General features: G+C 34.1%; 8 protein-coding genes and 1 pseudogene across 13 annotated transcripts; 4 read left to right on the forward strand and 5 right to left on the reverse strand.

Annotated features, from left to right (window-relative positions):
* LOC125203092 overlaps window positions 1–645 on the forward strand; it is a 1,749-nt pseudogene extending 1,104 nt beyond the window's left edge.
* Window positions 646–700: 55 nt separating this feature from the next.
* LOC125202559 (CBBY-like protein) lies at window positions 701–3,309 on the forward strand. The gene is made up of 8 exons (XM_048101016.1): window positions 701–1,096; window positions 1,896–1,966; window positions 2,054–2,212; window positions 2,322–2,388; window positions 2,543–2,638; window positions 2,727–2,773; window positions 2,890–2,970; window positions 3,059–3,309. The coding sequence occupies exons 1-8, from the start codon at window positions 701–703 to the stop codon at window positions 3,180–3,182; spliced, it is 1,041 nt and encodes a 346-aa protein (XP_047956973.1). The 3' UTR covers window positions 3,183–3,309.
* A 1,648-nt stretch (window positions 3,310–4,957) lies between these two features.
* On the reverse strand, window positions 4,958–6,056 carry LOC125206232. The gene has a single exon (XM_048105518.1). The coding sequence runs from the start codon at window positions 5,854–5,856 to the stop codon at window positions 5,122–5,124; it is 735 nt and encodes a 244-aa protein (XP_047961475.1). The 5' UTR covers window positions 5,857–6,056; the 3' UTR covers window positions 4,958–5,121.
* Window positions 6,057–12,088: 6,032 nt separating this feature from the next.
* Window positions 12,089–17,381, reverse strand: LOC125201530 (probable UDP-N-acetylglucosamine--peptide N-acetylglucosaminyltransferase SPINDLY). 3 transcript variants are annotated; one of them, XR_007172928.1, is made up of 13 exons: window positions 17,022–17,381; window positions 15,937–16,156; window positions 15,490–15,582; window positions 15,307–15,408; window positions 14,963–15,130; window positions 14,785–14,873; window positions 14,466–14,587; window positions 14,192–14,373; window positions 13,664–13,948; window positions 13,302–13,449; window positions 12,854–13,226; window positions 12,578–12,732; window positions 12,089–12,400 (listed from the first exon to the last, which is right to left on the reverse strand). XR_007172928.1 is itself a non-coding variant. In XM_048099683.1 (12 exons), the coding sequence occupies exons 1-11, from the start codon at window positions 17,303–17,305 to the stop codon at window positions 12,865–12,867; spliced, it is 2,055 nt and encodes a 684-aa protein (XP_047955640.1). In that variant the 5' UTR covers window positions 17,306–17,381; the 3' UTR covers window positions 12,089–12,732; window positions 12,854–12,864. The 3 variants fall into 3 exon arrangements, 2 of the variants coding, with proteins under 2 accessions (XP_047955640.1, XP_047955641.1); XM_048099683.1 differs by having other exon boundaries at window positions 12,089–12,732; XM_048099684.1 differs by having other exon boundaries at window positions 12,089–12,732; window positions 15,937–16,151; window positions 17,022–17,379.
* Window positions 17,382–18,233: 852 nt separating this feature from the next.
* On the reverse strand, window positions 18,234–21,925 carry LOC125202455 (MA3 DOMAIN-CONTAINING TRANSLATION REGULATORY FACTOR 1). The gene is made up of 4 exons (XM_048100850.1): window positions 21,682–21,925; window positions 21,274–21,561; window positions 20,303–20,397; window positions 18,234–20,188 (listed from the first exon to the last, which is right to left on the reverse strand). The coding sequence occupies exons 2-4, from the start codon at window positions 21,536–21,538 to the stop codon at window positions 18,410–18,412; spliced, it is 2,139 nt and encodes a 712-aa protein (XP_047956807.1). The 5' UTR covers window positions 21,539–21,561; window positions 21,682–21,925; the 3' UTR covers window positions 18,234–18,409.
* Window positions 21,926–24,172: 2,247 nt separating this feature from the next.
* On the reverse strand, window positions 24,173–28,630 carry LOC125202454 (protein STICHEL-like 2). 4 transcript variants are annotated; one of them, XM_048100846.1, is made up of 8 exons: window positions 28,494–28,630; window positions 26,373–27,912; window positions 26,077–26,299; window positions 25,747–25,926; window positions 25,318–25,527; window positions 24,794–25,244; window positions 24,491–24,548; window positions 24,173–24,412 (listed from the first exon to the last, which is right to left on the reverse strand). In XM_048100846.1, exons 2-8 carry the CDS (start codon window positions 27,849–27,851, stop codon window positions 24,335–24,337), a joined length of 2,679 nt encoding a protein of 892 aa, XP_047956803.1. In that variant the 5' UTR covers window positions 27,852–27,912; window positions 28,494–28,630; the 3' UTR covers window positions 24,173–24,334. The 4 variants fall into 4 exon arrangements, with proteins under 4 accessions (XP_047956803.1, XP_047956805.1, XP_047956806.1 ...); XM_048100848.1 differs by lacking the exon at window positions 28,494–28,630 and adding an exon at window positions 28,314–28,383; XM_048100849.1 differs by lacking the exon at window positions 28,494–28,630 and adding an exon at window positions 28,090–28,155.
* An 11,915-nt stretch (window positions 28,631–40,545) lies between these two features.
* Window positions 40,546–42,672, forward strand: LOC125201830 (probable pectate lyase 18). Its single transcript, XM_048100096.1, has 4 exons — window positions 40,546–40,680; window positions 40,786–41,526; window positions 41,622–41,760; window positions 42,064–42,672. The coding sequence occupies exons 1-4, from the start codon at window positions 40,574–40,576 to the stop codon at window positions 42,283–42,285; spliced, it is 1,209 nt and encodes a 402-aa protein (XP_047956053.1). The 5' UTR covers window positions 40,546–40,573; the 3' UTR covers window positions 42,286–42,672.
* A 16,161-nt stretch (window positions 42,673–58,833) lies between these two features.
* Window positions 58,834–61,437, forward strand: LOC125221838 (BTB/POZ and TAZ domain-containing protein 1). The gene is made up of 5 exons (XM_048124167.1): window positions 58,834–59,043; window positions 59,240–59,373; window positions 59,702–60,005; window positions 60,098–60,414; window positions 60,867–61,437. The coding sequence occupies exons 1-5, from the start codon at window positions 58,900–58,902 to the stop codon at window positions 61,045–61,047; spliced, it is 1,080 nt and encodes a 359-aa protein (XP_047980124.1). The 5' UTR covers window positions 58,834–58,899; the 3' UTR covers window positions 61,048–61,437.
* Window positions 61,438–66,276: 4,839 nt separating this feature from the next.
* LOC125202301 (transcription factor MYB54-like) lies at window positions 66,277–68,941 on the reverse strand. The gene is made up of 3 exons (XM_048100680.1): window positions 68,537–68,941; window positions 67,121–67,546; window positions 66,277–66,727 (listed from the first exon to the last, which is right to left on the reverse strand). Exons 1-3 carry the CDS (start codon window positions 68,649–68,651, stop codon window positions 66,510–66,512), a joined length of 759 nt encoding a protein of 252 aa, XP_047956637.1. The 5' UTR covers window positions 68,652–68,941; the 3' UTR covers window positions 66,277–66,509.
* Window positions 68,942–71,024: the final 2,083 nt, after the last annotated feature.

Genomic DNA, 71,024 nt, shown 5'->3' on the forward strand with positions numbered 1-71,024 from the left:
AAAATTGCAAAAAAAAGGTTCTAGTTCTGATTTCTGAAGTTGGTTTATTTGATAAATTTGTGTTACAGGGCAAGTGATTCGTGTCGCCTCTGCTAAGGACCTGAAGATCAAGCTGGACGCTGCTGCAAAGACGTCTCGCCTTGCAATAGTGTACTTCACTGCAACATGGTGCGGCCCATGCGTCCACATTGGTCCGATATTCACAAGCCTAGCCTCAAAATACCCCAAGGTGGTGTTCCTGAAAGTCGACATTGATGAGGCGCGCGATGCAGCAGCAGAGTGGCGAATTCAAAGCATCCCGAGTTTCTATCTGTGGAAAGATGGAAGAGTGGTTGATGAAGAGCTCCAGATGAGGATGAGCTTACTTGAAAAGATGATTCTTGAGCACACTGCATAGACTGCCATTACAACAACATTCTTGATTTGTTTGTTTACCAAGGTAGAGAGAGATTAAAATGAGTTCTGGTTTTTGTGTTTACTGCCAAGAAGAGTTTTAATGTTTTAGCGATCTTGTTTAGTTCTGTTTTGGTGATTAGCTTGAAAAGTAGAGATTTTTCTTAGACCCACAAAATTGTAATCCATGCAGCAGATACATGATAGTACATCATTATGTAAAATCTCCATTATACCCTCCAACTTTTATCACCAGTGATCAGCTCAAGGCCTCAAACATGGATGGAATTGGATAACACTTTGAAACATGAAAACAAAAGAAATGGCCGTTAAATCTCAACCAACAAAGGAAACAAAGACAAGGAAAAGGAAAAAAAGGAAGGGAGAAATTGCAATTGAAATGGCAGCTAACGCCATCTGTTCTCCTCCACTCGCAACTTCAGTCTCATCTTCGTCGAAAAATCTCATCTTTGCAAAAAAGACTGCATTTTTACCATCATCAACATCATGTTCTGTAATGGGAGCTTCGAAATTTGGCATATCGATCAAGAAAAGAAGCTGCGAGAGATTGAGAGTGGTGAAATGCATGGCATCTGCTGCACCGTCTGTTCTTCCAAAAGCCCTCTTGTTCGATTGTGATGGTGTCTTGGTTGACACTGAGAAAGATGGCCACCGCGTTTCTTTCAACGACACTTTTGCTGAAGTATTATACTACTTGCCTTATTTGTGTGTATGTGTGTGAGACAGAGCCAGAGAGAGAGAGAGAGAGGGTTTTGTTTTGTGTTTGTGAAGAGTGTGTTTTGTCAAGGTGAGGTGAATTGGGTTTCTTTTGGCTCAAATTCAGTTGATTCAGTAGTAGTTAAGTTTTCTTCTACTTATGACTAAATGGGGCTTCCTAATTTTAGGGAAACAGTGATAGACATATGGTATTTGTTTGTCAAGAATGATTTTATCTGAAGGTGAAGTGAGTTGGGTTTTTTTTGGATCATTTGGTTGAAAAGAAGTTAAGTTTTGCTGTAGTGATGACTAATTAGGGCTTCCCAGTTTTAGGAAAACAATGTTAAAATTGTAGTGCTGTTTCATAGGATCGATATCAGTGTCGTGGAAGATCAACTGATTTCTTGCTAGTTACCCTGTATTTGTCTCCATTTCATTTGGATACTTCATTCTTGATGTTTAAAATTCAATTATTGTGTGTGTGTGTGAGTGGGAGAGAGAGAGAGAGAGATGTTTCATTATTTGTGAAGATAGGAGGTGAATTGGGTTTCTGTAAGTTCAATGGATTGAAAATTAGGTCAATTTGCTTGTAGTTATGACTAAATGGGGCTTCCCAATATCAGGGAGACAGTGATAAAAATGTTTTGTTGTTTCATTAATTGATATCAGTGATGAATGATCATTGTTTTCTTGCTATTGATCTACTGCTCCTATTTATGTCTGTTTTCATTTGGGAACTTTCCATAAAATTAGGGTGTGGAATTAAGAGACTCTTGATTGTGCAGAAAGAGTTGGGAGTAACATGGGACGTGGATCTGTACGGCGAGTTGCTGAAAATCGGGGGAGGAAAAGAGAGGTACATTCACTAATAATGTTGTTTTTCAAGATTGTGATCATCAACCATTGGTATGAATGGCTTGTTTTTGTGGTTCTCGGAATCCAGGATGACGGCCTACTTCAATAAGGTCGGGTGGCCAGACAAGGCACCAACGACTGAACAGGACAGGAAGGATTTCATCGCATCTCTTCACAAGCGAAAGACTGAGCTATTTATGGCACTGATCGAGAAAAAACTGCTCCCTCTTCGACCTGGTGTTGCAAAGTAAGGTTCCTCTATTATTAGCGAGTCTTGATAATGCAAAGTTCAGGTTTGGAGCATTTTAGTTGCTATCCTTCTCAAGATTCGTATACTGAACTCAAAAAACCGACAGGTTAGTAGACCAGGCTCTCGGGAATGGAGTGAAGGTTGCTGTTTGCAGCACATCGAATGAGAAGGCGGTATGCACTATCAGGTTCTTCGGTTCTGTTTCATTTATTGAGATGATAAGGAAATGTGATATTTGATATTTTGTTATGAAATTTGGCATAATTTTGTTATGAAATTTTGATGTGTGACTAATGATCAAACATATATATCTGTGGTGAGTTTTAGGTGTCTGCTGTAGTTTCATTCTTGTTAGGAGCTGAGAGAGCAGAACAGATTCAGATATTCGCTGGAGACGTGGTTCCTCGTAAGAAGCCAGATCCAGTAAGCCTCTCGTCTCATCACTTTATCATAAGGCAACTTAACTGCCACGAGCTCGTGTTGTAGCTTTTAACCCATGGCATTTTTTCAGGCAATCTATATCTTAGCTGCAGAGACATTAGGTGTCGAACCTTCAAGGTAAAACGTACAACTTCCTTCGCTCTAAAAACACGCTGTCGTATCATCATCTAAGATGAGCCATGAAATTCTTGGATTTGATCGAATTTACGAAAGTGGTGGTGTGGTTGTTGTAGTTGTGTTGTCATTGAAGACAGTGGGATTGGCCTTGCAGCTGCCAAAGCTGCAGGAATGACGTGTATCGTGACAAAGAGCGGGTAAGCTCGACTCTTTTTCACGATATTTTGAAATAATATAACCTTGTTTTGACACGTTTTTGTATAATAACACCCGTGTGCTTTTTAGGTACACGGGTGACGAGGATTTTGAGAAGGCGGATGCCGTTTTCGACTTCATCGGAGATCCGCCGGAGGAGCGGTTTGACTTGGCATTCTGTGGAAGCCTCCTTGAGAAACAATATGTTAGTTAAAGAAAACTCAAGTCTTCATTCATTGTCTGAGTTTGTATTTCTTGATGTTTTTTTCGCTCTTCTTTAACATAAACATGGCCGAGTTGTAATAATTGTTTTGGTGGAAAGCAATGGGGTTTAATTTATATGTTTGGGGCTTGTAACTAAGTCTTTAGATGAAGGCAAATTACAAGTAATTCTCATAACTCAGACGATAAATTCGGGTCAGACCTATACTATTCACGTGTCACGTCATATTTCAAGGCCAGAGCACGAAAACTCTAATCCACATTACTACATACCACAAACAAGACCGGACTTTTACCTATTCATAGACTATGCATTTTGTTATCCATCTCTGATTAAATATATTCATTTAAATTATGTTTTACAATATTAAAATAAATTATTAAAATTTTAAACAAAATACATAGAATTGAAAAATAGCATAATGGAGATTTACATGTTCAAGACTATAACATTACATGATTGTGATTGTTTTCAGCTATTTAGATTTGGTTGCAATTTATAATTACTTTTATGATAACAGACATTTATGAAATAAAATGCCAATAAAAAAAAGGAATGTAAACGAAAAAGTAAAAAGAGAAAATAAAATATGTCCAAGTCTTCTTCGGCATGTGGGCCTATCCGGCCCAATAAAGACATATCATGGGCCTTGGGACATAATGGGCTATGTGGATTTCCGGCGCCCGACAGCCCGGCCCGACAGTGATTCCTCTACCTAATGTGGTAGGTGCCCATTTGTAGACTAAAATTTAGGATTTATTTTGATAATTTGACTATACTTAAACTGGCATATAAAATTAATTAAATGGTTGGTTTAATAGATTTTGAAGAATTAAATGTGGAAGGCAAAAGGAAGCATACCGACATCGAATTTCCAACTAGCATTAAATTGGATAGGTTGACATTAATAAATGAAAATGAACCATGTTACTGCCAGCTCTTTTATTCAATACATACACACTTATACGTCTGTGTGTGTGAAATTATTTAAAGTAGATTATGGAATGTTTATAAAAGTGAGTTATTTCCTTCAATTGAAATGATCTAAAGCCCTTCAATTTATGAAAAAGATAATGTAATATGCTACTACGATATTGTTTTATGATTAATGACCTATTATTAAAGCATTTTTGCAACGTAACCGTTGTACGTGTATTTTTATTTTTTAGATGTAGACAACAAATAATACAATCATTTTCCAAGAAAGTGCGACGACAAAACATATATAAAAATCAGAAAATTTAAATATGTGGGCCGAATTCATTTTGCCTTTCTTATAGAAATCTTGTCCTTTTTCTCTCTCTCCAAAAGCAAAAAATACAACTAAATATTCAATCTCTCCCGTGACAGTGGGTCCAATAAAGGAATTAATTTTGATATTCTCTTCTTCATGAAACTCTAATTTAATATTCACAAACACATCGATTTCTCATGACTTTTGGAATAAATCCAAATTCCTAGTGATATTAGTTGTCACGCCAATCCAAATTCATCCCATCTTGATATATCATCTCAACTAACTTATTTTGATTGATTACATAAATTATTTTCATTTTTTCACGCAACAGTAATAAATAAATGTAGTTGCATAAATTAAACAGCCAATAATAGTACAGTTGGACTGGTATCTAACTTCATCCACTTCATAAATACAAAATAATTACTCCAAATTAAATTATTTAGACGGAGTATTAATTTTTGGTTTAAGCTATTCCTAAAGCTTCATTCTTCAAAAACTGAATCTTTTTACTGTGAACAAGAGCAAGAACAAGAAGAATCTTCTTCTTTTACCATTAGAATTCCACCTTTTGATTGATTGATTGGTACAATAATCTTTAAACACTGTGTAAACATTTGAAAGAATCGAAGAGCATAATCTTCGTAATCACAAAAAAGAATAATCAAAAATCAAAAACAGATTCAATCGAAATCAATTCCTAATCTTCCTAAACACAACCTCTGTATCCAATCCAAATCCATCAATGCTTCTCACCTCAATCAGCTCCGATTTCTTAAACATCTCCTCCAGCGGCTTCACGCTGAACAGATCATTCGCCGAATACTTATCCGCCCGCCGTGAGAGCAGCACGTGCAGCACACACACGCCGCCGCGCGTCAGCGTGCGCTCGACCTCGCCGACGAATTGCCAGGGGTAGAGCGCGTGATCGAAAACATTGGAGAATTCGAAATCGAAGCTGCCGTCGCGGAACGGCTGGTGGTGGAAATCGCCTTTAATGACGAGGGGAGGGTAGGGCACGAGATCGATCCCGATCGAATTCTGAACGCCGATCCGCTGCAGCGCGGCGACCTCCTGGCCGACGCGAGCGCCGATGCAGAGAGATCTGGAGGAGTTCGAGATTAGGTCGCGGCGCTGGAGATCGGAGAAGAATTGGGCGAATTTGGAGACCTTGCGGTCCCAATCGCGGGTGGTCCAGATGTGGCGGAGCTTGGGGTTGAGGGTTTTGTTGAGCTGGCGCTGGAGGTAGGAGTCGTAGGAGGAGTAGCCGGGGCGGATCTTGAGGTCGGAGGGGAGGTCGGGGGAGGGAGGGGGGCGGCGGGTGGTGGCTTGGATGGAGAGGAAGGCGAAGATGGAGAGGGAGAGGATGATGAAGAGGATGAAGGGTTTGAGGATGATGAAGGTGAGTTTTTGGAGATCGGTTTTCATGGCTGCATCAGTGATTTGGGGATTTTGGTTAGGGTTTGTGATTGTGCATGGAGCTCTCTCAATTGAGAATTCAGGATTTTCGATTTGAAATACGCGTTTTAATGGAAACGTATGTGTGTTTTTGTGTGTGTTTTGCGTGTCTCTATGTGATCTCTCAGTATGTGTGAGAGAGCGAGAAGAGAGAGAGAGAGTGTGTATGTGTGTGTGAGAGAGAGAGAGATGATTGTAAAGAAATGGAAAACAAGCAGATAAACAGTAAAGTATTTTTAAATTAATTATTTAAAAAATACTTCCTCCGTCCATGAACGAATAGGAGTCTCATTTTTATTCGGCACGAGTTTTAAGAAATGTTAAAAAAAGTGAATGGAAGAAAGTTAGTGGAATAGGGTCTCACTTGTATATATTAGTTTTAAATGATATGTGGGTGGAATGAGTTAGTAGAATGTAAGGTCTCTTTACCATTTATAGTAATTATGAACCGGGACTTTTATTTATGGACGGACCAAAATGGAAAAATGGGACTCCTATTCGTGGATGGCTGGAGTAATTATCTAAAGATGGGAAAAGAGAGAAAGTGGAGGAAATGGGTCCAATTAAAGCAATTGCCTGAAGAAAATGATATTGTGGTGTATTACTCCCACCGTCCTTAATAATTTGGTTAAAAAAGAATAGGTTAAAAATTTTCGAGCATTAAAAATAAATACAATTAATTTAGTAATTTCCCAATCAAAAGTAGCTAAATTATAAGAATGAAAATATTAATGTAAGTCGATGGGTTGATGATTTTGAATTATTTCTAGCAAACTAAACAAATCATCAATAGAAAGGCTAAAAATAATAAGGTTGAATCATACGCAAACACAATAATTATTCTTAGATTAAGAAAGTCTCCACATGCATTCCAACATGATTTTATTGCATCCAGCTGTATACACAACTCTCCATCTCTTTCTATACATATTTAATATTTTCTTCAATTAAATCCTTCTACTACTCCTACTATTTTCCTTTTATTGGTGGGTGTGGTTTCGGGTGAATATTTTATATTTTTCATGCACTTTATTACTATATAATTTAAACGTTTCAATATTGTAATCAATAAAATTTATTGTTTTTTAAACGTTTCATACACTTTATTACAGTATATTGATAGATTGATACATGTAGAAGTAGAAGTATTTTCTTTAAATCATTATAATCTTATCAATACAAGGTCTACCATCGAAGTTTATATACATGATTTTCAATAATTTTTTCATTAGGTTTATATATTTTTTAATTTCGTTTAATTCATAATAAATATATTTTCTTATTTTTTGAAAATCAATTGGCCCGTGCATAGCACGGGTGGTAAAACTAGTATAATTTAAACGTTTCAATATTGTAATTAATAAAATTTATTGTTTTTTAAAGGGTCGATAATGGTTTTGTATTAAACATGTGATGACTCAACCCATTTAATCTTTTGAATGGATCGGGAGCTTGTTACTTACTTAACCGGACATCATCATCGAACCAGGAGTATTATTTTTAGGGATAAAATTTACATTTATTATGAAAAAAGTCATAGTATTTAATATATAAAATTTATTACTCTAATATAGTTTAGTTGCAGCCAAGAGCTATTTTTTTTTGGATAAAGTTATTTAATTTTGCTATTTTACAAGAGTTATTATAATTTTGAAAAATATCCATTTTAATTAATACTATCAATAAAAGCATTATTGTAACAAATAAAAGTTTATAGTTCTAGTAAAATAAAATTATTGCTCCAATAAATAAAAGTTATTATTCTTATGAGTAAAATTTATTATACTAGTGAATAAAAGTTTAGGTTTTTTCGAATAAATGTTACTCCTAAATAAAAGTTATTATTTTGTAAATAATGGTTATTATTCTTATGGATAAATAATTTTGATCTAATGAATAAAAAGTTAGTATAGTATTAATTTTGTGAATAAAAGATGTCAACCAAAGTTACATTTTTGCTAAAAACTTTCTTTTATTGTGAATAAAGTTGGTGTTTTAATAATAATAAAAAAAAAGTTATTCGTTCAAACTAATAAAAATAATACAATTCTTGTAAAATAAATTTTATGTGAATAAAAATTACTACTATTTTTTTGAATAAAGATTATTAGTTTCATGTATAAAATTTTATTGTAATAAAAAAATTCATTGATCTTGAGCATAAAAAATATTTTTCTTGCTAAAATGTTATTTTTATAATTTAAAATTACTGTTATTCAGAATAAACTATTTTGAATAAAATAATTATTTTTAAAAATAAAAATTACGAATGTATATAAATAAAAGTTTAGTTTCTTATAGTAGATAATAATTTTAATCATAACACATAAAAGTTATTATTTTTATAAATAAATTAAATTTTTATGAATAGTTCAATATAAATTTGAATTACCCTGATTTATCAATTAATAAGAAATTAAAAATGTTTATGGCATATAAAACTTGACAGAAGAATCAAATTTTTTCGTAAATGGTACAGATAGTGTAAAACTAGGAAAACTAAGAACTGTATTTTTTATTAAATTATTAATTTATTTAAACTAAAATTTATGAAGATTAGTTTGATCACCATTATTTGTTTTCTAAATGATGGTAGTACATCATTAAATTATTCGTAAACTAAATATACAATAAATATATAAATACAATGATATTATAGTATTTTATTTAAATATATATATCCATAAATAAATGCAGTATAAAAAAGAAACAAAATTGAAAATGTTGATCATAACTAATGTGGATCTCATGAAAGCAAATTACTCCCATACATAACTCCAAAGTTTAATTATATCCTTAAATAGATCTAATTAATATGCACAATTAATGTAAAGGGTAACATAGTAAACATACAATACATAAATTTAAATAAAAATATAAAATAATCTAAAATAACTATTTTAACCTCATTATAGCATTATGGCTTGGAGACATTATGTCTCTAAAACATTTTCCTATTTTTAAATAGTGTCCATAGTATGCAATTGGGGGAGGCATATTTGTTGCATTGAATTTAGTTTATTTATGGCTAATTGCAGTTATGAAGAAATTGAATGTCCCCTTTATCGGGTCATCTAACCAAAATGTTGGATCCATAAACTTTAGGAATTAGAACATGGACTTCCTCAAATAAAACAATAGCTTCATATTTCAGCAATCAAAATTAATCCCCTCTACTAAATTCAAGACAAAATCATAGATTCAAAGTAATATAATAGCCAATATTTGTTATTTATTTCTTTAAATTTTATCCATTCAACAATCAAATGAAAATACAAGTTATAGGACTATCAAATGTATGCAAGAAAACATGTAACTCAATTGAGTCAAAAGTTGAGAATAGTTTTACAAAAGCATGACAAAGTTAACGTCCCGATGAAACGAGGGATTCTTTGTTTCGGTGAAGAAGTTTCCACAAATGCTAAACGAAAAGTTCATTGAACGCAAAAATTAGAAATAATAATTCTACAATAAGAATTAAAAGATTAGACATATGCTTATAATTCTACAAGCCAGAATCAAAGAAGCTGTATAACATATAAATTTAGCGATGAATGATAGTTCGATATAAACCACTTATTTTAGTAGTAGGAATTGAGCACAACATAGTAACTTATTCAAATTGAGCATAAACATTTTTCTCCAAATTTTGCAAATGCAACAACATACCAAATGACCAATGACAAACTAGAAATATGATATACCCTAGGTGGCCTGTCTTTGTGAAGACGATCATGCACGCAAGTGATGAAAGGAAGACCTACTTTGCGGAACGACAGGAGTCGGCGCGCAAGAACGTGGAGCGCGCATTTGGTGTGCTCCACCTCGATGGGCGGCAATTAAGGGTCCAACGCGTTTGTGGGATGTCAGATGCGTTTCCCAAATAATGTACGCCTGCATTATCCTGCACAACATGATCGTCGAAGACGAAGGCGTACAACCGACTAGTTGGGCCAATGACGATGAAGTCGGTCCAAGCCACGGAACGGCCACCCCTAGCGTACGACGTGGGGTACCTCTCGATGAAGCCGGCCGCCTCAAGGAATTTGACATGCGCCAAGTGGATGCTCATATTCAACTCCAAAAGGATATAATTGAAGAGTTGTGGGCACGGAGGACTGCACGGTGATAGTTTTTTTTCTTTATTATGTAATTTTTTTTTATCTATGTACCTTTTTTAATGCAATTAATGAATTTTCTCGTATATGTCTCGTAAATTTAATTCCGTAATTTAATCGTAATTTTAATTTCGTAAATGTAGTATTGTTTGAATTATTTTTATTGCGGCTGGCCTATGGCTGACCTAAATCTAATGTGGCAGGTGGATTTTTAGTGCTGCTGACGTGGCAGGAAGAGAGAGTGGCTGGCCTATTTGCATTGGAGATGCTCTAAGCAAAACACATTTCACTTTTCTAAAGTACTATTTGATAAGCTGGACTAGTTGAGTAGTATATGAAATGGATTTAAGAGATTTGATATTTTCTCTAGGCCCACGTAATCGGTTCTCCGGTTCTCGGGTACCTGAAATCGGAACCGGAACCGGAACCGGCTGGGTAATTGAGAAACCGGGAACCGAAAAATCGGTTCCGGTTCCGGTATCGGTTTTAATGTTCTAAAAAATTCCGGTTCTGATTCTACCCAGAACCGACAGATTCTTACTCGGAACCGAATAATAAATCAATTTTAGATTTTCAATTTTAGATTCTAATAATATTACGAATGTCAAATATAAATATAGTACATAACTTTTCCTAATAAATAATAATTGAATATCAAATATAAATATGGTACGTAACTTTTTCCTTATAATATTCATAAGTAATAATCGAATATCAAATATAAATATCGTACATAACTTTTGCTAATAAATAATAATATTATATTTATAGGATCTTAGTATCTTATGGTAAGTTTAAATTACTCCTATCTTACGGTAAGTTTAAGTTGAATTATTATTTTTTAAGTATTGGAATATTGGATGATAAATATTGTTATCTTGTTGATTTGTATTTTTGTGTGATTATTTGAATTTTTAGGTATTAATTGTATATTTCTAGATGTTGAATTATTTAAAAAAAATTAAAATGAAAACTATAAATCGAATCCGATTTGTAACCGGAATTGGCCGGTTCTTACCCGGTCGGTTCCGAACCGAAACCGGCTGGATCCGGTTCCGGTTTTAGGATTCATGACAATTTATAACCGGGTAGCCGGTCAAACCGGATCAGATAGAACCGGAACCGGCCGATTAAGCACCCCTAATTTTCTCCAACAACACTTTATTTTAACTTGTCAATATATTAAAATGGTTACAACACATATTTATAGGTCTTGTTTCCCTATTATAGAATTTTTTTATTCTTATATTTTATATCTAGATTTTACCCTATAAAAATCTGGATATTTTTATCATAAATATCTAGATTTTCTTTATTATTATCAAACTTTTCTTTTATTCCAACAAAATCAACATATATGATTATTTATTGGGTTAATAGCTTACAAATACACCAACTTTAGGTCAAATACAATACTAAATTGATGAACACATAAAATTTTAATAATGTTTATGAATATTAATATAAAAGTATATAATACGATGATATGGAAAATTAAACGACTTTTCAGTCTAAGAAATTAAAAAATTAAAATATAAATATAAATTCAGTCAAAAAGAACAATTAATAATTTTTTGAAACTTTATACTAATTTATTTGATAAATTTTGAAAAGCGTAAGACAAACCTAAAATTACCTATTGAATCTTTAAGCATATGACCTTTATTTTATAATTAAGTTAGCGGTCAATTAACTACTCCATTAAGTTAATATCGAATCATCGATAGATCAATATATATTTAAATGAAATATTTGTAGACCTAATTATCTCCCTCCGTCTAGAGTCATGTTTTTTTTTAAATCGGTCAGGAGTCACGATTCATTTTTACTATTAATAGTAATAGAATCTCACATTCCACTAGTTCATTCCACTTGCATTTCATTTAAAAATTAGTATATACAAATGAGATTCATATACCACTAATTTTCTTTCCATCCACTTTCCTAGCAATTAAACCTATGCCGCCAAAAAAATGAGACTCCTATCCATAGGAGAGTACAAACTATCATAATATAAAAGTAAATATGTTGATTTAATAATACAATTATTTAAGTCTAAAACAGTAAATCTATACAAAAAACAATAAAAAGAAAGAAGAATATTTATAGAAAATAAAGAATTAATATTAACACGAATTTGACAAGTTTCTACCTTGATTATCTAGAATACACATCACTTTCACAGTTTAAAAAATATTAAAGATGTTATTTATTGCTTCTCTTTCTTCATCAAAGTCCATAATGACTGAAACTTTCCGTAAGCTCCATTTCTTCTTTGCCCGACCTCACCTCACTCCGTTGTGGTCCAGCACCCCACTGGAGCGGCGGCGGCTTGGCCTAAGCTGGCTCCATCGCCGAATTACAGTAGTCTGATCTCTTTGTGTCAATGAAATTCCCTGAGCAACACTTCCATTTCATCATTCCAGAAGCAGTAAATGCAGAGTAAGCCAGGGCATGAACTTGAAGTTGGACAGCAAATTGGACGATCTGAATAGACCAACAACACAGACCGGAACATATCCAGGCGGAAAGCGAGGCAAATATTGCAGAAGATAGAACGGCCAGTTGCTAACCCATTTAAAGCTGCCGTGAACAGTGATTTGCGTCCAGTCGCATAAATGATCTCAATAAAGGTGAGATGAAGGCACATAGTTGATGTGCACAAACAAAAAGGGTCTGTACTTCCCAAGTTGCTGGTCATCTCTGAGGATCTCCGACTCCATATCACCTGCATCCAGAGGAAGAAAAGAATATTGCAGATTTATATATAATTCAAGTGTTGTGTCGTTGCAGTACATTGATGCCAAGCTTTATATACGATAACTGGAAATCGATTGATAGTACATTACCTAATCAAATATCAGGCTGAATGTAAGCTCACATCCTTTCTATACAAGGTAGCCACCTTAATCATGTTAGATTTAGCAGCATCCAAAAATGGATCTGATTCAGTAGCCTTGTTGAAGCAGAACTTAGCTTCTTCTAATTGACCCTCAGCTATGAACACGAGACCGAGATTATTATAGGCAGGAGCATAACCAGGCCTCAGTTCAAGAGCCTTGCTGAACATTGCTTTAGCGCTTTCATATCTTCTCATCTGGCGACAAAAGTTCCCGAGGTTGGAAAATATAGCAGGCGCTTGTTGAGACGTAGCTAATGATAGGGCGTGCTTATACACTTCTTCAGCATGGGTAGATTCCTCAAGAAGCTGAAGAGAGATGCCTGATATGAAGAAAGGAAGAATTAATCGACTACAAGCAGCATTCTACAGAGGCAAAAGCCAGAAGTCATGATTACCAAGATTTGACCATGTATAGACACAGTCATTAAGACGAGTGACTGCAGACTTGAAGTATGTCTGAGACATTTTAAGCTGCTGTGTACAAAGACAATGAAGCCCAATTTGGTTCCACTGTAAAGCATCATCAGGGTCTTCTCCTATAGCCTGATGTCAGGACATGAAAATAGATATTAGCATTGTATTCCTCTTTAGTGGCCCACGCAAATACCTAATTTTCATACACCACTCTCATTCATTAATCAACAAGAGGAAAGATAAGGTGAACTATTCCAATTCAATCTTCTAAAGTTCTAATATCACATTCATATTGAGATTTGAGACATTAAAACCACCAATGAGTAAGGGTGCGAATAACAACCTGTTTTAGACTGCTCATGGCACGATCTTTAACTTCCAACAATTCCCTAGGATCAATTTCAAACACTGATGCAATCTCATGTTGAGCCTTGTGGACCAGAGCAAGACCTGCCCATGCTATTGGAGGTTCAATATGGACCGGATCTCCTTCTCTTATTACTGAAGCCATCTCATTTCCTGCCCAAGTAAGCTGTTCATTAGGATTTTGGGATCTTTCAGCATCTCTGATTCGGTGAACTCCAACAGCAAATCGTGTGGCCAAACAATTTGGATCCAGTTTTCCGGCCTAGAGTAAGAAGGACAGCCATAGGATGTGTAGGATTGTTAAAATAAGTTCAAATAGCTTTACTGAATATTCTCCATAATGCACTAAATGGAACATCTGGAGAAAAGGAGACACTATATCCTCCATTATCGAATATTCCTACCTATGAGAAACCAAACAATGGTACCTTTTTCTGCAGAAGGCCGCTGTAAAAGTATGGAAGTTCTAAGATTCTGTTCAAAAATTGCAATGAGCTAAAAGTACCTTTTCTAAGCATTTTCCAGAAGTTCTGTGATCTCCAATCAAATTATACGCATTGGCCAGATTAGTCCAAATATGAGCTGCTCTGGGGTCAGATTGTGCCCCTGCTAACAAACAATCCTTAGCAATGCAGACTGCTGAAACATGATCCATAGAAGTTTGAGCATCAGCATTAGCCCCAGCACCTATACATAGCAGAAGGAATAATTAATATTTCTTTTTTACGTCAAGGTTGTGATATAAAAGTGCTGATTTAAGTTGAAATTTAAAGTGATACCTGCAATAACTGACCCATATTTGATTAGAAGGAGGGCAGCATAATTCACCAAAGCTGCAGGATGATTTTGATCCTTTAAAATCAAATCCTGGAGATACTTCTCTGAAAGTTCCAAATCTCCACTGCAGCACACATTGCAACAAATATTGTATCAGCAAACTGGAAAAATTCATGTGCGCACATATGACCCCTGTTGACTTTGGAGATGACAGAAAGAAGTAGCAAAACAACTATACTAATATACCATCAAGTATTGGTATATTGCATATTTGTAATATACACCAAAGATAACAGAATATCCCGATATATTCCTTCTTACCCTTGAAGATATGCAATTCCAAGGTTTCCAAGCCCATCCAAGTAGTCAGGGACAATCTCCAACAAAGAAGAAAATACAGATATAGCACTCTAGGAAGACCACAAGTCATGTTAGATATACAATGCCATTATGTTCAAATACACATCCCATTTGACAAACAGTTTATCACAAATTGCACCTGCAAGCGACCAGTTCTAAGAAGAATTAAACCTAACGTGTTCCAGACAGATGCCTGCCTAACATCTGATTCAATGGACTCCCTCAGTTTGGAACAGATTTCATCAAGTTCGTGAGGTTCAAGTTCTTTATCTGAACTAGAATTCTCCAGGCTTTCTAGAAGTATACACTGTGCATGCAACAAGGAAATAAACAAGTATCAGCAAAGAGAAAAGTAGTCAAAGAAAGTGTTGAACACAAAAAAATCTCAAGATGTAATGTGAAGTCAATCAAAGTTACTTTGTGACAGGAATAATAATACTACATGATGCTTATTGTATATTCATCAAATGAAACTTTATTCACCTGAGCATGGTGAAGCTGCACCACAGAAAGCAAGTCTGGTCTATCGATTTCTTCTTCAGAACGAAGTAATATCTCCACGGCTTTTTCGTAAGCCAAAATAGCCTGTGGTAGTCATTGAAGTGGATATAAAATAGATACAATCAATTGGACGAATGGACATGCCCAATGGTACCAAATCAGTACCTTTTGAGGTTGACCCATCCTTTGATACATCAAGCCAAGTATGAAATGAGCATGCATATTCTTTGTCATCTTCCGAGCAACATGTACCAAACCCTGAAAACTTATAAGCTTATCAAGATGCATCTAAGTGAAACTGGCATAGTCATGAAAGAGCTGCATGTATACATTATCGGTTGATGAAGTCTCTTGTCTTATGCTCTTTTTTAAAGATTAGATGAAGGAACACTGCGAACTCATTAACGATGCTGCATGTATACATTATCGACAAAACCCGAGTCATCTTAAATGTGATACATAACAGTGGTTGACTATTAATAGCAGTAATATCATCAATCTAATAGACTACAGAAAATATATTAATAGGAACTCAGACACTTATTCCAAGAGATCTAAAAAACACATACGAGCTTCTAAAAGGATGAGGATGAGAATGAGGAAAGAACTTACAGTCTTAAGGCTGCTAACTTTTTCCTCACGGGTAGTGACCCCTTGACCACTTTGGTCAGCATCTGTGTCTGCGCCAACAGAATCTGGAAGGAACTCCACCTTAATATTTTTCGTGCGGCTCCTACCGACTTTCTTCGACGAGGAAGTCTCCATGTCCAGTGCATCAGCATCTTTGGCCATAAAGGCCGGTTTTTCTACAACCGTCTCATCAAGAGCTATCCTAGAAACCAAAAGAACCGTCAGTAGGAATTCGAAAAACTGCAAAAAGTTGATGCTATGATGTACTACGTATTCTTTTATTTGAGTTGACAGCTTAGGCTCAAATCATAAAACTGTATTCTTACTTCTTTGTACTTCTTTGTACTTCTTTCGTTTTTATAACTGACAGAGCCTTAGACACAAGATAATAGGAGTAGTAAACACTCACACAACTTCAAAGTGCACACGGAGTACTATCTTTTTTTTCTTGTTGATGAAGGATACTATACAAACATTCTTAAAAGCACACACTTCAGGTAATCAGAGACAACAAGCACTTTTCATAAGATACACCCAAGTTTACTGTTCACCAATCACTATTCCATATAATGTCAGTAAATGCTTTCAGAATCTCTTGGAATAGCAGGACAATCCAAGGCACACATCACTAATCAGATCACACTGGATCAGATTAAAGCAAAGTCATGAACCGTATTCAAGTTATGACAAAGCATACAACATTCAAGCCAGATCCCCGTTTCCAGTCATACCATAACATAAGACCTCGTAAACAAAATATAATCCGTCAGGAGCCAAAATTAAAGAAGAAGAGACAACACAAAGCCACCTTTTCCCAATCATTATCTCAATTAACTGACACTTGCACGAATTTACGTAAGCAATGCACCAAATCTCAAAAAGGCGAAATAACAAAAACATCGACACAATGAGATCGTTACTCTGAAAAACATAACTCAATTCAAACCTAAAACAGCTATCTCAATATAATTCGTGCGCAACACAGCTCAATCGTGCACACACACACACACAACTGAATTTGAAATTCGAAGAAGCGTTGAAAAACTTCAGAGGCGCTAAATTGAGACCTTGAAATAGGAAGTGAAGGCGAAGCGGAAGAAGCGAAAGCATAGTTTTCGGAGTCAGGCGGGTCAACGTTGAGGTCAGCCAACACAATCGGTCTCTGCGGCGGCGGTTTCATGGAGGCGTCGGCGGCGAGAGTTTGAGTGAAGGAAGCAAGGGCGCCGGCCGGAGGGCTGTGGCGAGACATTGCTGAGGAGGTGTTCGGAAATTTGGAGACAGCTGCGAAATTTGTTGACGGACGGAAGAAATAGGTTTCGGTTTGGGGGAAGGGCAGTTTAGACCTTTGCATTTTTCTTTTGTTTATCCACTTTTTTCAACTTTTGCCCATTTTGGTCAAATAATCGAGATGCTTCTTCCATGTTCATCAGAGCAAAAATTGAGTGGTCTGTGCAGGGCAAACTAGTCAAATCACTAATCATAATCTTATCTGATAACACGTAGGATTAGATACATCAATCATCATTCACTGTTTGATCCACTACTTGACTACTTCTAATTGAAAAAGTGGATTAGTGATAAATGTACGTACATAATCTAACTTTTCCATTTCCAATTTCCATAATAAACTCCATCTAAATTCCAAACTTAAAATCATTCATACTTCCACCTTCCAAAATATAATCTTTATCATAGAAGACGCATGTTTAAATACGAGTAGAATAAAAAATAAGATCCACACTTATCCGAGAATGAACTAGTTTTAGACAAAACCAAAATATAACTACTCCTTCAATTACAAAGTAACTCATTTTTTTTGGACGTCTCCCTTAGAGAGTGATATATTTTCTAAAACATAAATATCATGTAGCATTTTTTACTTTCTACTTTACTCTATTCTACAATTTAATTCACAAAACAATATAGCATAAATTTTCATATCAATTAGAATAAATGCTTCACTCAAATTAGTACGGAGAAAATATTTTTCAAACATAGAAAACATATTGGTATATGATCTTTTCCTCCTAATAAATGTGACTTATTTTTTCCATTTTAAGACAAATAACATGACTTTTTAAAAGAATTATAGTAAAAAGTAACTCAAAACTAGTAAACATTAAACACAAAATCATGAATCTAGAACCATATAGGAGTACTTTAGAAGTGCATTTCCATCGAATCTAGATTATAATGACTGAAAAATTCAAACATGCAGCAAAAAAGTGTGCAACTGATCATAAAAGCAAAAAAGAGAAACCTAAATTTTTACACCAAGATTATAAAAGATAACACAGAAAGTGTATCATATCAGGAAGGATCAAGCATCATCACATCATCATCCATCCAGTACATAAAAGGAAGAAATGAAAAGGGCAACAACAGGCAGAAAGAAACAAGGCTAGAGTATGTGTTCCTTCTCAAGTAAATGCATAGCAAAAACCCACGCCACATATCAAACAAACGACTGAAGGAGCCAACCATGCTTCTTCGCGTGTTCCTGGTAGAACGTGAACTTATCCTTAGCATTTGGGATGTCGAGAGCCAGATCGTCGAGGCTGTCTTTGATCCTGTTGAAACCTTTCGTCATCTGGTTGATGGTGATCAGGCCCTCCCCGAAGCATTCTTGAAGCAGTTCCAGCATCCTGTCATTTTTCTTCTCCATCGCCATGACTAGTGCCTTCTTCACCACTTCATGGTTGAAGAAAGGCATGCCCAGATCGCGAATGCACTGGCAAGCCTCGCTCACAACCCCACCACTTTCGTATTCCTCGAGGAGCTTCTGGATCTTGTCCTTTGCATCCTCCACAGCCCAGCCGGTGCCACCACCCCAGCACCTGAGGATCCTCTCGCCAGCATGGCGTGCTGCTATGAGTGACCTAGCCATGCGCACGGTTTCACTGCCACTGCACTTTGGTGGCAGCAAATGGGTGATCTCTTCCAAGTTCAGAGGTGCGAGGACATCGTCTATGACAGCTCTTGCTAGGAAAAAGGCAAGCTCGTTCGATGCATCTACAATGTCAAGGGCAGTGTCCTCTGCTGACTCCAACAGCATCACAAAACCATTTACCATGTCTTCTGTTGTGAAGATCTCAATATGAAGTGCCGAGAGCAGAACAGATGCCATTTCCTTCTCTCTGTTCTTCCTGTCCATTGCCAGAGTGATGAGCTTCTTGAGAAAAACTGGATTATATTCAGGCATCCCTAGATCTTCCAGACTCCGAATTAATTCAGGGATGTCATCCGAGTGGAAGTATTCGTGAATTATGGACACAACTTCTTTCTTGTAGCGCCTCAATTTCTCATCATTTTCATCTGGTCCAACCCCGTCATCAGCTGAAGATTTATTGAAAGATGCATCAAGCCAGCCTTCGGATATGGCACGAGGAACAAGGAACTGAAACTTTTTCTTGGCAGAAGGTATGTCAAGGGCGAGATCATCAAGGCTCTCAGCTAACCGACTAAAACCTTTCACCATCTGGCTTGAACTTATTAGCCCCTCGTCTGCAGCTTCCTTTAGCAAATTTAGAATGAGAGACTCTGCACTTTGATTCTCCATAGCTATAACTAGAGCTCTTTTGACAACTTCATGATGGAAAAATGAAACACCTAATTGTCTAATACATCTACAGGCTTCAGAAGTATCTCCACTTTCAACATATTCTCGTAAAAGGTCAGCAATCTTTTTCTTCACCTCATCAGCAGTGCATTGAGTACTTCCACCCCATCGTCTTTCAACAAGCTCCGCATGGTGTGGAGCTGATAGATAGCTCTTCTCAGCTGTTTGTAGCACCTGAAATCCCTTGGAGCTTTCTGGGAGCAGTCGTCTGGCCTTGGTGATGAAAGCTGGGGGTAGAATATCATCTACCACTGCTCTAGCAATGAATAAAGCAATGACATCAACAGCATCCAAGATGTCCACAGTCAGATCATCAGCAGATTCAAGCAGCATGAAAAAACCCTGACTAATTTGGGCTGAATTTATGACATCAGCATACAGCGCTGAGAGCAAAACAGAAGCCATCTCCTTCTCTTTGTTATTTCTATCCATAGCCAGGGAAACTAGCCGCTTGATAAAGTACGGATGATACTCACTTGATCCGAGTTCCCTAAGATCAGAAGCAGCTACATCAACATCACCCGTGCTAAAGTATTCCTCAACAAGTGAAACTACAGCTTTCTTGTACTCATCCAGGGGATCAGAAACAGTTGATCCAACAAGCTCATAAGGCTCCTGTTCAAGTCATAACAACCCAATATAGTTAAAATAAGCTGCGAACTTTCTTTCAACAGAAGAACCAGAATCCAAATAGCCAAAGAATTTACAAACCGCCAGAATAATTATTACCTCCCCACTGTCGTAGTTGGGATCATTCCTATCAAGGAAAGACTCACCATCAGTGTCAAGTAATTTTCCCCAGGTTCCTTTACCACCAGCACCATCTATTATCAAAATCAGTCAAGTTAAGCATACACAAAACAAAAGAAGCAGGGAAAAAGAAGAGTTTAGGCTCAGAGAAGATGGAGAATCAAACATGAAAAATATCTTTATGAGACATTAGGTACAAGACATAAAACCATAGAGGAAGGTAGTGATGTATATGAGAAATACTAACTGGCCCTTCACACAGCCACAAACGTTAAGAGCAAAGCTTGATAGCATACTTTTGTGAAAACATGCGTACCAGACTGAAATGAAGTTGAAAAGAACTGCAAAACAAAGATCAAGCTGAACCCCATAAATAGGGCCTATTACCTAAGAGCAGCCTTTCCAACCGATGCAAGGTTCAGTTTCATGTGGAAATACATAATTATAGATAGAAGTTAACCATCTAGCATTGCTATAACATTTCTTGATAACTAGTTAGCAGACATAACATCTCTGTGATACCATCCCTCATTCAGCTGACAATCTTCCCCAGTTACATTATACTATAACATTAAGAGCAGAATATCGATCATGACAAAAACAATACAGAAATAACATATAAAAGCTAAATTAAGGTAATTCAGAAGATAGTGACACAAAAACTTGCGCAAAAACATAAAGCAAGCACGACCTGAACCATCAGTTTCAAACATGAGAACACATCCCCTCCCCAAAAAGAAAATAGCATATAGCCAGCCTTGTTCATACCAACTAATCCAGTTCATAGTGAATACTAAACACCATTTTCTTATAGTACCAATACGTAACAATATTTAACTAACCTAACCAAGAAATATCAACATACAATCCACAAAATACATCACAACCAATATATAAAAACGCCAAGAAAACTCAAAAATACTGAAAAGAATACACACATAAATGCATACCCTTCTTCACTCTAACAGCTTTCCCCGAGTGTGAACGGCGCACGTGCCTCACCGCCACCCCTCCCCCCGCGGCAGAATGTCCTCCTCCAGGCGCCTTGACATGGTTGTGCTCGAACACCAGAGACGAGTTCTGACCGGGAGACTTCGGCCCGGGAGATTTAGGCGACGACGCCATAGACAATGACGACATCACCTCCGCATTCTGCGACGCTATTTTCAGCATCTCCCTCTGCTCCTCCGTAAGAAACCCCTCGCGGCTAGCCATCTCGCCCTCTCCTCAGCAAAACCCTATCCAAAACAAACAACACATCAACAAAAGCGCGATAATCAACAATTTCATTTCCAATCGAATATCCGAAGCTTAATCCAATCGAATAACCGACTCAAATCGGGTCCGCGATCCCTCACCTCTCGCGAGTCGACCAAAATTCCTCCGTCCTTGGCTCGGATCTCGAGCCAAGAGAGGAAATAGCAGCAACTGGAGAAGCAATCGAGACTCCGATCTCGAAACGCGCAGAAACACACGCCACTGCGTGCACGAACGCGCGTGCGGATTTCCGCGGTGGAATCACTGTGAAGGGGAAAACTGTATGTATATGTATGTATTTGTCTTTGCGCTGTGAGAGAAACTGCAGATAGAGAAAGAGAGAGGGGAAGTGGATGAGAACGAAGTGATATAAATAGGGAGGCTTCGGTTATATGTACACGTCATCACCTAATGAGGGCGTCCACGTGGCTTTGGCGCTTTAAGCGGGTTATTTCGCAGCTTCCCTGCGGTTACGTTCTCTGCTCTTCCCTGCGATTTCATTTTCAATCGCGTTTTTTGTTTAGGATGTGAGTTGCGGCGAGCGAAGGGTGTGGTTAGGGTTTTTGGGGGTTGTGAGTGGAGTGAAATTACTGGAGTGCCCCCGGGAAGTGGTGCTTGGGAATTAAGTAATGTGATTAAGGGAAATGAAATCGTGATTAGTACGGCAATTAAGAATATGGTAAAGTTGCTCTAATTGCGTTGTTGATTTTTCTTTTCACATTCTTGGAGAGGAAGAAATAAAATTATTTAATTATTTGCAAGATTTCAAATTATAAGTCGGTAATAGGATGTATTTTTCTATAATTCAATTCTTTCTTAATTTTATCATTATATGTCATTAATTATACAAATAACATAAGATCAAAGCTTGAAATTTGAATTGTTCATTTTCAATATAATTTCAAGAAATGAATAAAAGAACAAATTGTTGTAGCATATTATTTGTAAAACAAATAACATCAATTATTTTTTTCAAGATATTAGTTTAAATCAAATAGATAAAATAAAATAATTAATGCTAACATGACCTTAATGAGAATGATGTTCATAAATAGTGTTCATTTAAAATATGCAGTATAACATCCCTTTATATACATATATATTCTAAATTAATATGTTTCACTTTATAAAGACAAAATGAGATAGTCAATTGTGCAAATCAAACGGGGGCGATGAACTTAATTTGTATAAATTGTAATTAATTTTATTAATTCCAATAAAATATATTTAGAGTAATATATTGAATTTGACTATGTTAAGTGCATTTACTGAGATTTATACGGTATAAAAAGAGGAATATTCGTGTAAGTTATATTGTGCGACGTCCTCGTGTAATTGATAACAAATTGTCTTAATTCGTGGAAAATATTGAAGTACAATGTTGGATCAAAATTAACTAAAATTTATTGAAATTGTGAATAGACAATATCTGAATTCCACTATCCATTTGCATATTTTGCAGTTTGCACAACAACATTAAACAGTAATAAGTAATAACAAATATATCAAATGCTAGTAGCAAAAATTGTTAGGTCAAATTGGCTGAGAAAAACAACTAAATTTGGTCAAATTATGACAATTTTAAAAAATAATTAATTATAAGTATAATTTTAATATTTTTTTTCTCAATTATCATATATTTTTGTATTTTAAGAATATTGTGTATGGCATGGAGTCGAAATCAATGATTTTTTTACAAAATTTATACTATCATTCACAAAAGGTATTTGTTTTAGTATGAAAAATATGAAATATAAGATTATATTAAAATATTTTGGCTTCTAAATCATACTCCCTTCGTCCCACATTAGAAGTCTTATTTGAGTTCGGCACGAGTTTTAGGAAATGCAAAGAAAGTTGGTGAAAAAAAATAGTGGAACGTGAAATCTATTAACATTTATGAAATATTCCAACCGAAACTCTAAAGTGAGACACTAAAAAATGGTAAACCGGGACTCTTAAAGTGAGACGGAGGGAGTAGTACAGAATTTTCCTCAATAATCGAGATGACAATTGACAAATGCCAAAGTTAATTGATATTTTTTAAAATTGTGAGATTGGCCACAATTTAACTAGGGGTCAACTAGTCTACAAAATAATATACCAGTACTATTACTCATTTTAAAAATTGCAATGCTATGCAATTGATTTAAGTGTTCGTAAAACTTATTTTTTTAACCCACTTCACAATTGCGGGAGTAATTTTTATGGTAATTCGCCCTAGTGTGAGGTGGGTTGAAAAAACAAATTTTAAGTTCCAGAATATACTGTTGAGGTGGGGAAACATTTAAGCTAATTGTATAACGTTACTATTTTTTAAATAAGTAAATATTGGCATAAATGGATATGAACTAGGTCAAGTTCCCGCGTATTACTATGGAGGGCGAGAGTATTATTTTGTATATTGATTCTCCCCGCATATCAATAAAATATTAGTAAAAGAGAAGAAGAAAAAGAATGTGAGTATTACTATGAGACAGGGAGAGTATTATTTTGTAGATTGATTGACCCTAGTTAGTCTTGTTTCGGGGTTAAAATTCTAGCAATATATGAAAAATAGAGTTGATAAAAACATTCATTTGCCACTAATAATGCATTAATAAATTATTATTGAATTCTATAAATTTTATGAATGAGATTTCAAAGAAAAGTTAACAGAACTACAGAAGTCGTTGTATATTAGTCCATGGATTTTTTCCTAGTAACATAAATCAGCTGTTTTTGCTACAAGATGTTCCCACCTTTTCTAATGACTCACTTTGCAGCAGCGCAGTGTAGGGCGTAGTCGACGAGCCGCTCGTCGCGGCCGTGGTGATGCCGTAGCTGCCATGCCTGCATATTAAAAGCGCGCTTAGGTTCGTACTCAATCCTATGAATAATCATCTTATTAGAGAGAAAAACCGGCATCACCTTTCGAAAAGGAAATGTGGCGGTTCTCCAGCAACGAAACCTCGTGTGCTCGTTTGATCTGGTAACATAGATGATAGTGAAACACGAGATATAATTAATAAATAAATAAAAATGCGTGCACATGCACGCAGATGATAGTGAAACACTAGAGGCATACAAAAAAATCTAGTGCACGTGCCCGCAGATGATAGTGAATCACGAGATATAATATACCAAAAAACAATATGTGCACGTGCACGCATATGATAGTGAAACACGAGATGTGTACAAAAAGGAGGATTCTCGTGCACGAGAGGGCATTACCGTGGTTTACATCCTGACTGATCAGGCAACGAGGCGTTGGGAGCGCCGGCTTCAATGCTCAACGCGTTGCCCTCACTACTCCGGATGGTCTTGACCATCTCCTTCTTACGGCAACATGAGCACGAAACCTGAGAGCTACACTCGGTGGAGCATGTCTCCACGCACCTATCCCTCGTTCTCACAGTCGTGAGAGTCGAACCAGAGTTACTCGAACCATTGCTACTGGATTTCTTCACCTTAAAAAGCACTTTACGTGAGCAATTGAGCAAGCTTAGGCACGGCTTCTTCGCCTTCCCCTTCCTGCTCGAGCCATCGCGAGACAAGTTTATCCTGAGCTCCACATTGTAGCCCAGTATACTTTGAAGCACACCAGCAATCTCCTTCCATGATTTCTCAGCCCTAGATGCGTGGTCAGGGTGATCAAACTCGAGCTCTGCCACGGCAATCCTTGCTGCACAAATGAAGAGCTTGAGCGAATCATGATTCGGCTTTGGATGCACGAGGCAAGAATCGAGCTGGATTACCTTGGGACAGACGGACAGAGGCCAAGTTCCCGTGTTTGAGGAGGAACTTCTTGAGAGAGTTAGTCACGCACATCCCAGCTGCTCGTATCCAGATCAGATCCAGAGTTTCCCGGTCATACTTTGTGTTTGCAGATTCAGCATCCACACAAGCACATCCAATGGATCGCTTGAAACTGTCGCTTGTTGAAGACGAGCTCAGGAGATCACCATCTGCAAAGTTCAAGTCAGCCATAGTAGTGTATGCCTAATAAAAGTGACTCGTTTTCCTTTTTGGTCCGACCCACTAAAAGTGACTTATCTACACTAGATTCCATACTACTTACTTAATACACAAAATGCATCTTTCTGAATATATGTATCCAATTTACGAGCCACATTTATGGGGATGGAGGGAGTATGGAGTTTCAAATCATCATAACCGATCCTCACCTTGTGGGACTAATGACCGCGTGCTTAGCCTTGGATCGCTCCCCTCGTTTGAAGCTGCAGAGCTCAGCTGGAGAAGAGCCACAGTCAGCCAAGTCATCTGGTTGTTCGACATCCTCAGCTGTTTCTCGGTTTGTGACAGTATCTTTAGAGCGTGGCTGAGCTGGCGCGTGTCGTCTTCAGCTGAACAAAAACAGATTATTTACCTCAACAAAGCAAAATCCTCAGTTAACATAGGCTTGATATAGCATCAGATGTTGCATTATGCAGCCTGACTGCCCAAAATCTGAAAAAAGTTCACAATGATCGAAGGAAAAGTATAACGAATCATACAATTATCTGCTCCGAAAAGCTTCCTTCTCGTCTCCGAAACTCCATCAGAGGGGCACTTTCCGGCAAGAATGTCCATTATGAGGCTTGCCAGCTGCGATGTAAGCTCCAACGGATCTACCCCCGACCCCATAAGCTCTCTGGCCTTTCTAACCGTGTTCGAGGCATCAGATGACATTGCCAGATACAGCAAATCGAGCAATTCATCATCAGAAACGACTCCACTCTGCAGCAACGAGCAACAAATTAGACTCAAGATCCCAATAGTGCTAAATGAATCAAGAATGTTTAGCACTTACCACTTCATGAACCAATGAAACTGTTATTTTCTTCCCGAGCAAGCTCAGCTGATCGACCATCATCTCTGCATCACGCAGCGAACCATCTGATCTACTTGCTATGAAGCTCAAAGCATCCTGGTCGAAATCAAGAGCTTCTTGAACACATATCTTCCCCAACTTGCTGGTGATGTCAACTTCCTTCACCTTCTGGAAATGGAATAGTTGGGATTTTGTTAAGGCACAACGCGGGAGCTTGTCAAGATTTGGAGTGACCATTATGAAGACAACGTGTCGAGGAATCTCCACAAGCCCATTCAGTATAGCTGCCCACGTCTCCCGCAGCAACAGATGGCACTCCTCGATGATATACACCTTAAACCGTGATAAAATAGGAGGGATCCGAGCATTCTTCATTAGCAGTCTGCACCTTTCCGTTTTGTTGATTCTCACTGAGTCCACTTCCTTCGCGTCTATGCTCCTACCCGAGAAGAACAAGACACATTCCTTGCATATGCCACATGGTCTTGTAGACTCGGGACATAGGCAATTCAATGCAGCAGCGAAGATCCTTGAAGCTGATGTCTTCCCAGTTCCTCGTGGCCCGTGGAAGAGATATAGAGAAGCTATCTGCCTCCTAGAGACGGCATCTGATAGAGACGTAGCCACTCTGTTTTGCCCTATCAATTCACCAAATGTTTTAGGCATGAACTTTTGGCAGAGACTTCTTGGAGTTTCCACATATGGACTAACTCCTTCACAGTTGTGCCTAGAGTCGATGCTCTCTCTCGTTGCATCGTCCGACAAAAGAGGCCGTTCTTCGACATCAGCAAGAAGACTAGGTCCTCTAAGTTTCCGACCTCTTGACCAACAACTGCTTATACCACATCCTTGATGGCAAGACTCCATGAAACCAACATCTTCTTCACGTTCCTTTCGAGCTTCACCATAAGACAAGCATGGGCTCCCTGCACTGCTCAGTCCATCAAGCTCCGAACGCCACAACCCATGCCTCTTCTTGACTTGCCTCAGTTCATCATCGCCTTCATTACACGAAGCCCCACCCTCACCCGAAGGTGTTGCACTGGTGAACTCAAAATACTTGTCACCATAATCCTTACAGTATCTTTCACTCAACGCCTTGCTCTCACACGCCATCGCCAGGTCAAGTGGACGTGCATCCATCCCTTCATCACACAACGACCTCCGGTGTGTAGATTCTTTTTTTCCAACCATGGCCCCTAACTTACTATTTCTGGAACCATAATACAGCGCCGAGCTTCTTAATCCTAGACCATCATCATCATCACCCTCACTAGCTCTATTTTCAAATCCTAAAGTGATTGCATCATTCGAATACGCCTCCCAATTCACATTATCAACCAAGGCATTCAACTTGCTCATGGAGTTTGTGGATGGATCCCGAAGAGACCTCACTCTCCTAAGGGCTATCAACGTTCTCGACAAAGGGACATCGACAGAATGCCGCCTCCCATCCATCCCTCCGACTAAAACAATCCACACTACAGCATGTGCTAGTCAAGAGAATTGCAATGTCAACCTGAAAATCACCAAAACTAGGCATTCAGACAGTGACATTCTTAACTTAAACCTCAACCTTCCTTGAACATGAAGAAAAGATGCATAACAAGATTCTCAAGCTAAAAGAAGAGCTAGTCAAAGATATACACAAACTTCAATCACTCAAAAAGCTATGATTTTGACTGTATGTACTTACAAGTAATAAAGAAGCTAACTGTAAGGGAGGCAAAGCAATTTAATTAGAAAGCAACATACAATAAGTACAGCAGAATGTACCACTTTTTTTCACACAACATCAATAGTTCAAAAAAACCACAATTGTCACCATTTTTACCTGAAACACACAAACGAAGAAAAGAGAAAACAAATGTGAATATAAAAACTATAAAAAAATCTATGAGAATATATTAAAAATCCCACCTACACAGCTAAGCTACAATTCTGCCCCAGCAAGATTTAAATAATGGAACAGTCTTGAAATTTGAAAAGAGGAAACATAAACAATTGGAATACAAATATTGACACACTATATAAAACCTCATACATTGTTAAAACAAGGCAAAAAAGGACAAAAATTTGAAAGGAAAAAACACACAAAACCTGTGGATTGAAGAAGAAGCTATAACTACGTTGTCTGCTTGCCCTTGGAACCCACCACAAGAAGAAAAAAATTCAAACGAAAAAGCGAGATTTCGGAAGACCCACAAGCCAAGATTACATTTTTTTCCCATACAACATAACTCCCACTTAAACAAACGAGAGAGTGACGGTGGTGGTGAAATGGGGGAGAAGAGAAGGAATCATTCTTGAACTCACGTGATGTCGATTCTCTTCTCCTATTTTAATTTCTTATTTTATTGAATAAGTTGCTGTGTGATGATGTTTCCTATTCTGCTATTTGAATTATTTTATTGATTAATTGGGATGAAATGGGTTTAACTGCTTTGGTCTGTTATTAAAACTAGACTTTGATTGAAAATATTAATAACTTAGCTTGTTAAATATGTTGGGTAAGTTATTGATTAATTCAGAATATTTATTTTATGTGTAATTTTCATTTTATCAACGAATCTTCATTCTTACTTTATTTCTTTATTTTTATCAAATTATTAATAAATTATTAAGTGTTTATTAATTTATAAATATTTAAATATAACTTTTTGAAAATGAATACTGAAGCATATAATTACTTCAGTGACTTAAAAATTTTGTTAGTGATACAAGAAGAGATACGAATATCTTTAGATTCCGAAGATTTCAACCGAGTACGTCGCATAATAGATGATATACTTAAGAAATGACACGAGATTTTAGGAGACGTTGTTTTGTGTGTTAAATGGGAAGAGAAAATAATATATTTATATTAATGTGAGAGAGAGCTTTTTTTAGAAAAAGAAATGTGATATTTTTTGTGGGACAAACTAAAAAGGAATGTGTGACATATAGGACGGAGGGAGTATGATATTTTTGCATATATTGATTAGTTGATTAAATTAAGAGAGAATTCGGAAAAAGGGATTCATTTCGCTGATCTTTCAAAATTAGGGATTAAATTCGTCGACCTTCCGGAATATGGAATTAAGGCATGCGAATTTTTCAGAACAAGGGTTTTTTGAGTTTTTCTCATTTTTCTATTCTTTTTTCTTATTATTTCACTTATAAAATATATGAAATGACCAAACTACCCCATAAATTATTGAGGAGCAGAGCAGGCTTAGCTTGAGAGATTGTGTTTATGCGGTTGAAGAAGAAGAAGACGGTAATGAAATTAATGGGGTTATCGATGGTATTTTAGGATTAGATTTGACGCCATTGTATAAAGCTTATCACATATACATCAAACTCTAGGGCTTGGGGATAGGTTTAGGCAGTATTATTTAGAGAATAGGAAGTTGCAGTTGACTTCTGATTTCCTAGTGTCGTCGATGACCCCTTTTCTGGAGTCTCACCAAATGTTTTTGCTCAAATCGCTGGGTTTTTCATAGTGGAGGATCGGGTTTTGAGGACTGGAGGAGGGCTGATAAAGAAGATGGAAGTGGAGAATTTGTGATGAAGATGTGTTCTGTGTTAGAAGATCAGTTTTTTAGGATGCAAACAGCAAATCATTTGTTGTTGATTAAAGATTATGTAAGTTTGCTGGAGTTACATTGCGTAAGTTTGGGTATCCGATTGATGCTTTGCTTGATGTTCTTAGCAAACATAGGGATAAGTATCATGAGCTACTGCTGTCAGATTGTCGTAAGCAGATGGCTGAGGCTTTGGCTGCTGATAAATTTGAGCAGATGTACATGAAGAAAGAGTATGAGTATTCCATGAATGTGCTTTCGTTTTTTATGGTATTGGCAAGATTGCACTGAGTGATCAAGTAGCCAACTTAGCGTAGCATGCCATCGTGTTACTGCGACGAACTGACAGAGCAAATCCATCACTCAGGTAAGTCTGCAATTAGAATTGGGATCAATAATTTATGGGTAGTTTCGTCATCTCATATGTTTTATAAGTGAAATAATAAGAAAAAAGAATAGAAAAATGATAAAAACTCAAAAAACCCTTGTTCTAAAAAATTCGCATGCCTCGACCACATATTCCGAAAGGTCGACGAATTGAATCCCTAATTTTGAAAGGTCACCGAAATTAATCCCTTTTTTCGAGAGAGTGTGATATTTTTGCATATATTGATTAGTTGATTAAATTAAAGTATATTGTAGCAACAATATCAATTAAAAAAGTATTTTCTGAAAATTTGTCAAATAAGCTGCAAAAATATGATGGGTGGTGGATGGTTGAGAGATATCTAGCTCAATACACAAATAGAGTAAGTGTCCACTATAGGAGCGCCGCGGCTTGCGGCTCTTGAATTTTTTTTTAAAAAGTTTTTTAATAATTTTGAAAATTCTTTATAAATACCTCATTCCAAACATTTTCACTTCACACACATTTTTAATATTTTTGAATTTTTTTTATAAATTTTTAATTTTTTTTATAAAATTATGCAGTTTTTTATAATTATTATAGTTCGATAATTTTTATTATAGTTAAATTAAAATATCTCAAAAAATGAAAAAAAATTAATATTTGGTGGCTTGGACTTGTCCACTATAGTGTGAACAAGTTTTTTGGTGGCCTAGCTAAGTTTTGTGACTTGGCCCGACCAACTATAGTGGATACTCTAAAATATTCAGTACTATTACGAATTTACAATACAAAAGAAATTTGACTATATTTTTTAGATATAAATATCTTTACGAATCACGTGTCACTTACAACATAAATATAAGATTTTTAAAAATATTATATTTATTAGTAATTACTACGTAATAATATTATAGCTTGAGTCCACGAGTTTTGGTTACTGGATCCATCATTGCAATTAAATGTACAAACCCATAACTGCTAATAAACAGAGGTCGATAAATCACGTAGTTGAGAGTGGTGGTGATGAGGGGGGGAATGCAGTAAATGCCATTAATGACTGATGGTGAAATGCATGATTGAATAATATACCGAATATAGTTTAATTAAATTTTACACTCCATATAGTAATTCTTGATAAAGTATAATTTTTATTTATTTTAGCATGCATTCTCATGTTCCACTCTTGTCAAAGTTCCACTGCAATTGCTGCAGTTTTTTTTTTCTTTTTTTCGGATTGAAGGGGTATTCTTGAAATTTCATGCTCTGACATGTTTTCTTTCGCAGAAGCAGATGGTGTTTAAATTGGTGAGGACGAAATTCACATGAATAAAATGTTTAGAAGTAGTATGTTTATTTGAAATTAGTTAGATTAGAGAGAAATGGGCGTTGAATTTTAAAGGTTTGCAAGGATTAAATAAAGAATTTGAGTAATTGTTGTATAGAGTGAAGGTTATCTTCTTAGGTGCTTAACAAGTTAATCCTAATATTATTGCGTGGCGGTGACTACTGATCCTAGAGTTATAGTAGGTTTAGCCTAAATCATCAATTTCGAGTTCTGTTAAGTTATATAAGTTGAACATAGAGTAGATGAGGTAAATAGGTACATATAATAGGATATTATTAAAATGCAAACATCATATTAAAAATATTAAACCTTGTTAATTGTGTTTATTATATAAAAATGTTAAAATTTAGTGGATAATAAATATAAGTAAATAAGAATAAAGTAGTGGAGTGCTATAATTTGACTGATTATAATTAAAATATTAAAATTACTAATTAATTGATAAATATATTATTAAATCAAATTATTAGTTAGTGTAGAAAAAAATTTATGTTTTTGAAAATATTGGGTAGAATCTTATTGTTAGTTAGTGTACTACTTAGTACTTTTTTCACTATAGTGCAGTGTTATTTATTATTCGGGCCAGGCCCGCATTTTACATAATTGGTTAAAATATATGTCAGCCCACAAGCAGCCTCATTTACGTCGGCCTGATTGGAAGTTGATCTCTGTTACTCCAACTGTCCACACAACTTCTAAATAATTAATGACTCAACTCATAAAATCCATCCAGCCAATTAGATCGAAACCATCTAACATTATTTATTTTGCGAGAACATAATAATTGCGACTGTGCCTAGCTGAAGCCATAATACTGAAATACTACAATATATAATAAATTAAAATAATCTCTATTTTATGTTAACTGATATTAGTGGACCACTGATATGATTTGTGCTTCCAACTGATGAATTTTAATTTTAAGATAGTTTTCAATTAAATCACTTTTAATATATGTATATTTAATAAATAGAAGAAAATTGTTGAATGGATTAGATTAATATACCATTGTTAGGTTATCATATTTGGGTATGAAGCAACTTTAAATCATTGAGTCAGTTGCCTCACCCATTGAGGAACCTACAAATCAATGCAGGAATTAGTCACTAAATCCCGAGATAGCCTTAGTAATTACCAAAAAAAAATATACCATTGTTAGTTCTATCCAAAAATAATTTCATATCCGCTATAAAAATCGAATTACCTACTTTAGCTCAAAAGTTAAAAGAACGTACTTAAACAAAAAAATAGATTTAAGAATGAGGTTTGCTTCTATTCTATGTGAAAAAATAATAACTAATGCAAAATGAGGCAACGCATGCACACATTGTTCATTTGAGTCTAAATCTTCAAAGTTTTCCAACATCAAATTTAAGTAATTATGGGTCTCATGATACTTCCTTACATTAGCATATGAGGTGGTATTTTGAAATATATAAATTTTATCCATTAAGATTAATTAAAGTAGTAGCTTCCATTTAGCTAAAAGTGTTGCCCATTTTTTCTTAAAAGGGATCAACCTATCAATCCTAAACTAAATTTCTTGCTCCCTACTAAAGAGTAAAGATAAACTAAATAATTTCCACATTCGTGGACAAGAACATCTAACAATTTCCTATTTCCTTAAACTTTGAGACAACAAATACAAGGCCTAATTTCCTAATCTTGATATCCGCAAGCTTTACTTTAGTCATGTTTGTCCATATCCATCCTTAATCACATCTATGTAGAGAGATATACCAAAATATATGGTGGTATAAATTATCTATTTCCACCCCTTTAGAATTTATACGAACAAAAAAAATTAACATGAATATATGTTATTACTTCAAGCAAAAGAAATTGACCTTCAGTCCATTAAAAACTAAGAGAAAAGTGGAATTTTCTTCTTCTTCTTCTTTTTAATGTATGAACTGTATGCAATTAGACATACAATATTGGGATTTATAATGGAGCAAATAATTTGAGAAATACATATCCTTACATGTGCAGATGGGCTCAAAAATTGACTTACTTTTGCTCTAACATGTGCATGGGCATATGATTCAATGGATAAATGAAGTGTTTGATTAAGTGGATGTAAAATGGACCCAAAAAGAGAGAGTTATACATATTTGAGTGGTTGAAGAGGTTTTAACAAGTCACAATCCAATAAGCACCCATCACAAACCACTATGCATGCTAACATGGCTCATGCCTATGACATTTTTGAACCTAGACCTCCATGTTGTTTATTGTCCCACATTGTTATGGAAGTTGATTTGGACCTTTATTGGTACACCCTTCGAATTTTCGATTACAACTTATATCGACTGATAGCGCTGCAGGATAGAAACAATTCTGAATAGAAACAATAACAAAAAAGCAACGAAATCAACACACAAGCAAAAGAAAATAACCTATCTAAAAAAATTACAAAGGACAAACATCGGACGAGAACAAGTAAACGGTGTCGACTAATAATGTAAGTTAGTATATTATTGAGAAATGAAATATTAATGTCAATATGAGATTATAAAAGTTGGTTATAGAAGGTCATATTGATTTCCAGCTGGAATTGTTTAGGGAGTAATCAAATTCATTTTTTGTTGGAAATTCATGTAAATGAATGCGCTTTAAGCTACAAAGTACAATGAGTTTTTCTCTGCTTTCTTCGAAAGTTTAGAATCATTATATTTTGGGTAATTTTACATTTCAGTATGGATAAATTTGTGATTATAGTAAAGCCATCTTATACCGTATACCACAATAGTCCATGCGATATACACAATACATAATTTAGTCATTCATATCCAACATGAAAGTGCAAAATTTGATACTCTTTAAATTAAAAAATGTACATATATGTATATAATATATAGGGATGATAAATGTCAATGCGTATATAAATAAATTAAAGTATGTTGCAAGTGGTGGATCCAAAACACAATTTTTGAAGAACATTTAGAGAAAATGGATTGCAGCCTTAAATAAACAAACATGTGACATTTTTGTTTGTCTACGTTGCTAATTGTTGATGAGTTCCTTGGTTGCACTTGTTGCGCTGCAAAAACTTTGGGTTTTATTTCACTTGTAATAGTTGGTCAGTGGTTTCGATTTCTTGTCTTGTATATTGTTTTTCAAGCGGTTAGAGTCCCTTCTTATCATTGGAAAAAGTGAATGAACATTGGAGCGTGATTCATTTTTTTTTACTTTAGTGATAGGTTTAATGACATCTTCTTCTTCAAAACTATACAACCTCCGTCCACCAAAATTTATCCCATTTTTCCATTTCCGTCCGTCCCCCAAAATTTGTCTCATTTTATTTTTACCATTTTTGGTAGTGGACCTCATATTCCACTAACTCATTCCTACTCACATTTTATTATAGAACTAATATATAAAAGTAGGACCCACAATTCACTAATTTTTTCAACTCACTTTCCACTACATTTCTTAAAACCCGTGCCGAATCAAAGTGGGATAAATTTTGATGGACGGAGGTAGTATCTTTTTAAATTATATTGAGTATAGGCATAACATTTTTATCTGACCTCAATAAAAAATTAGACCCTCCTGGTAGTTTTGGAGCAACCCTGAATCCACCGTTGCGCTTTGACGGCTCATGAGCTAGGGAGGGCTAAAGTCCTAACTCGAAAAATTACTATTAATTTAATCTGTAATTGTCGAATATAAATATAGACCACATATCCGAAAAGTTTCAAGAAACGATGGAGCATTCAACATTTTTTACTGATTCCGTCACTACGTGTGCACATATGCACGTATAAATACCCAAATAAATAGTTATATCTAGTTTATTGATCATATAATATAGCATCTACAATAGTTAGAAACAAATAAGTAGCTATCACAACATCCTTAATCAAAGGCTACCGTTGGACTTGGCGCCAATATACAAATCTCCATGTGAGAAAGTAGCTCTCACGAGAATAAAGGTGGGACCAATCACTCAAAGCCATGTGTCCACATTTCCGGTGACACGCGGCACAACCACATTGGTGGATCACATATTACGCCGTAGTTTACGGTGTGCAAAAGAAAATGATTAAATAAGTATTTATTTATAGTATTATATTTCATTAGTTTGAGAGGGAGTTGAAAAAATTGAATGGATATTGGTTGGGCGAACTTTCAAAGATGGAAGTTTGATTTTTGAAGCTAAGGCATGTGCTCCTGTCGTTGCCAAATTTTGGGGGATGATGATGTGTCATAATCATCGACTATATGAACTCTAAAAATTTATGCATGTCTTAATATATGTAGATTTTCAAATATGTGGTTTAGAAGTTAGATGTTGTTTAGAGGTGAAATAGAAAAAAGTTTGGACTTTGGGGGTATGATCTTTAGAAAATTTAAGGCTGACTTAGTAAACAAAACTCGTAGAGTCGAACATAATAAATAATTAAGGCTATCGTCAGGATAAAAAAGCATTGGTTGCACTGCAGCCGTTATTGGCATTGGATGCTAACAAAGAATGGAAGGTAATTCAACCCTGAAGGGTTTGGAAGGAGCTGCCACACATTAAAGTTGATGACAACATCAAAACTGAATTTAATGGAGTTTCTAGCTCTCAGGGGCCTGCATTGGGATTGGTCGATCCCTTGACTTCATCTGGAGTTTCTTTTTGTGTCTTGGCTCCTATATGAGCATTCTTTTCCTTAGTTGTTTTTCTATTGGATGTTCGTCTTCGAAAGTTTTAATATGGCTCCTCGAGTACTCGCATTGTTATCTCCTAGGATTTCTATTTACATATTTTCTAAATCCTTTTCTATTAGTTGTTTGGAAGTAATGATAATGGAATCTCGCCTTCAGCTTGCCCGAAGACCCGATCTTGTGTTTTTCTCACTTGGATGGATGCACCTTTCTACAAGTTCGATAAGAAAATATGGACATCCCTTTTCTATGTGATTACATGGTCCATATGGTGGATTAGAAATAAAGTTGTTTTCCAAAACTTTGAACCAAATTGGGAGGTTGAAAGAAAAGTAATTTTGTGGAGGCTCAGCTCATGGATAAAAGGGTGGTGCCCGAACTTCCCTTTCCTACCAGGAGAAATGTATGATGAGCTGGTCAAAGCTAGAAGATGGTCTGGAAGGTATCAAAGAACCATTTCCACTTGCCAATTGATACAAAGGTGAATTTCATCTCGCCTCTTTTGCCTTTTGGCTGCTGCTGGGATCGTCTTGGTTTTTGACAGTGGTGTTGCTTACTCTTTGTTGCTTTCTTTGTTGGCGGGAGGTGTGTTGGTCGTGGCTTTGTTGCTCGTTTCTTTCGTGTCTTTGTTTTTGGCTTGTTGCTTGTTCTTGTTCGGCGCTCTAGTTGTCCGTTTTTTGTTGGGTCGAAACATTTCTGCTCACTGCCGTCGGTGGTTTGAGCCTTTTATTCAATTAAAAAAAAATACAATACGATACACAAAAAATGTTTTATCTAGTTTGATAAGAATATAGCGGCGACATCAAGAAGAGATTTCATTATATAATTTTCATATACAATTGACAATGAAATATAGAGAATATATAGGCAAAAATAACAAATCATAATCATATCAATAATATGAATCGAGTTGGGTCCAAATATAAACTATATGGAAGCTCAATTAAATTGCTGTGGTCGTTGATTTATTCGTTTCATTTCAGGCTTCATACTCAGTCGTTCCCAAATAACCAATTTACTAAGTATACACGATTTTTATTGCATTGTTTGACCTAAATAATTTGGTACTGATATGTCTAGGAGTAGGGGTGGGAATACGGGTATCCGTGGATACCCGACCCAAAAAAACCGGGTATCCAAACCCAAAAATCATAAAAATGTCTATCCAAAACCCGCCCCGATATATTTTCAGGTACTCCAATACCCGCTCCGGGTATCCATATCCGACGTATCGGGTATCCAAATCCCCGACTCTTTACATGTGTTAATAATTAATTAAAAAATTAAATTTTATATATTAATAGAAATATAGAAATATCTAAATTGACTAATATCTTTAATGTTTCATTTATTTTATAGTATAAAACTAAAAAAAATGGATCACTATTATTTTAAATTATAAGATTATATTTAATGCAAAATGGCTAAACCTAATTTAAAATATGCTTTAAATAATAAATTGGATATTCGGGTAATACCCGATACCCATTCGGGTTATCCAATACCCGATTTATCTTATATTTTAATACCCAATCCCATAAAATTAGATATTGGGTATCCAAATGCGGAGGATATCGGGTCGGGTATGGGTAAATCCAATACCCGATATCCATATTCCCACCCCTATTTAGGAGGTTAACAAATAATACAAATCCAAATAAAACTTTACGTGTAATGACATTTAATTAAAGCAAGAAGATAAACCCATTTAATTAAATATTAAGTCCAAATAAGAAATGTTATAAAGTGATTTACGAAAATTGAGAAGCCACAAACGTAATTGTCCATGCAACAGTTGAGAAAGATTAGAATTTAGTTGAAGATATAGAGAATCATAGAAAACAACAAAAGTATTTTTGTCACAACCGTTTAAATTTTTGATTAATTCGTTATATAGAAGAAAGATGTCACGCACTACCAAATTTATATAAATTCTGTCGGTGGATGGATGGATATAGTAAAGGGAAACCTAAATTATTTTTCAATGAAAATTTATTTTGGTCACATGGTAGTTCGAATTTAATGGTTTTAATTACATTATACTTAATATACCTATAACAAAGAAAATTTGCGACTTACATTTATAATAGGAACACATACAAATTTCATTATAATAATTTATCATTTTTTCCATAAAAGAATCGTGCATCCATTATTAATTATAAGAACTGCACATTGTCTAAGTCATAAAAATTGTAAAAGGTACTGTAATACATTTAAGATTATGTACTTTTAATTTTGTATAAATAACTCTTAGAACAAACTTTATTTTCTTGGAATGTATTTGTAATTTTATATCTTAACTTGCTACTTTAGTAGTACTATAACTTTTAATCCATATTTTTTGGAGGAAAATTAAACCAGATATTAATAAGCCATTGTACTTCAACTTTTATATGTAGGTCTTATAGTTACATTAACTATTTTGACAAACTTATTTTTTTAAATTTTGTTAGGCAGACTATAAAAGTACTACACGAATTTACTCCCCAAACAAAAGGCAATTGAAAAAACACCAAATAAAAAGAACCTAGAGAAATATGATCTAAATTGTTAATCATATTCTTTAAAAATAAATAACAAAAAAGAAACTGTATATGTCACATTATTCATCATCTCTTTATAATTCTTTAACACAAATTTGGATTCTCCTTTGATGAAGGGATCGACAAAATCACTTCAAATCTTTTGCAAAAGTCAAAATCCATAATTATCGATATGGTTACTTTCCATTGTAATTTTTGTTGAATAATTTGGTGGAGTTAGTCTTTTCCACATAACAATAGTAACTTTAGTCTATTTTAACTGTTTACTTTTACATGCTTTAATTGAACGTGATTTCTCAACTAAAGCGATTTATTCTCAGTCAATCACGATTATTAATTAAATCTAACTCTCAAAATAAAAAATTATGGTTTCTGACAATGTATGTGCAAGCTCAAATGATGGTCATTCAATTTGTTGTTTTCTTAAAAAATGAAAAAGGTAAGAGGCTTCAAACTCAAGATCTCTTTGCAAAAGGGCAGCATTTCTTGAGTGGTATATGCATGCGGTTGGAAGTGTGTATTTTTAGGATTGTGTGCTTATCCCCACTTTTAAAATTTCTATTTTGAAATTTCAAGAATCCATTTTTTGGACTATTACAATAATTCTCACAAGATATTGCCAATTTCATGACTTTATATATACTACGAAAAATAATTGATGAAGGCTGAAATCCCTCCTTTCATTGGCTACCCACAAGTCTATCTAAAGTATATCTTGATTATTATTCTTCTCCTCAACAAAAAAGTAATGAGCATAGCAACTCTATTGTTCCAAACAAAAGAATCTATAATTAGCTTTCCAAATAAGTTTAAATGGACAATTTTAATGAAATATTTTATCGTGGATTGAATTAGTGGAGGATCTAGGATTCGAAAACGAAGAGCGCGATATGGCTATTTTTCAATCTTTGGGACGACTTCGGAGGCAAACAAAGGGGTGGATATGGATTATGGAAATTTCACGTCTGGATAAGGGGTAATTAGTCGGGGGACCCCTCCCACCTCCTGGATCCCACCACTACCCTGAATGTATAATTGTCTATAACAGAGTTTCTCATGCACATTCGTATTAACAATTACTCTAGAACGAATGTTCACTAAGAAAGAATATATATAGATTAGCATGTACGTACATAAGAAATGACTCAAATGAAACTCTACTTATTGAGAGTCGAGAGGGGTAATAATCATTTTCAGCCTTTTTTTTATCTTGAATATCGTATATTTGCATTCGAATCTTATAAAGCGAGAAAATTTGAAATTAATAGTTCAATCATTGTCACTACGAATGCAAGACAATGATATCGTGTTCTCGTGAAAACTGCAATTGTTGCGACGAGAATCAAAATATACCTAAATAATGCTCCCATTTTCACTACAAATACAACACGTAACAAATAGATGAACTAAAATAAGATAACAAAATAACTCTTGATTCTCTTTAGATTTCCAAAGTTTTTTTCATTTATTTAATCAGCATCACCTTTTTCGAAATATTGGACCAGCATAACTACCAAAACTACCACGGGGTAGGATAGGGGTGGCCTCTCCGCAAAACCAGTAATTACCAAAGGAGCTCAAGCCATGTGGGCCCTACCTGTTTAGTTAATTCACGCCACCTTGTCCGGCTTTAATCCTCTTTATAAACCCCATTCATTTCCCTCTCTCTTTCTCACTAATCTTTCCTCCATTTCCTTCTCTCTCCAAAATTCAAAACAATGGCACTATCATTCTTTTTCCTCTTGTTCACATTCTTCCTCCCATCTCTCATTGCCTCATCTCCAACACTCAAAGACCCTGAGCTAGTAGTCCAAGAGGTCCATAGGTACAACTATGCTAGCATGAAGTACAACTCTTCATGTTGTGCAATGTGTCGCTTTTTTCTTATTAATGTTACTACATTGGTCCTAACAATGTGTGGTTTTTGTAGGAAATTGAATGCCTCGAGGAGGAAATTGGGGTTCCTGTCCTGCAACACTGGGAACCCCATCGACGACTGCTGGCGGTGCGACTCCAACTGGGAGAAAAACCGCCAGAAGTTGGCCGATTGCGCGATCGGATTCGGCAAGAATGCCATCGGGGGCCGGGACGGAAAAATCTACGTTGTGACAGAATCCGGGGGCGACGACCCTGTGAACCCGAAGCCCGGGACGCTCCGGCACGCGGTCATCCAGGACGAGCCGCTATGGATCATATTCGCGCGCGACATGGTCATCCAATTGAAGGAGGAGTTGATCATGAACTCTTTCAAGACCATTGATGGTAGGGGCGCTAGTGTGCACATTGCCAATGGTCCATGCATCACCATCCAAGGTGTGACCAACATCATCATACATGGCATCCACATACATGATTGCAAGCAAGGCGGGAATGCTATGGTGCGTGACTCCCCACAGCACTACGGGTGGAGGACCATATCCGACGGCGACGGCGTGTCCATCTTTGGCGGGAGCCACGTGTGGGTTGATCATTGCTCACTCTCCAACTGCAAAGATGGCTTGATTGATGCCATCCATGGGTCCACCGCCATCACCATATCAAACAATTACATGACCCATCATGATAAAGTCATGCTTTTGGGGCATAGTGACTCATACACACAAGATAAAGGGATGCAAGTCACCATTGCCTTCAATCACTTTGGGGAAGGGCTAGTTCAAAGAATGCCGAGGTTAGTGAAATACGAGACCTAACATTATATTTTATTTTAATTTTCTTAAAAAATTAATCGACTTAAGTATGTACCATGTCGTTGTGTATCATCAGATGTAGACACGGATACTTCCATGTGGTCAACAATGACTATACACATTGGGAGATGTATGCCATTGGTGGGAGTGCGGATCCCACAATTAACAGCCAAGGCAATAGATTTCTTGCACCAAATGATAGATTCAGCAAAGAGGTGAGGAATTTATTACATCTTTACATTTAGTTAACGACATTATTCAATAGGGAAATTACTATAGAGTATACTAATTAATGCGTCTATTATTTTATTACTATTGAAATGGAATATATACTGTAGTTTGTAGTACTATAAAATATTTAGCCGTTCACAAATTTAATTGTCACAATAATGTATATGTTGATATTAGATGAGTGAAATAAATACTTTGTACTATTTCTACTACTTCTATTAAAGGCATTGATACATGTAGCTGATATGGAGTTAGGTTTGTTGACAATTTAATTGAAATTGGTGAAGGTGACCAAACACGAGGACGCGCCCGAACGTCAGTGGAAGAGTTGGAATTGGAGATCGGAAGGGGATCTAATGTTGAACGGTGCGTATTTCACGCCGTCGGGGGCTGGGGCATCGTCGAGCTATGCTAAAGCGTCGAGCCTTGGCGCCCGACCGTCGAGCCTAGTCAGCTCGATCACGGCTGGAGCCGGTAGCCTGAATTGTCGGAAGGGGTCGCATTGTTGATTGGAAATGACTATTATGACCTTGCGAACGAGGCTAAATTATTTCATTAAAGCCTTCAAAGTGGAATTCTAGCTAAGGAACCCTAAATGATGTTGAAATTTGAATTTAATGCTCTTCTTTAGAATGGCCACTTAATTGGTCCAAGGAGCAATAGGGTTTCTTTTCTTTCTTTTTGAGTTTTTTTCCTTTTTAATTTTAATCTTTGTTTTTACTTTGGTGGATCTTTATTCATCATTTTTTCACTTTTGTTACTTTTTATTACAACCTCGGCCTGCTAATCCTCAACCATGGGTAGTACCGTCATTTTACACTTGTAATTTGGTTTTTGAGAAAGCAAGTGCTGAGGAGTTGATATATAATATAGTAGTAGTACTAAATTTTTCTCTATCTCACCCCATCTCTTTATTTATTTGTTACTACATATATTGTACAAAAACTTCAAAGTCTGTAACATGTGAGTTAACAAAGTGCTCAAAATAAAAATAACAAAAAGAGTAATGAATCAAAAATTCTATCTAAATCTAATAAAAAAAAAACGAAAACAGAAATAAACTATTATTCATCAATCCTAACTACCCGCCTCCATGACAGAGTAGTCTCCTCACCTCAACTTGAACAGAATAACAAGTTCAAATACCAAACTCAAACGATTATTGGGCGTCACATACCCAATCATAAAGGATGGACCACCCACATATTGGGCAACACGTACCTAAACATAAAAACGGTCTCTAACTGATATAAATAAAAAAAAACAAGAAAAAAACAATAACTATGATGAAAAACCAATCAAGACAAACAACAAATAAAACACAAAGCTCTAAACTACACTATGAAGAGTGGATGTAGAGAAAGACAAATGGCATACACAACAAATTAGAAGAGTGGATGTAGAGAAGACAAGTGCTATGAACCAAATATTACCAATGAATTGATTAAGGTTAAGATAAAAGATTTGATTCCAATTACAGATAGTATTGTAACTAATGTGGAATGAACATTCTAAAGCAGTCAAAGATTATTATCTTAATGGTGAGAGTGATATGGGAATTATTATTTTAATTGGGTAAGATAGGGAATCAGATACTATGTTTATCGATAATGCCAACTACATGCACTTACCTCTTCAAATTAATTACTCCTCTTTAATTATTTTTTAATAAATTGTGCTTTACAATTTTCCAATTTAAGAATTTAAATCTTTGATACTCTAGCTACCATTTATATTAATTGATGTAATTACTGTATTAGTTTTAGCTACGGACTCTACATATAAAACAAATTAACCCATTGCATTTTTTTTTATAAATAATTAAGGCTATATAGAGTCCCATGTGTACATTTTTATGCTACTAATTGAATTCTTAAAGAATTAAAAAATTAAAATTATCAAACTAGGAAATATGTAGCTTTTGACGGATATAATAAGAGACCAATTAGTTTGAAACAATATTTAAGAAAACAAAAGGACCCGTTACTCTATAAAAGTTTGAAGACCAAGTAAGATGGATTTTCGTTGAAAAATGAAACAAATTAATAAATATCTCATATCAGTGTAAATAAAACTAATCATTATATCACCTTCTTAATTCAATTTAAAAAGAAATGAGAAAAAATGGAAACTAAAGAAACATTATGCTAATTTGATTGGATTAAACCTAATGCTATTGGGGCCAATGATGTGAAGATTTTCTTTCAGGTATTCTAAACATTTAATTAGTTGAAATTTGGAATTTTGATGTGACAAAAGGCAACATGCACATGCAATTTGATCTTCTTTCAATTGGGGCAGCTAGTAATTGGTTACAACTGCATTTTTTTGACAAAATAACAATTCTCAATTTCCATTAAATACTTAGCCTTCAACTGACTAATTTCTATATCATGCATTGATTATAAGTCATTTTCATTGTTGCCATTAAAACTTGCCCTTTTTCTTGAACTACTTGTGAAATACTGAAATCATTTAAGTGTTACGTTAGTTTAGTGCATGTGTATTAAAATTAATTTTATAAGTATGCATATTATATAGACAAAACGACACTTAATTGCTCCATGAGCCACTCACATAACTATAGGTAGTTTGGTGTAATAATACATTTGTAGCAACGTTTCAAATTAAATTATGTCGTTCTTTTTATAGTTTTGATGAGATAATTAATATACAATGTTTCGACAGTTCATTAAGTTTTTCTACAAGATGGGAATATAATAATAGAGTCATGTTAAAATATACGAAAATTGAAATAAAAAATATAAAATTTCATCATCTAATCATCGTCAGAACATATGTAATTGAGATCTCGTTAGAATCCTTATGAAAATACATTTAAATTGATATACTCCCTCCGTCCCGGAGTATTAGACTCACTTCCTTTGGGCACATGATTTAAGGAATTGATATTTAAATAGTTAAAGTGGAGAGAGTAAAGTATGAGAGAGGGAAAAAGCAGGGGAGAGAAGAGAGAAAAAAGTAGGTGGAGAATAAAATAAGATAGATGCTTTTTGCTAAAAAAGGAAACGAGTCTAGTATGTTGGGACATCCCAAAAAGGAAAGTTGGTCTAATACCTTGGGACGGAGGGAGTACTATTTTTTATTAAAAAATAATTTAAATCCGGAGAGTTACGTAAATCAGTTTTAAGATGATTTTGAGGACATGGAAAATGGTTAGTTTTAACTAGGATTAACATCTATATTCTTTAAGTTTATATTATAATTTTTATAATTTAAAATATAATACATTCGGATTATTATAATCATTAGATCTCCTAATCCAATTACTAAGATTTGATTTTAATTTGAAATTGATAATTAATTAGCAATTGATCACAATTATCTAATAATAGGGTATCTCATAAGTTAGATGAAATTCGAACCAATATTAGTAATATAATTAAATACTACGGAGTACTACATAAATATGGCAACGTAAAGAAATAATGCATACATAAAAGGAAAATTGTAAAAATGCAATTTTTTCTCCATCTCCTTGGGACTTTTGACCTTTTTTACTTCTGCATATTTTTCTATTAATTCTATTTTTGCTCGCTGAAATTTCCTTTTTTATATAATGTAGATATCTTTTGGAAATTTCTTGTTTAATAAAAGGGGAAAAGCTAACACCGAAAGAAAACTAATAATTTCTTTTCTTGTACTACTTAATATATTCCAGTGAAATGAAATTATTCTTTTCACTATTTTCAAGTTTTCTTAATTCATGAGACATGGTTCTTTGAAATGATTTAACCATGTGAGATGATGGAAAAGTAGTTATTACTTATATTAGTTATAAATTGTTCCAAAAAAAGTTTGGTGGTTGATACAGATTATTCTTCTAAATCATGCCCCATCAATTTCGAATCACGTGCAGAACATATATGAATTACAAAGCAAACTAAGATAAAAATGTCATAACAAAATTTGATTTTGACTAGTCATATATCACAAACAAAAATTACTTTGGATTGGAAGAATAACTTTTTCTAGAATGAAGTGGTGTGAGGCCATCCACTAAAATACTTGTTCACTTTTATTATTCAGTACACTTCACTGTCATAATTCCACTTTTTTAACATGACTATATATTCATCATAATCTATTAATTATCTTAATTATGTGTATTTATGGTTTTGTTTTAATAAACTGAATTAATTATATGAATGAGTTAATTTTATAAATAACACTACATTTACAAATTAGTTTAATTGTAAAAAACAAAATTTGAAACATTCATAATATAAAATTAAAATTATTACCACGACACATAAATTAATTTTGAATAAAAATACACACAACGTGATGATTAAATATGAAACCAAAAATTGAGAAGGCAACAAGTGAATCCTACGCTTGCATGATTGCAATTTCTCATTGCCTTTATTGAATAAAAGACAAAACTAATTGCATAATTTATTTGTCTTTATTGATCTGTCTGTGCTGGATATCGATATAAAAATACAAAAGTCCAATAGCAAAAATGATAATTGTATCAAATAAAGATAAACTACAATGGAAAACAAAAAAGGCAATAATAAATATTATAAATGATATGCATGACAGCGTGGTTATAACTTTAGCATGATGATAATTCTATATAAAATAGAGAAACCCCAATCCAAAAAATAAAAATGCAGCAATAAATATTACGACTGACATGGTACTTGAATGATCATTCAGTACAAAAACACTAATTTATTTTTTTATTTATTGGAATGTTTAGGAGTAATTCAAGATCTAATACTAAATTGTCAAAGTAGGCACAAAATTTACTACCAAATCATTTTTTTAAGGAACCAAATCACTTTAATGTTAGAAAATTTATGCCCCCACTCTAACCTAGACTTTGAACTAATATATGCATACATATACTATACACAACAACAGTATTTTTTTATAATATGTATATCGCATTCTTTTTAACACTTAATTATATATATACATATTTAATATCCACTCCTAATGGTATAGACTTATAGCCTAGTAACGAAATATTTCTGAAGCCCGTTTCAGAAAAATAAAACGAAACCCATTTTATACATACTTATAGCCAAGAAAATAGAATAAAGCCCATTTCTGGAAAATAAAACTAAGCCCATTTTACCTATCACTTGATGCACAGAGATTGAGGCCTAGTTATAAGCTAAAAAAATAAATTCTACAAGTAGCCTCTTCCATTGAAGAAAAAATTCTGTAGTCTCGGTATACTACCATGGAATGCATATGTGGTATGTCCAACCAATAGTATTTTGACAAATAGATATGTTTATGGATCCTATCTCCAACTAGAGTCACACACAGACACACACATATATGGAAATTTCTCATGTTCATACATAAATCATATAACTCGATATACACATATATATGCATTAATTATCATCCCATTTAGCTAACGGCAGAAGTTTGATTTGATATGAAATTTTACATCTCATATATAATTCATATAATTATCTAACTATATATACATAATGAGTCCTATTATCCACAAATCCACTCTTAAAGACCGAACCACCGAACCCTACCAAATTAGGGCTTTTAGATCAAGTTTTTTATGGATAAGATACAGAAATTTATAAATTATTTTAGCCTTCATCACGAGCCTATTTTAATTCATCTGAGGGTAAATAAGTCATACTAACATGTTACGAAGATTTAACTTCGTTCCAGAATATATTAATTCATTCTAGTAGGTTTTTACTTCATTCCAAGTAGGTTTTTACTTCATTCTAGTACGTAAATGTGGTTTCGCCGTCGCGTGCCGTTCTTTCTCTCTACAATATCTATCACCAACGCCATGGCGCTAATATGGTTTAATAAACACACGGAATAATGTAATAAATTATTGGAATGAAATATGTGTAGAAGCATTTGAAGTACAGAATGAAGTAATAAACCTATATAATGAAGTAAAATGGGCTTGTAATGAAGCCGAAAAAATTTTCACAGCAGCACATCTCATCAAAAAAACTAGATCTAATGGGCCAGATTTGATCTCTAGTTCAATTTTTAAAATTGGTTCGACATGGATCACAACTCTATAAATAATATATTGATATATATGCAGTGAAGGCACCATCTTTCTACACACTTAAAATCTCCAATCAGTTTTATTTATTTTTATTTTATTTTAATTGCTATTTATTGCAACAATCATTTATTCTATTTTGTTTCTAGAATTTTTTTATGGTATATTGGTGAATTTTTAATATATTAAAAATATTTATGGATCATGTTATTATTATTGAATACTCCTATCTTTATATCTTTAACATAGAATACAACGATTATTACGTTAAAGTGCTATAGAAAAATAAATTAAGAATTTTAATACTATATTATCATTTATATTTAATGTGCTACAGAAAAATTAAATAAGAAGTATACTACTATATTAAGTATCATTCGTATAGATAATTTATTGTGTGCAATACTTGTTATTAGTTATGATGAAATGGTGCATTTTTTAATTATGTTAGAGATTTTTAACAGCATAGCAGTAGCATAGTTATTGCGTGTATATGGAGCTAGTAATTAATGTGTATATATGTGTGTATATGGAGCTATATGATTTATGTATGGACATAAGAAATTTTCATATATGTGTATGCCTATGTGTGATTCTAGTTGGAGATGAGACCCATAATGATATTTATTTGTCAAAAAAGTACTATTGGTTGGACATACCACATATGCATTCCATGGTGGTATACTGAGACCACTGAAATTTTTTCTCCTTTCGTTACTTAAAATCTCCGCATCAAAAAAAAAATCTTAACAAAAAACTATTGTTGATGCATAATATCTTCACATTTTAATTACATTATCCTCCAAAAAGCATAAATGAATAATGTTGTCAATATTTCACTGCCATCACAAAACACAAATCATAGGCTGAGTACGGGCTCGGACTCGGGCTCAATATACTTTGGTTTACTTAGGAAAATTAGCGGGCTTTATCCAGAAAGATGGGCTTAAATACAATTGGGCCTTTAGGTTCTTTGGATATTATTGCCAATATATTTCATATCATTTTTTCAAATATAATTTTAAAAATATTACTATTACTTAGCTTGTCGTGCTAATATATTTCACCAACAATAAATATATCCAAGGTAAGTATAATTTGTATCACCAACATATCAATTTCATTGCAAAAAATTCTCTAAGTAGTTTACATCATTCCAAGAAAGTGAAACAAAAATTCATTTGAATAAAATGATATATATCAAGCCGAGGGACAAACAGGAAGCGGGACTCCACAGTTGGCGAGAAGCTGCTTGGCATTGTTGGGATCTTGAATGTAGGGCTTCAATGATGGATTGTTCTGGAATTCGCAGAAGCATGATCCTTGCTTTTTTAGCTTACTACAACATTCCGGTGTCGGTTTTACTTTGCCCCCACTACTAAACGACGGATAACAGGATTGCATCTCGTTGACGTCACAAGACGCAGTCGTTTCACGAACATGCGCCGCCACCATAATCACCACGCACAATGCAGCTAACAAACCCTTCATTACTAGAACAAATATGCTTTTAGTTTTATCAACTTTGTGTGTTTTAGTTAAGAACAAATGCTGCTCTATTTACAATAGTTTTTAAAGTTTATTTTAGAAGATAATTCTCTATAATAACCGAAAATCAATTTTTTTTTTTTTTATCATATATTTGATTTGATTTGATTTCATCTAAGTAAATGTCAATCAAATGTAACAATATACTCTACCTAAAAAGAAAAAAAAACTAGACAAGGTAATACAACTTTTAACATTTTATAGTACGTGTTTATTAGAATTAAAATCAATTATTATACCTTTCAACTTTGCCTTGTGTAATCAAAATTTGCATATTTATCAATTTAATTGGAGAATTCTACTTGTTTTTCTAAAGATGATGTCAAACAACAGAGTTCGCATGTGACATTTCTTACATATTAACAATATATGTTGTTGATTCACTCCGTTTGAATATCTACAAAACTTCTTATATGAGTTGTTAAGATTGAAAGAAAATTTCGAATCACATAATTTTTAGTTAATGAACTATGCACCACATGTGAGAAAGGTCGCATGTGAATTTTGAGATATTTATATATGTTACGTAGAACACAAACGTAATCTTTTGAAATAATAGGAACTTTTTCCAATCATACTTATATTGGAACGACATGTTTTCGATGCCAAATAACATGAATGCTTTTACTCACCAAAAGATAAATAGCCAACAACAATAATGTTATCCTGTATCAACCTCACAATTTTTCAAAAAATATTATTAAATTTTTAATAAAACAAAAATATGGTTTTTTATAAATAATTAAAACTCCACAAAATTAAATCGCTTTCAATTATAATTACTCAAAGGTGACATGTCAAGAAATTGTGTGCCACACAATGTTAATGAGAAAATGATGTCGATAAAAAACCACAAAAACTGATAAGACGTCACTTTTTCAGATTTAAAGTTCACAAAAAGAGAGAAATGAAATGGAAAGGCTTAAAAATATCTTAGCCATGGTTAATTAATGAACATTGATAAGTATATGACAGAAAAACAAATCGACAAAATTGTTAAATTATTAACATGGTAGCAGTTTTGTTTTTGATATTTGTGGTTGGCCCAATCCAAAGTGTTATATTGACACGTTTCCATGATTTATTTCATCTATATATGATATTTAATGTCTTGACTTATATGAAAATCAATAAACTCAGTGCGAAATTGTGGATTTTTTTGCATCACAAGTGTAAAAATCTTTTTCGACATATTTGTGAGTAATTTAAATTTGGATGCATTCGTGTTATTTCACCGAGTCATTAATCATTAATGAAAATGATTATCGTCTAACTAATTGAAACTCATAGAAATATCTTGTACAGTGCATTGCTTAGAAGCTATAAGATCTTTCTATTAATTTCTGATAATTATATTGAAAATATATTTTTTCTTTATTTGGAAGGGAGATACATTTATTCCTTTTTAGAGAGGGATAACAACAATTCTAATTAATAAGCATAGGAGTACAGAGTACTCCGAGTACTATTTAATTATTTAATTATAACAATTTATCAATAGTAAAAAAAAATTAATTTGATATCACATAACTGAAATTTTTTAAAAATACTTGTATTTGGAGTCATATGTAATATATTAATGTTATCTAGCATCACTCCAGAAATATCACAAATAAAATTGCTAACATGTTAAAATATCACAAAGTCGTTTTGGTTATGATTTATGCCCAAATCTCCACCAATTAAAATTCATTGAAATATCTTGTACAGTGCATTGCTTAGAAGCTATAAGATCATTTGATTTATGATATATATTGAAAATATAATTTTACTTTCTTTCGAAGGGATACCAATTATTATAGTCAATAAGCATGCACTATTTAATTATTTTATCGTAGTAATAATTTATCAATAGTAAAAAATTTAAAATTTGATATCACATAATTGAAAATTTTAAAAAATACTTGTATTGGGAGTCATATATTAATGTTATATAGCATCACTCTAGAAAAATATATTTTAATTATTATATATAATCACAAAGTCGTTTTGGTTATTATTAATGCCCAAATCTCCACCAATTAAAATTCAGGTCCTATATATGTATTTAATTATTTTGAATTGACATGCATATAATAATAAAATAATCTACAGCTATAATATCATTCTTCACTCAAATAAATCATAAATTGAATGCATGATAGCAAATTTTAACACTTTTTGCTTATTGCACAACTCATTTTTTGAACTGAATTATTGATTTATTCTCCTTTCCATTAATCTAATTCTTTGCATGTGGGTATGTATGATTTTACAGAGAGTTACTCAGTGATTTAATTGACTTTAATTAAAATGTCAATCCACTATAAGTCTATAATAACGAACAGTATTCATTAATTATTTGCTATGAGGGGTTCTGTGATTAAAATATAGTTAATTATACCGTTTCCTTTACTAATTTTTTTATTCTTATAGCATCCACAAAGCGGCTAGCCGGTTCGCGTCGCTAGCCGGTCGGCTAACCGAATTATTGCAACCAGCCAACCGAGAATCGGCCAGAAAATCGGCGTGGACTAGCCGATTCGCGTGCGCTGGCCGCCATTGTGGTGTGCCGATCGACCAGCGCGAATTTTCGTTTTTTTTTTTAAATTTTTTTTTTTGAAAACCTATATATAGGCGATTTTAGTTTCATTTTCATTTGCACCACTTGTTTTAACGAGTTTTCTCTCTCTCTACATTTCTGTACAAGAGCAACATCGAGCGATGAGTAACGCGGGTGGTAGCAGTGGTGGTAGGGTGGTAGTGGTGGGGATACTGAGGAGTACGAACGGCAGATGAACGAGGCTATGGAGGCCTACATGAACCGTCAGCTAGAGCGGTACATGCAAATGGTCGAACAGCAGGCGGTACCTCGCCCTCCACCGGTTGTCACCGCCGAGCAGTGATTGATCGGGATCACGTAGCTGCACATCAGTGGCTATATGACGACTACTTCGCTCCGGACTCGCGGTTTCCAGCAACCATGTTCAGGCGACGTTTTAGATTGCGCAAGGAGTTGTTTATGCGTATCGTTGACGCTTTGGAGCGTCGATATCTTTATTTCCGCTTCAGGCACGATGCGGCGGCAGATTCCGGCCACACCCCTATCCAAAAGTGCACGACGACAATTAGGCAGTTGGCCTACGGAGCCGCGGCGGACATGTGGGATGAGTACCTCCACATCGGTGAGACGACTTCTCCCGCAATGTCTGAAGTTTTTCTGTCGTGGTGTGATTCAAATTTTCGGTGAGTAGTACCTTCAAAGCCCTACCCCCCAAGATTGTCGAATCGATGCAAATGCACGGGGAGCAAGATGGGTTCCCCGGGATGTTAGGCAACATAGATTATATGCATTGGGAGTGGAAGAAGTGTCCGAACTGCCTGAAAGGGGCCTACACGACCGGCTACAAGGGAAAGAATCCCACGATTATCCTCGAGGCCGTAGCTGATTACCGGCTGTGGATCTGGCGTGCGTATTTTGGGGAAGCCGGGTCGAACAACGACCTCAACGTCTTCAACTCGTCGCCCCTCTTCAACGAGAAGTGTCAGGGCATCGTCCAGCCGTCTCATTTGTGGCCAACGGCAACCGGAATGATATGAGCTACTACTTGGCGGATGGGATATACCCTAGGTGGCCTGTCTTTGTGAAGACGATCAGGCACGCGGCGGATGACAAGAAGGCCTACTTTGCGGAACGGCAGGAGTCGGCGCGCAAGGACGTGAAGCGCGCATTTGGTGTGCTCCGGTCTCGATGGGCGGCAATTAAGGGTCCAACGCGTTTGTGGGATGTCAAATGCGTTGCCGATATAATGTACGCCTGCATTATCATGCACAACATGATCGTCGAAGACGAAGGCGTACAACCCGACTAGTTGGGCCAATGACGATGAAGCCGGTCCAAGCCACGGACGGTCACCCCTAGCGTACGACGTGGGGTACTTCACGATGAAGTCGGCCGCCTCTAGGAATATGCCGACATGCGCCAAGTGGATGCTCATATTCAACTCCAAAAGGATATAATTGAAGAGTTGTGGGCACGGAAGACTGCACGGTGATAGTTTTTTTTTCTTTATTATGTAATTTATTTTTTTAAATGAATGTACTTTTTTTAATGCAATTAATAAATTTTCCCGTAAATGTCTCATAAATTTAATTCCGTGAATGTAGTTGTTTTTGAATTATTTTTATTGCGTCTGGCCTATGGCTGGCCTATTTGAGTAAATGCTGACGTGGCAGGTGGATTTTTAGTGCTGCTGACGTAGCAGGGAGAGAGAGTGGCTGGCCTATGACTGACCTATTCTTATCGTGAATGCTCTTAATTCTAACCCTAATTTTCCGTGATCTCAAACATGAAATTTCTAATTTCAAATTCGTGCAATATATGGTCTGAAATCTGGAACAAGATACACCACTAATTTAATTTAATAAATTAATCTTATATTCTATAGTATAATGTTTCAGTATAAATTAAATAAAATCGATGCCACCTAACTGCATGTAACACGATTTTTGATTATATTGCTCAATTGAAGAGCTTCATCAATTAATATAACCTATCACCATCAATCAAATTGAAGGTTCAAACTTCAAAGAAACGTTATTCATGGACCAATTTTATACAATTTTTTAACTTTATCTACGAATGTCAAATATTATCACACACACTTGTAAATATGTAAACCAATCAGGTGTCTATAAAAAATAAATAAATTATATAAAATGAAAATGTTGTTCCAAACAAATAGAAGCTTCGCGGCGAACCACCGTAGGCAATTACGTCAGCATGCTGCTAAATTTTAAAAATGGCAAATAATGTTTAATACTATTAAGATTAAAATTATTTAAATTTTAATGGTATGGAGCAATCCAAAGTCAGTTTTGTGGTATGATCTCTATCTTTATATTATTCGAATTTAAATTCATAGTCGGTTATAATTTATAATTTAATCCATACTTTCGGTTATATTTTAAGTTGAATATGATTATTGACCTAGTTAATTCAATCCAAGAAAACCTTGACCGTGCAATAATTTATTACTAGTAATATTTTAATTTTCCGAATTTTGATAAATCCATAGAAGTCTCATAGTAATGTTATGTGTGGTGATTGTTTGCTTAGTAGGATACATGCACGCACGAATAGTCCAAGACTATACTAAGACGACTCTTCTTTTATTTTTATTTGTCATATTTCAATAAAATTCACATATACATATATGCATGTAAATTATAATAACATGTAATATTCAAAGTAAAAAATACAAATTTTATAGTAATGTGAATTCATAGTATAAAATAGGATGTAAATTATAATAATATGTAGTAACTATATTCAAAGTAAAAAATATAAATTGTTAGAGTAATGTGAATTCATAGTATAAAATAGGAACTATTATTTTAAATACGACATGCTAACGGGGTATATCTTCATAATTTAAGATCGAAGATCCTATTTTTTTTAGTTCAATTCAAACTAATTTTTAATGGAGTACAACACTTAAATACGTATTGTGGCCAATTTCGTGGAAGCTATACAATTTTCATCGTCGAGATCGATATAATAATTGCACGTGACTATTTTCTTTCGAGAATATCGACATAAATAACAATATATTCCACACGACACATCTGTATGTGGAATTAACTGTATATCATTATATTAAAAAATTCGAACCAAAAAGTAAAAGCAAAACTTTGCAGTGAAGCATGGGCTTATAGTAGTACCAAAAGTGAATTAGTCAAAATTTGACAAGAAGATTTTCATGGTCTCCACTTAAATTGAGACCCACGTTTCGTTCTCTATTTATATACCAATATCTCTAATACATGTATCAAAAATACTGAAACGTAAAATGCATATCACGTGAAAAAAAATTCAGAAAGGTTTATTTTATTTTTAAATTTACTATGAAGTAAACCATATCACACACATCTTCCAAAACTAAAATGGGTTAATAATATAAGTAGTAGTATAAATTAAGGATTCCATCTATGTACTAGAACGTGGATGGCTTAATTAAATAAACCTACCTATATATTATAAGGTCGAAATTGTAATCGAGAATAATATTCTGTTAGAAGCCAAAAACTTTAGATTTTAATGCTGTGATTAATTTGTAACTAACTAATTAATTTATTAGGTCAATGCATATGATTTGTTCAGGTGTTAAATGTGGAAGTCTTTATTGTCGGCTTAATTACAATCACAAAATGATGGCCAAATTAGAATTGCACTCACACATACAACGAACAAGACTTCTGCACGTAAAATATATTCAAGATTTCACCAAAAATATATTAAAGTTTTTTTTTATAAATAAGTTGAGCGTGTATTAAGATCTTTAAAATAATTTATAATATCCAACAATTAGTGTATATAGTATTTGACCAATTGATATATCCCATAAAATTATTCCCATGCTAAGCATTGATTTTAAATAAAATGCATAATCGCTCACAAACATGCGATACTAACTTTCAAATTTGTATATTCAAACTTGCATCAAACTATTGATTTGTTCTAATTTTGTAAATAATTAACATTCAAACGCTGGCACAGTTTAATAACTTACCTACATGGTAATATTAGATGTTAATCAAAACAACGTATTATTTTATTATGTTGATCCAATAATTTTATTTGTTGAATTAGATATTATAGTAAGAAAAACTGAGATGTGATGGAGAAAAAGAGAAATGGGAATTGAGCGAGAAATAAGATGGAAGAGACTACAACAAATAAAATTATTTGATTTAATTTTTTATATAATATGACATTGTTTCATTGCCTATAATGTAATGTCATTTTTGTTGACGTTCGATAATAACACGTAAGTTTATTCTTAATTCATGTCAGCAACTAATTTTGATTGGTCGTAAAATCAAAACAAATCAAAAATTTAGTAATTTACATGCAAATTTTAAAGCCCGTATACCAAATAAAAAATGAGCGAATATTTAGCAATTTATAGAGAATACCTATATGAACTCATGTGTCTATTCTTTCATCATATAAAATATTCTAGATTTATCTATTTTTTATCATATAAAATATATTCGAGTGCGATGTGTAGTTTAACGTTACTCTATAGTACATTGAAGATGACTAATAATAGACCAATCAAACCCTTTGTCTCCACACAATGTATAATACGTTCTTGGGGACCAATCAATCACTCACCACTTGAAAACATAGACTTAACAATACATGTATCCCTTAATCCACACCAATCTACAAATCAAAACCACACCACCTACATAGAGTTGAGTAATTAAAAGAGCCATATATAGGAGCATAAATTAAATTTTATTTTGAATAATGAAGATTTACTGATTTTACTTTTGTGATTTGATTATGTTGTGTTGTTGTCCTTTTCCCGTGATTGTTTTTGGTTGACGTGGGGTTCTGGGAAGTCCTTTTGCTGTCATTTGGTGTTTTCTTCTTCTTTTGCATAGATAGTTAAAAATTCTATGTTGTTGTAGCTTGTCTAGTTTGTTATTGTTATATTGTTGCGCCATTGATTCGCCATAAACATATAACTCAAATCATTTTTTCACATCCTTCTACATTACTCCAACAACAATGACAGAATTATTCTAGTAGAATCTACATTTACAAATTTTAATTACGAAAATTTTAAAATAGTGCATTTTTACATGATCCCAATCCGACATTAGACGTATTTACACACCAAACCATCTCTCGAAGTAACAAAACATGAACCAAACACCCCATCACTACTAATCAAGTGTACTTGACTTCTCAAACACCTCATAATCACATTCATAACCTATGGTAACCATTGACAAAACATTCCAATTAGTAATGACCCAAATTCGATTTACTACTCCCCACTTGACCCTAATCGTCCACGGCAACAATTTTGGGACTTTTCACAAGTGGGAAATGGCCTTTTTCTGCCACGTGGCCCTAGAGCTCCAACATGTACTAAATATTTTGATTTTTAATGCTAAAAGTAATGAGACAGGTTGGAAAAGTGAGCTGTTGAAAGGGATTACATTGACACGTGTATTTAAATATGGGGCAAGGCCAATTTATATTAGGCGCTTCTCAACTCAAAAGGCCGTTTATTCATATTTGACCCCTTCCCCATTTCCACTCTTATCCACAATCCAATTTTTTGGCTTATAAAAAAATCTACTAGAGTTTAATTAGTTCAATTTGGAACTTCTCAAGGGTGGTTTTGGCATTTCAATTCAAAATTTGGGAACCCACTATGACTTATATTAGCATTATGTTAATAATACATCCTAATCCTATCTTGTAGTTAGAAATCTAGCATAGTTGATTAGGATTGTTTTATTAGCTAATCAAGATTTTTAATAGAGTTATTGATGTTTCTAAAGGGACATTCAAGAGATGCCTACTTATGTGGAGTATGTTATATAAAAAATAATTTTGATATTTATGAATTTAAAATAAGAAAATTAGTATTTAAATAATTATTTTTGGTTGACTTTTGATCAATCTCACATCTTTCAAAATTCTGCAAATTAATTACTAATTTTAATGTAATTACGCAAGTGAAAATCCAAATCATGAATGCCCAAATTTGTGAATACTCGAATGCTGTTTTTTTTTTTAAATCTAAATCTAGTTTACACGCATCGGTAAATTATGAAGCGCGATATGAGTCGAAGTTGCAAATTGAGAAAAAGTCCTAAAATTGGTTAAAATGATTGAAATATTATCGTTTCAGTTCTACCTGAATGATAATATTTTAAAGAATTGATGTTTTGTCCACGTCACAATATTCCGCTTCCACACCAATTTCACCAAAATATGTGTCATATGACACAACTGTCCGCTTCCACACCAATTTCACCAAAATATGTGTCATATGACACAACTGTGACTTGTAATAGTAGTAATTTTTAGTCGTTGTAGTAGCTCATTTGGTATACTATGGTAAATTTTTTGTGGTTTGATGGTAAATTTGATTGTGATATAATTTGCTAAAAGCTAGTTTAGCCTCAGTTTCCTATTTGACTATCAAATTGAGGGCAAGGTAAGTAGCGAATGAATAAATGTTTGAAATCACATTAACGAGCATGACTAATGTTTGACTTGAATAAACTTTATAACATTCAAGCCAATTATAATTGATCAAACAAAATCAAAACGATTTCGAAATTCGAGGAAACATCAGGAATACCATTTCAAGTGGTAACAAACATTCCACACTTTCAAGTAGTATTGTATAAGATTTTTAAAGCCAATTATTCCAAGATAGTATGAAGCCAATATCCAATCAAACAATAAATAAGTTAATTTTATTTAATTAAATGATGTAAAAGCATTGAAATAGTCTTTGACCAAATAACCTACCAAAACGAAAGTCGCCCGACCCGACATCGCGTGGAAGCCAAACATTTTTCATTTTACCCATTTAGACGTAACCGGGTCCGGGTTACCGGGTCAAGCTTTGGAGTCGCCTATAAATACAATCCTCTCATTTCTCCTTCTCACAAATCACAATCTCTCCCAATATTTTTCATTTCACACACGCAAAAAGCGACCTCAAAAACCATTTAATTAATCATGGTGCAGCTGAAGAAGAAACTTTCCGGCAAAATGAGACTCAAATACACTCCTCCCTACGCCGGCGCCGGAGACATGCCTGAACCGGATATGTTCGTCCTCACCTCCGCCGGTCAGCGGATTCCGGCGCACTCTAAGATTTTGGTAAATTCACTCTCTGATCTTCAATTTTGTGTCGATTCATCAGCTTAATTCATTTCTATTTGTGTGTTTTGATCATTTTCCACTTCATTTGAATTCGATTTGAATTCCAGAGCTTTCAATTTTAATACAAATCTCTGTTTTTCGATCGGAATTGTTAAATTGTGTAATTTTTATTAGTAATTGGGGAAATTTGCAGGCATCGGCATCGGCAGTGCTGGAGAGCATAATCGAGAGGCCGGAGAAGCACCGGAGCAGTGAACGGAAAATCACGATCTCCGGCGTACCGTACGACGCCGTCCATGTCTTCCTCCAGTTTCTCTATTTCAATAAGTAAGTTTGTTGTTCTAATCAACAGATGTATGTTTTTCCAGTTTTTTATTCAAAAAGCTATTCCAGCTCTCAAGCAATAAAAATGTTTAAATTGGACCAATTAAAGTAGCACAAAAAATAACTTTCACATCCGCCGTCCATTTCACAACCTACTCGACACGTGGCTTATTTTCCGCGTTCTCAGTTGGTGGATCGTAGATATTTTATTGATTCGAGTTACTGTTTTGGTAGGCGCGGCGATTTACAGAGTTTTCCAACATCACAGGAACTTGTAATTCTGTCAAAACTGTATTTACTAAATTGCCCTTCCGGTGTGGTTTTTTTTCAGGTGCAGCGATGAGCATATGGAGAGCTATGGAATCCACCTCTTAGCCTTGTCGCATGTCTACTCTGTGCAGCAGCTGAAGCAGATATGCACAAGAGGTTTAGCTAAGCGATTGAGCGTGGAAAACGTGGTTGATGTGCTTCAGCTTGCAAGATTGTGCAACGCGCCGGATCTCTACCTCAAGTGTATGAGATTGGTGTCTGATAAATATAAAGCTGTCGAGGAGACCGAGGCGTGGAGGTTCTTGCAAGAGCATGATCCCTATCTCGAGCTTGAGATTTTACAATTCATCGATGAAACTGAATCGGTATACACCTTAACTTAAACCTTGAGCTTCTTTTATGTTGTATGTTTTGGATTCTTGATTTGATATTGATGGACTATTGTTGATTGGTGTAGAGGAAGAAGAAAACGAGGAGGCACAGGGAGGAGCAGAGCTTGTATATGCAGCTGAGCGAAGCAATGGACTGTCTCGAGCATATTTGTTCGGAGGGATGCACAAGCGTTGGCCCGTGTGACATGGACCCGAATGAGCATAAGGGCCCGTGCAGCAAGTTCTCGACCTGCCAAGGGATTCAGCTTCTGATCAAGCATTTTGGTGCTTGCAAGAAGAGGGTTAATGGTGGGTGTTCGCGTTGTTCCCGGATGTGGCAGCTATTCAAGCTGCACTCTTCGATTTGTGATCAGCCGGATGAATGCAGAGTCCCCCTCTGCAGGTAATGAGAAACATTTCTTGATCTTTCAATCTATACTTAATTGCTTGATTTAGCTAAACATTGGGGAATTCACTTGGATTAGCCAGATAGAAAGAGTCTAGTTTCTTTAGTATATATAGATTACTTTATTTGGTGAGATATGCTGAATTGCTTTACATTCTCTATGAAAAGGGAAATGAATCAAGCTGTCATTGTTGGGTTATATCTTTTTTTGATGAATCTGCCAGATATGTTCACTGATTTTAGATCAAGAATATGCCTTGCTAGATCTGATTTTGTTATTGGTTGTTAGCAGTCACATTTAATTGTCAAATAGTATGATACTTTTATAGTTTAGGTGTAGGCTATGATAATTTTAGTGGGGTTGGGATGAAATATAAGTAGGAACAAACAATTCAATTCAAATACAGCTGGTCCTACAATCAACTAAAGTTTGGTATGTTCTGTCACAGACAATTCAAGTTAAAGACTCAACAAGACAGACGAGGGAACGACCCCCGGTGGAGGCTGCTTGTGAAGAAGGTGATCTCAGCCCGAACCATCTCTTCTCTGTCCCTACCAAAGAGGAAAAGAGAGGATGAGCCCCGGATCGTGTTGCAGCCTCACGGGTCGAGGAGGAGCATCAGAGTGTAAATCAAGATCACAGCAACCATGAAACATGTGCGTTTCTTGGTTTACTTTGCCATGTAAATTTGTGGTTGAAGTGGAGTTTGTAAAAATTTGGTGGTGATGGTTGTGTGTTGTCACATAGCATCCTTTTGTTAGGCTTAGGGAAGGGGGATCGTCGAGTTTCGATCCGTAGACTTCTATGTTAAAAGATAGGAGGTCGCATTATTTGGTATCCCTGAATGTATGTCACGAGATAGAAATCTCGTTCCCCTCTTTTTTGTGTGTTGGTTGGTAGCAAATAAGTAGGAAAGGCCAACTAGTAGTAATCTTGTTTTTGGTAGTGGATGGATTGGTTTGTCAATATATCTTTGTTAAGTTATGAATTTTGTATTTGCAATTGGCTTTGATTCTTTAGTTTTGGGTTGGATTATTTTATTTGATGCTTATCTACATTAGTACAATAGTATAATACTAATATCAATTTAGTTTTTTGGGTAGTTGTTGATCGTTGAAATTAGTTCGATTGCTTTAAGATTTGAGATGAAGTTTTAGTGTGGATGACTGAAAATTTGGTTTAGGAATCGGAATTATACCTGAGATAAATATTCGATGGTTTGAGTTCACGTTACAAACGTTACTCTCATTGAAATTTGACTATATTTGATTATGCAAAATATTATTTTTAACTTGAGAAGGACTCAAGGAGTTAAATAATTGGGAGAAGGTAGAAAGTACATATATTGAAAGGGTATCTAAAATTTCAATATTGACCTAGTTCAATTCATGAGTAAATATTTGTATACCATTTATTTTAAGTGTTCATAACTGATAATGCGGATTTCTGATTTTTCTATTAAAAATAGAGGAAGTAAATGGTGTGACCAATTAATCTTGAAGATAATGGAATAAGTCTTATTTAAATCAATAAATTTCAACACTTGATTTTCCAAATGGCGAAACACGATCGCCCCCAAGAAAGTCGAAACGTTATCCAAACTGAAATTAAATTATATTTATATAATCCGAAATTCAATTTCTTTGTAAAAATCCAGTTAGTGAGAGTCTCATCTATTTTTTATATCAAAAGTCTATTATCCACAATACCTCATATACTATTATTCCACAACCCATCATCCAATATCCATAGAAGTATAGGGAGGAAAGGAATTGCACTGAGTGAGAGACGAAAAGAAGGAAAAGACGACGACGACAACGACAGCATTTGCGACCACTCAATGCAGACACAATGCCGATTGCTACAATGTTGATGAATTATTTGCTGCACTAAAATTCAAAAAATATCTAACGAATTATTTGCTACAATGTTACTGTTAGATTGAGCAATTTTGGTAGAAAAAGTGAGATCTTTTCTTGTTATAAAAAAAGTCTTACAAATATAAAAAAATATCTAATCTATCATAAGAGCATCCTCATCCGTGCTCTTATTAAGAGCACGGAGGTGGGTCTGGACCCACTTTTACTCCTTGTCCTTAGGCAAGAGCACAACACCCACATCCGTGCTCTTCCGCATGGACAAGCTCAAGGGTCCCCCACTATTCTATTATTCAATTTAAATACTCTAATTACTAAAAATATTATTACAATATAAAAATACATTAAAATATAAAAATTACATAATTAAATCCTAAAAAATAAAAATTGCATAATTAAAATCGTAAAAAGTAAAAATACATAATTAAAATGTGAATTTTGAGGAAAAAAATTGAAAAATAAATTAAAAGTGTGTAGAAAACGGATATAACTTATTGAGAAGTGGGAAAATATTTTTTTTATTTAAAATTGATTTTTTAAATTGAATTCAAAATTTTAAAAAAAATTACAAAAAAAAATTAAATTGTCGTTGGCCAATCGCGTGCCGCCACGTAAGGCTGCTCAGCTGCACGAACATGCTCTTATTTAATAGCAGCGTCGTGTCTTTGGCACGGACGGACATGTCCTTGCCAGTGGCACGGATGGACGAGCATGCCGCTGCAGATGCTCTAAAGCAATTAAGGATTTTAAGACACAAACTCCCATTTAATATTTGTAAGCAAAATGTGACAAATTAGCTGCAAAATTATTCCCATGCACGTATTGAATTACCACCAAATCAAAATTAGACAACAAATCTTGTACTAGTTCGAACAATTGAACAACTTTTTATTACTTAATCAATCAATCGAGTTTAACTTTTTTAGTCTGGTAGTATTATTTTCCAATTCAGCATTATTTAACGTTTTCATTTTACTTTATATATATACTTTTACTCACACACATATTTACTTTATCGTAATAACAAGACAAATAGTATAAGACAAAACAAAATACACTGAGAGATTTGCTAACGATGGAGAACTATTTCTTGAAAAATTGACCTGATAGCCATGTCTACTTTTTTCCCTTGACTAATTAGTGGGAAAGAAAAAAGATATTCTTAGAAGTTTGATAAGATGTAATTAGACTCTAGAGACTTCTAAAAGCTATATATGATTCAATCAAAAATATTTATGGGGCGCTATTAGTTAAATATATGTATTTTATTTAAGTACGCATATAATAAAAATATTAAACGCTTAAGCGCAAGATTACTCATGTATATATGGAGCATCGTTATCATCTATTTTGAGACTCGATTTATCTAGCAATTTAATAAAGCCTAATTTAAAATTATTTTATCTATTAATAGTAATTAGATTTCAAATATCATATCAATATTAATTGATTTGATTTAAGCTTCACAATGACTTGACACCATTAATTATGTTTGTACCCGAATATAATAATATCTTATAATATCATCATTACAATTAGAATTAGTTCCATTTTCCAGATTTTATGGGGGGTGGGATCCCCTCACAAATTTAATATTTTTTATTTAATTTTGATATTTTTGGGAGAAATTTTATGGTTCATCAAAACACTAAACTAATTCTCCTAGTATTTATTTAACTTTACACACTCGTTACTCTTAAATACTACTATGTGTCTATGATCCTAATGAAGCTATTTAATTAAACGACGCTGACTAAATTTATTAAATTGAACTATTTAATTACGAGATTACTCCCTCCATCAATTAGACTATTCTAAAAGGATGATTTATCGTCGTAATAAATGTTGGAATCTTATTTCAACTCAACTCGACAATTTAAGTTTTTTTTCCAGCTAATTGTCTTCACAATATTTAGAAAAAATACATGTGGTTCTCCACTACTAAAAGGACATGACAATTTTGATTTCGAACATTAGAAGTGTCGAAAATCTTTCAACTTTGGTCCCCAATTTGCAATATTTCTCTTTTTAATTAGTTTGAATAGAATCTTGATCACTAGAAATTGGAGGTGGATGTCACAATTCTTGGTTCATTTCATTATTTGATCAATTTGGGCAAGAATCGTGTTGAGATCAAGCACGTTGTTTGTCCATATAAAATGGGAGCATTTATTTAGACTAAAGGAATCTTTCTTTCCTCTATGGCTAGACATAATTTATTTTCTTTGCCTCCTCTAAAATTTCAACTTTGTCACCTTTTTTTTTTAATTTAGGGCACAAAAAGTGCATATAGTGGCATGCCAAGAGGGACATACAAACATGAGCATGGGGTTAATAATTATGGACTCTGTGTGTGTGTGTTATTTTGTATTTATTTATTTATTTATTGTTAGTGTGAATGACAAATATGACATATTGAACATGAAATCATTATTATGGTCAAGCATATCTAAGCTTCAAATAAGAAAGGGCACACTTTATGGGTACAATATTACCCACTTTTTTGCTTTACTTACCTAAGATTTTGATCCATTTAATAATCAATAGATTTCGTTTGTGCAGTTGCTATTGAAGTGGGTGGGACGCTGTCTCACAATTATAGGCTGCGAATTTTTTTATTTTTCTATTTCTTAATTTTCTAAAGCACAATTACCAACGGTAAAATCTGTAGGTAAAATCAATTTATCCGTTGGAGAATGGTATTACCACGGATGACCAATTAATATTAGTCGATAGCCATGTTGCTAACTGTAAATAGTGATTATTGATTAAGGTTTAGGGAAATTGCAAATGTCAAATCCTTCGGTAAATGCCGGCGTGCCGGCGGACATTGTGTTTTCAGTAAATTCCTTTATAATTTGCGCGTTTTTTTATAATGAGTATTTTGATTGAGAAAAAACAAATTGAAGAAATAAATAATGACCAATCATAGTTTGAAGCTCCAAATTGCTATAGTTATTAATTTATTACATTCTCAAATCGAGAATCCTAGATACAGTGGATGGAGGTAGTATCCGATATCATATCATAACTTATTTGCAATTTTTGTTGTTTGCTAAGGTATTTTAGAAAGAAGTTGTGCTAATTCACATCGCGCGATCCTATTTTGTTAATTTTCATGAACAAAACCATATTGTAAGTATAAAATAGGAATAATAAAAAAAAAACATTATGATAAATTATGAAAAAGATAATCATATGCTTACAAATATTTTTATTGAGTATCATATATATGTATGTCTTCACTCGTATTAAATTGTATATTCTCTTCCCTACCACGGTATACACTTTCGGCGTTCGTGCACAATATTTGTTGTATGTGTGGTAAGGGAATTTGATGTACACTTTATTTTCACTTTAGATTTGCTCTTTTCATCATCATCAATCTTCCTTTTCCCTAAGCATATAATGATGGTTGGAATATATAATAAAATATTGGTAGTTACATAAAAATACTTTTAGGAGATGCTACTTTTTAAGATTTATTTATTTATTATATGATCTCAATATTTGTGTACCTCTCTTATAATAAAGATGTGAATAACTATTGTACTAAAAACTATCAATTACTCCATAAATAAAATAAAAACCTCAACTACCAATTTCCTCAACACAGGCCGGACCCAAAAAATAATTGTTCCTATAGAAAATTATAAATGGGCCTGCATAAATATTGTGGATTTTAAGGCCCATAAACTCCAATTAAGAAAATAATAAAATGAAAAGGAATCTTTATATCTCAATACTATTTGTTATATTGAATACTCCAAAATCTTATTTGCATATTAAACGTGGATTGTGTAAATAAGAAAATACCCCATTGGATCATGTTTAGGCTTTTCGAATAAAATATATAGTAGTACAATTTTCTCTCTATATGCATAAAAGAAGAGTGTGTGTGCTCACAATGATGTAAACGAAAACAAACAACGACATTATTCAGACATTACAGTATTAAGTGTTAGCTTAAGAAATTAATACTACATGTGTATACTTTGCCTTTCTCATTAACACAATAAATCATGCAAATTACATACTGGATTTTTCATTCACATGCATTAAAAACACTTCAATTTGTTAATGCACACATACATTCAAAGACTCTATTTTGATATATGGATCATTGAAATTAGGCTACTTTTGCAAAGTATGATCCACCTAATTAAAACCCTTATATAGAAAGTTCATGTTCTTAAGCTGCTTCTCTCTACGAATCAAGAAGAGTTTCCCACCGATAAGAAATCAATAAATGGTGGAGAAGAAGAGGCTTCGTTTCGTTGGTACGAAGCCTCTCTCTGATCAACTTCTTCTTCTTCTTCTTTGTCATTGTCGTTGTCTTGCTTCTCTTTCCTTGCATAGTCTATAACCTCACTTCTATTTGAGTCAGTATTGATTTGGAGAAAGTTGTAAAACTCCACTCCTTTGCTTCTTTCTGCATTGATCAAGAAATGGATGAATTAGTGACTATGATATTTAAACACATGCAATTATTTATATAGTATAATTAATTAATTAGTAAAGGATACCATTTAATGAAGTTAGAAAATAAATGGAAGATTCATATTCAATTTCATGCTTATGCAAATGTAAATAGAAAAAATTGTTCAAAGAATATATTATTTAGTGTATATATGTGCTACATCATACACAGATTTCAATATACCTAGCTACAACATAAATTAGAATAAATTTTAAAAATGGATAGATAATTTCTTATATTTGGGACGAATTGAACACGAATAAACCATTTTGCATGAGTATGAGGAAGTAATTAAAAATGGTCAACTTATATTTCTTTAAAAAAAAGTCTAAGAATATAAATTACCTTCATCACTCTTCATTCTAGTAATTGGCGTGTCACAAAATTGAGGCTGATTCCATCCTACAATCTGCATATTATATCTCTCTTGAAAATTCTCCATTAGAGGGCTAAAGCTCAAATTTTTGCCTCTGCAAATTGATAAAATGTTGCCATTATCAATCTTTGATGTAGACAACGATTCTCGCTCGTTTCTCAAAGCTCGTTTCTCGTAGATTTTCGATCTCTCCCTGCATTTTCTAGCCATGATTACATGCCAGTGATTTTTCACGGCGTTATCAGTGCGCCCTGGGAAAACCCGGGCTATTATGGCCCACCGGTTTCCGTGAATCCGGTGGCAGGCGAGGAGGCGCTCCTCCTCCTCCTCCGTGAAGGGGCTGCGGTTGATTCTTGGATCCAATTGATTGAACCATCTCAGCCTACAACTCTTCCCTGATATAGATGTGTCAACAAGATATTAATTATTTAGTGTATTAGTAATATTTAAGAATTTAATTTGCATGCTATATTGAAGACTATGTAACATATCTCGACATGATAATTATGAATTTAATTTGCATGGTGTATTAAAGACTATATATGGAACATGTATGGTGTTATTTAGGATGTAATTTTAGAGAAAAGATGTTCAATAAGAACTGTTTTAAATAAGCAGGTGAGAAACGTTTATGTTAAATGTGTAAAATATACGTTAAATGCAATATTTTTACATTCTCATGATCATAATCCATGCAATTATATGTGTAGAAATATAAATGTGGGTGAGTTTGAATTTTTAATTGAATCATAACATAGTTAGAAGTTTGGAGATCCATGTACGGGTTAATCATCGAATCTATCTTGAACTGGTATTTGTTTTATCAATTTTATCACAATCTTTTAATTTTATAAAATTATCTGTAATATGTAATAACTATATCAATAATATCTGATAAATTTTCTACTTTATTATCATATATAACACACTTTGAAAAACTCGAATCAATTTATAATGTCTGAATTTTGATCCAATGGTGGAATAAATTGTAGTATACGATAATATTAATAATTTATTTTATTTTTATAAAAAATACTTTAAAACTAATTGATAAGATGTAATTAGAAATGTTAGTTTGAAAAATATAGGATAAAATTAATACAATTACTAAAATTGGTGGGATAAAATTGATAAAATTATTAAAAATCGGTATAGATTAGATTACTAACCCTCCAATGTATTGATTTGTATTTAAGTTTATGGAGTACATAGGTTTGAATCTGTAATTAGATTTACATACTAAGAGTAATCTTATAAGTAATTTTTTTGTACGGAAGCTCAATTAGGGAGAATAACATAACTAGAAAAAAAAAAATTTATTTTTTTTTCATCAATATTATCAAACCCTAGCTAGAACTGTGCATGAGAGAGAGAGAGAGATGTACCTGATCTACCATGGAGCTTCTCAGCTATGGCGTTCCAATTATGAGGTCCATATCTTTCAACTAATTCCCGCAGCTTCTCGTCCTCTGCCGGCCTCCAATGGCCTCTACTGCACATCTCTCTTTGATGACGAAAAACAACAGATATATACACACACGCACGAGGAAGAAAAACTCTTTTTGAAGCCCTAACTGAATATTCTCTTCCCCTTCCTTTGCAAACTCAACAATCAAAACTCAAAAAAGAGGGTTTTGAAAGAAAATGAAGAACATGTATATAAGTAGGGTTTGTGTGGAGAGAAAAGATGATGATGATTGATGAACAGGAAAGATGATAAATGGGAATGAAAAGAGAATATATAGATAGAGAAGTAATGGAAAGGGGGTTAGATAAACAAGTGTTTTCCGTTAGAGAGTGGGAGGGATTTGGACAGACCAGCACCACCAGTTGATGCAACATCTAGGCTAACAAACCCACTTAATTACACAAACAATATTCTTGAGAGAGAGAGAGAGAATCATGATTTACTATACGATATTTATTATGTATCGGTCAAATTCTCGTCTGTCTCGCAACTTTCAAATTCAGTTTGAATTTGTTCGTGTTTATCCTATGACGATTTTTTTATGAAATTGTATCTGATATGACAGCTGAAAAATCCTACTTACGTGGACGTCGCTACCGATGAGTTAAACGATGCACTTAGTTTATTTTTATAGAAAATAGTGTCGTTAGGTGAAAACCACTAAAAATATATTACATGTAGTTTGGATTTGTTCGCATTTATCCCATGATGGTTTTTTTTTTTCTTTTTGTGAAATTGCATTTGATATGGACGTCTATGTTGCCGAGTTAAACAATAGTGTAAATCTAAAGAAAACAATGTCGTTAGATTGAAAACCACTAGCAATATATTACATGTAGGTGATCACTATGTTCTTTTGCGATTGATGATTGCAAATAAATCCAAACTTCATAGTTTTCCAACTTATTTAGAAAGTTACAGGACAAACCAGAATTTCACCAAATTTCATGATTTTTTAAGCCCCTTTGCACAATAAATAAATACTCGTATAAATATATGGGTGTATTCTCTCTCTAAATATGTACTATCTGATGAGAGAGAAAGGAAGGGAATGGGGTTGCTTGGTGGGGTAAATGTCGCTCTCCTTTCAACATCCATCTTTTCTAAAAATTCTAACCTACATGTACCCACCAAAGCAGTTTGTCTTTCCCTTCTAACTGTGCATGCAACACTATTCAAGTATAATATATTATATACATATTATTTAAGAAATAAACACTATAAGATGTTACACACTTGTCAAATTTTATTTGATCATAGATTTCAAACCTATACGAAAAAAGGCACGCTTGTACCTAAATAAGGGAGTGGAAGTTTGTGTTAATGAATTTAATTTGATGATATCAATATTGACTAGCAATGAAATGTTTGGTATTGTTGTTAGAGCTTAATTAGTGAAGACGTATGTATAAGGTTTTAGGTCTTGACCAGCTTTCCTAAACCTAACTAAAAGTTTGCCCAAATTAATTGGTTCTGCAATTGTAATCTCGTGATGAATTTGTTTGTAACTTCTAATGTATAACATGCATTTAATTAAACGAAATAAATTTAGTTAATTTAATTATGTAATTGAACTACTAATATATAACATGCAATTAATTAAACACTCTTCTTATTGCGTTCATGCATCGTAATATTTCCAATTTATATTTAATCTGTTTATTGGTAATTTGAAATTTCAATTATGCATATTTATATTATAATTGCTTCAATAATAGATAAACTTCTATTAAGTAATCAATATTCAGGTCACCAGTCCATTCAGTTATTTTTAAGGGCAGTATGTGTTACATCCCTTGAAATATATATTGTATATTAATTAATTTTAATTATGTTTATATATGTAGCCACACGTTTGTTATGTGTAAAATGATTTAATAAAATTCAAATTAATTGATGTTTGTCTGATCTTCATTTCAATACCCAACTATTGAATTGGACATGCTTTCATATACCTAATTTATATCAACATGAATGATTTATCCATTATATAGCTTAATAGTAGCTAGTGTGTCTCGTAGTGTTTAAAAATATGTATATATAGGGTTTGCATATATAAATAAAATATCAGATAAATATATTTTGATGAGATGAGTCCCCACATTAATTTCATACATATATATGTTCCTTTCTTATTTTAACTTTGGCCAAATTTCGTTACTACCTTTTGGATTTAATCATTGGGCATATGATATCGGAGGATAAGGAAATTGTCGCATGTTTTCTTTCATTTTACGTTTTAAATTTAACAAATTGACTAATAACTACTTAATAATTTTAGAAATTAGTTATAAAGTAATGCACATATGCCAAACCAAATTCCCAACAAAATAACAATAATCAACAAGTTCGTCCAATGAAATCTCGTCCACCTAACTGATTGAATTAGACACAATTTACAATCC

The sequence above is a fragment of the Salvia hispanica genome, chromosome 1, assembly GCF_023119035.1.
Source record: "Salvia hispanica cultivar TCC Black 2014 chromosome 1, UniMelb_Shisp_WGS_1.0, whole genome shotgun sequence".
In the NCBI taxonomy this organism is placed as follows: domain Eukaryota; kingdom Viridiplantae; phylum Streptophyta; class Magnoliopsida; order Lamiales; family Lamiaceae; genus Salvia; species Salvia hispanica.

Coding starts and splice junctions, on each gene's coding strand:
- LOC125202455 (XM_048100850.1), bottom strand. CDS start 21,538: ATGGCTAGCCGCGAGGGGTTTCTTACGGAGGAGCAGAGGGAGATGCTG. Junction 20,398..21,273: donor AGCTGTTAGAGTGAAGAAGG/GTATGCATTTAT, acceptor TTTTGATAATAG/ATGGTGCTGGTGGTAAAGGA. Junction 20,189..20,302: donor CCAACTACGACAGTGGGGAG/GTAATAATTATT, acceptor TGACTTGAACAG/GAGCCTTATGAGCTTGTTGG.
- LOC125202559 (XM_048101016.1), top strand. CDS start 701: ATGAAAACAAAAGAAATGGCCGTTAAATCTCAACCAACAAAGGAAACA. Junction 1,097..1,895: donor TCAACGACACTTTTGCTGAA/GTATTATACTAC, acceptor TTGATTGTGCAG/AAAGAGTTGGGAGTAACATG. Junction 1,967..2,053: donor ATCGGGGGAGGAAAAGAGAG/GTACATTCACTA, acceptor CTCGGAATCCAG/GATGACGGCCTACTTCAATA.
- LOC125221838 (XM_048124167.1), top strand. CDS start 58,900: ATGGTGCAGCTGAAGAAGAAACTTTCCGGCAAAATGAGACTCAAATAC. Junction 59,374..59,701: donor CAGTTTCTCTATTTCAATAA/GTAAGTTTGTTG, acceptor GTTTTTTTTCAG/GTGCAGCGATGAGCATATGG. Junction 60,415..60,866: donor TGCAGAGTCCCCCTCTGCAG/GTAATGAGAAAC, acceptor GTTCTGTCACAG/ACAATTCAAGTTAAAGACTC.
- LOC125206232 (XM_048105518.1), bottom strand. CDS start 5,856: ATGAAAACCGATCTCCAAAAACTCACCTTCATCATCCTCAAACCCTTC.
- LOC125202301 (XM_048100680.1), bottom strand. CDS start 68,651: ATGTGCAGTAGAGGCCATTGGAGGCCGGCAGAGGACGAGAAGCTGCGG. Junction 67,547..68,536: donor GAAGCTCCATGGTAGATCAG/GTACATCTCTCT, acceptor CATCTATATCAG/GGAAGAGTTGTAGGCTGAGA. Junction 66,728..67,120: donor TAGAATGAAGAGTGATGAAG/GTAATTTATATT, acceptor TGATCAATGCAG/AAAGAAGCAAAGGAGTGGAG.
- LOC125201830 (XM_048100096.1), top strand. CDS start 40,574: ATGGCACTATCATTCTTTTTCCTCTTGTTCACATTCTTCCTCCCATCT. Junction 40,681..40,785: donor GTAGTCCAAGAGGTCCATAG/GTACAACTATGC, acceptor TGGTTTTTGTAG/GAAATTGAATGCCTCGAGGA. Junction 41,527..41,621: donor CTAGTTCAAAGAATGCCGAG/GTTAGTGAAATA, acceptor GTGTATCATCAG/ATGTAGACACGGATACTTCC.
- LOC125202454 (XM_048100846.1), bottom strand. CDS start 27,851: ATGGATGGGAGGCGGCATTCTGTCGATGTCCCTTTGTCGAGAACGTTG. Junction 26,300..26,372: donor TTTCATTGGTTCATGAAGTG/GTAAGTGCTAAA, acceptor TCGTTGCTGCAG/AGTGGAGTCGTTTCTGATGA. Junction 24,413..24,490: donor CCACATTTCCTTTTCGAAAG/GTGATGCCGGTT, acceptor TTTAATATGCAG/GCATGGCAGCTACGGCATCA.
- LOC125201530 (XM_048099683.1), bottom strand. CDS start 17,305: ATGCAAAGGTCTAAACTGCCCTTCCCCCAAACCGAAACCTATTTCTTC. Junction 14,874..14,962: donor TTAGAACTGGTCGCTTGCAG/GTGCAATTTGTG, acceptor TGGTCTTCCTAG/AGTGCTATATCTGTATTTTC. Junction 13,450..13,663: donor CCATGAGCAGTCTAAAACAG/GTTGTTATTCGC, acceptor TCCTGACATCAG/GCTATAGGAGAAGACCCTGA.